Here is a 72,089-nt window from a genome sequence, read left to right on the forward strand (position 1 = left end):
CCATCTGCTTACTGTATTCCATTAGAACACCACCTCTCTTCCAGTTGCTCCCAGGGTTTTTGTATTTTCATTATCCTGAAGGTCTTATGCCTTCTAACGTAGGACTAGGTCACAGGATTCAGTCATAGTATTTACTGGGGCTAAGAGGAGTACTTTTTTTTTTTTTTAGGATCAGAGAACACAGTCAGTGTCATATTTTATAAACCTGCTGTCATGCTAAACCATCTACCCCAAATGAAATGAGCTGTAATTAAGCACCATCAAGAATTTTACCTAAGAAGACATCTTAGTCAATCCCATTTAAAATCAGAACATTGTGCTTTTTGCATTTTGGGGTGAAATACTTGAATTTATTGGGTGGTAGATACTATGCTAAGTGCTTTTCTGTGGCTTATCACATTTAAATCTAACCACAACTTGTGAGGTGGGTATTCTTATTCTCTTCATTTTATAAATATGGGAATTGTCATTTTCTAATATATAAGTACTGAGCCCACCAAGCTGACAATGGATTTAAAAATCAGACAGTGCAAATAATGAGGAAAAATAGTAACTCTAGCGCATTTTTATTGAGTGTAAATGTACGCCATGTAGAGAACTATTCACCAATAGTTAGGGAAGTTGCAGATGTATCTATCCTACTATCTGACAAGAATACATCTAGCTACACATCCCAAGGTAACTCTCCCACATCAAGAATATCCATTGAAGTTTCATTTGTAATCATGAAAATAACCTCACTGTTCAACCCAAGGCAAATACAGTAAGTTATGCTTACCTACAGAATATTAGAGAGCAACTAAAAAGGATGATTTAAACTTATAGAGATTGAAATGGATAAATATCAAATATAAAGTTGACTGAAACCAAGGAAAATGTAAAGTGAATGTATTTTATTACACGATTTATTTAGAGTTGGATACCAGTAAAATCTTGACAAATATTTTTTATTTCTAACTGTATATGTAGCAAAGTATTAAAAATGTTGAATATGAAGTGAAACATACTTCTGACGGGAAAGGAAGAAGACTAGATACCTAAGATATACACTTAAGAATTTCACCTTGTTATTATACCTGGATAGTGGGAACTCATGTGTTTAGCTAAGTTAGTTTATATACTCTTCTCTAATTTTAATAAAGAAGGGAGAAAAGCAGGAAAAAAACAAAAGCAAAAAACGAAACCAAAACAATATGATGCTAATAAAAAATACTATGACACATATGAATGAATACAAATGAAACTGAGGAAATCTGAATAAAACCAGTGGATTATACCAATAGCAATATTCTGGTTGTCATGTATTAATAAGATTTTGTAAGATGTTACCGTTGGGGGAAATTGAATAAAGTGTACTCAGAAACTTGCTGTGTAATTTTGTACAACTATCTGTGAATTAATTATCTCAATAACAGTTTTAACTAAAAAAATTATGATAAAAAATAAATTTAAAAATATAATGTTCCCACAAATGTACCTAAGATATAATTGGCTTTTATTAAAAATTTAAAGGCTAAATAAATAAATGTATAGGGATAAAGAAAATCTGTAACATTTGTCAGTCACAAAACATTGCTTTTGCTTTTCAAGTTAATTATTTCTTGGAAGGCACCTTTGTCCCATAGAGGTAGTGAAATTGGCAAAGTTCCCTAATTCCTCTTCCAGGGAGGGGGATGAGGCAGTGATGTGCCGTTTTGGTGCCTTGCTGCTCAAGCCTCTGGGGGAGCATGCAGAGGGGCAGGCTGTGGGGCTTGACCCCATGGCAGTTATCTAATGTTTACAGCTGAAGCCCCAGTGGGCATGTGTTACAGTGTACTCTTTCAGTTTAGTCATCCATTGGTGGCTTGTGTCAACCAGCTCAATTAGAGCCTCTGCCTTATTCCAAGGACAGAGGGCTTTCCTGTATTCTGGATTCTTTCCTTACTGTACCAGAAAAATTGGATCACAAGTGGGCTTGGAGGATGAGTCCAAGGTTTTATTGAGTGGAAGCAACTCTCAGCAGATTGGGGAGCCAAGCCAGAAGATGAATGGAGTGGGAAGGTGGTTTTCCCTGGAGTCAGGCTGCTCAGCAGCTGAGCTCTCCTGGGTCCACCCTTGGCAGAACTTCACTTTGTACCCCTGGTGGATGGCCTCCTGGCACCTGCTGGTGTCTGCCGGTGTGTTCTTCCACCAGCCTGTTCCTCTAGACATTCATCCTCTTGTGTGTCCTTCTTCTGGTGTATTCCTCTCGACGTCTAGCCACTGGTTTGCGCTGCCTGTGTGTTCCGCTTGACATCCAGTGACCTGTGTCTCTGCCAGCTGGGTTTTCTAGGTTTTCATACGCACAGGATGGGGGCATGGCGGGCCAGGGTGGTTTTGGAAAATGCAACATTTGAGTCCTTGTCTAAGTCCCCAGGAACAGGCACGGGGGTGGAGCCTTAGCTAGGGACCCTCCCTTCTCCCAGCACTTCCTTTTCCCCACCCATATCAATAGCATGTGTGCTAGGCTTGTTTATTAGGCAACAACATGGCCAAAAGTCGTCTGCCTTCTGGAAATTACAGATATAAATGTGATCCTTAATAAATTACTAAATAGATAAAAAAGAAAATATTCTAGCTCACAATCTGTATATTTGTGTTTATTTATATAAACACAATCTGTTTATATAAATAAACCATTTTAGTTGATAATTATTCATATAATTTACAGTGAGTCTACATCAAAGTCTACATCTTAACACAGAAGCTGACAATCAAACCAGGGTATTTCAAGGTTGATCTCATACTAACTCATAATAATCTTTGGTGACTGAAAAGTGCTGAATTCCAGCCTGAATTCAAAACTTTTGAATTGGGATCACTTATGACATGGCCCAAAGGTTTATACATTGACATAAATGTTCTATTAATATGTATTGTTGCTGTACAAAGAAACTTGAGAATTGTTTATTGGAATACTCAAATTATCTTTGTTGGCTATCACAGTTTATTATAAAGTCAACCAACTGTAATCAACACTTTCTGTATAGCTTGCATTGTAAAATTGTAAAATCCATAACCTTTTAATCTAGCAGATTATTTTGTGTCTAACAGGGCACGAGTAAGTGCCAGTGTGTAGCCAAGTGAGATCGTGAAAGCTGCTGTGATGTTTAGACCCTAGGTGTGATCTTAAGGGCAATTCAAGGGACAACAGGATTTGTGAACATTTGTATTAGTACAAAATAACTTATACATATTAAAAAAAATGTTTTTGTCATGTGTGAGAGCATGAACACTCCTCAGTTTGTCCCTAGCAATGTCTAGCTCATTGTAATGTTCAAAAAATATTTTTTTAATTAAATGAATGAGATCTTGGAAGCACAATATTCCATAGACAGAGTTTTGGAAGATATTTTTTAAAATACCTTTTAACCAGCCCTTGGAATAATTAGGCTTTCCTACTGGCAACCACACTAATAATCTGAGGTAGATGTTGAATTTCATTGTCTTTCCACATCCCCAAACTATTTTGAGATCACCTGGTTTTAACCTGCATCCAGAGTTGTCTTGCTGGGCTAATGGAGAGTCATGTGGCACTCGTCAGGGGGCAGTTAAATAGAGCTGCTCATGCTGCTTCCTTCATTGCCCAATTACCTGACTGACTCTTGCAAGTTATAGCTCATGGAATCCTGGAACCCGGCACACCAGGACACCTGATCAAACATGATTTTTCAGGCCCACATGTCACAGTTCAGCTGTATCTCAGACCAAAGACCTGGTAAGCTCTTAAAAGGATTTAGCCTCGATTATTTTAAATAGCTTCAGAAAATGCAAAACTTTCTGTCGGTTTGAATGGTTCCTGTCACTTTTTAGAACACCTGGCACTCAAATATTTAAATTACAATTCCAGCTTTAATGTGAAGGAACTAACAATAAATCCTTTCTCTTCCCATAATACTTTGGGTCTGACTTTTCTTTAATTTTCTAAAAATGCAGATTTGGGAAATGAAATTAGCAATGCAAGGTGAACCTAGTGTGAATTTTACTGAAGATTATGCAAATGCAGGAAATTATAATTCTATCAGGATGTCATTACATGTGTCTACTTAGACACACATTTTCTGCTATGTTTAAGTTAAACAAAACACTAAATGACTATGTAGTATGACATCTCATTAATATGTTTCCATTCACATCTGTGCCTTTAGTATAAAAAAAAAGGACTACTTCAGTGATAAGAGATTAGGCCCTTTAATTAGAAACAAATGACAAATCACCGTTAACCCCATGTGATGCTTTCTAAAACTTCTATCAAATATTCCTCTTAAAACATTATTAAACATAAGTTCCCCAGATCTACTTCCTAGAAAGTGCCATTTAACAAAACCCAGGCAGGATGTTAATACTGGGGCGGAATTACAGGTTGCCAAACCGTTTCCTGTGAGGGGATTGACAGGGGATCATTTTGTTATGGGGCCACCTCCAGTGTGTTGTGACAACCGCTCATTACACCTCTAAGCAGAGCACTCAGCTGTAGGTTTCTACAAGATGCAAATAGCTCCAAATGGGTTCAATTTAGAGCGAGTGGATAATGTATCACTCACTTCTCTAAGGTAGAAGCTTTTAATTTCCCAAGTACAGGGAAGAGAGGAACATTTCAGTTTCTGGAAAAAAAAAAATTTAGTTAACCAACTATGCCTGAGAAATGGAGTCACAATAGCAATATCTATTACATTGTAAATAAAAACACTTCACCTGCCTTATTTCCCCTTGGCCCAAAACAAAACACCAAGTGGTCAAGTGAGCATCACCTCTCAATAAATATAATTATCCACTTAAGAACTCAATGTCAAAAACTAGTAACCTTTAAGTGATGGTAGGTTTTCCTCTTACAAAAGGAAATGCTTACAAAGCTACTATAATTAATTATAATAATACTCAAAAAGTGTTTAAAACACATGGAAAAAATGGAAAAAAATAACATGGAAAGCTTTTCACAGTTGGACTTTAATATTTTAGTGTGCTAGCTTTTATACCCCTCTGTGATTTTACTCCCACTGTTCTATTACTGATTTTAGCAAGTGTTGCTAACAATGGAATACAACAGCCTCTACTACGAGCTATTTAGAAGAGAGGTATGCTGATGTGGATTGGAAAAAGTCAATAAGCCCATTTAAGATGCCTGTGTTTAACAAAGCCACAGGAGAAGCCAGCGAGCTACCAAGCATGCCCATGTAAAAGACAGTTGTTTTTTGCTCTGAGTACATTAATAAGCAGAATTTTCTTTGCTATAAATCATCAGCATCACTCTGGCCATGATTACTGAAATCCTCTCTGGGTGTCAACGTCCTTTTGTTTTGAGTACTTTACTAAGAAATTGATTATCCTCTAGGAATCCACTGAGATGGGTCTATACCTGACTTACGTAAAAATAATAATGACTCTGAAAAGATACGAACTGAAAGTACAGAAAGAAGGTTTATTTAAATCTTCTATATGATGTAAAATACTAATGATCCTGAAAGTTTGCTCTTCATTTTTATTAAATTAAGTTTTAAAGATTATTTTTCCATAAAAATACTGTTATATGATTTTTATAATATATATTTAATTTATATGTATCTGTTATATAATTATATGTATAAATATAAATATATATCTATCATTCTCTGAATATATATATTCTGAATAGCTGGTGTATATATTTGTACCTATACACATACACACACACACACACACACACACATATATATATACATTTAGGGAGAGATGGTACACTTTATTTGGGAGATGGTAGGAGAGAACAAAAGTGATACAGGGAAGAGAAGGCAGTCACTCAAGTATGTGTTATCAAGCACGTTGTTTAATTTTGCCGAGGAGCTCTGGGGGTTGGTGCATATTGCACTGGCAGCCCAGTTACCTAGATATGGAGCAATGGAAGCTGGAATTTACAGATCCGTTTCCAGCAGTTACTGGCTCGTTGCTGTTTCTAGAGTGTAATAGTTCTCCAACATTTAGGTAATTTAAATAAATAATCAAGTGGCAGAAACTGTTGGCTTTCTACTATTTTCCCTTTTTTCTTTAGTAATAGAATGCATAATTTTTAGTTAGTCATGTGGCGTTCTGTATTAAGATTATATTTCCCAGCCACCCTTAACCAAGTTCTCTTATAATAAGACATACTCAAAAGTGTCTGTGCCATTTTTGAGCAGTGATGTGAAAGAGAAGTCTCTCTTTCTTGAACATGGCCCCCCTTGTGCTGGCTGGAATGTGAACCTAAAGGCTGGTGCTCTAGCAGTCATCTTGGACCATGAGAATAACATCTTGTGATAATTAGAACTAAATTCTAGAACATGTATCTCCAGATTTATTATACATGTGAAAGAAATGCATTTATATCTTGTTTAAAACATCACTTTGGTTTTTCTGTCGCATGCAGTTAAACCTAATGTCAATTGTTTAATATAGCTTAAAAATATTTATGATACCTTAGCAGACATTTCACAAAAGACATCATATACTTTTATGCAGAAAATAATAAAAATATCAAAACATATTAAGTGATGGAATGAATTAGATAGGAAAGCTCATTACTAAAAAAAGTTGCTTTTCTCCTAATTTCAGCTGCAAAATTTGTGCAAATGCAGATAAATTCAAGATGTTTTTTCACGTTTATAGATTTTTTTCTAAAAATCATAAGAGAAAAACCCACAAATAAATGAGGAAATCTTGAAAAGGGAAACTTGACTTATCAAGCTGAAAGTGTTCTTATAAAATTATATTGAGAGCTCAATATTAACACAGGTTTAAAAAATTGAACAAAACAGTCTATATAAAAGCCTGTGTAATATATATCTATATGCATATATATGTGTATTTATGCACATATTTATATGTTTGCATGCATATACCTGTATAATAAAGTTGCAATAGCAGACTGCTAGAAATGATGGAAGAGGAAAAAAGTGAATTTCAACTTCATAGTAATGTAATTAATATTCAGTCCATTGGCTGATTCACTCCAGTTGAACCAAAAACCTAAATATAGGTAGTAACATATATATATATAGAAGTAACATTTCAAAATGTTTAGAAGAAAATATAGTATATTTACGACTTTGAGCTAAGGAATAATTTCTCAAACAAAACACAAACCCTTGAAATTATAAAGCTTTCTGTATAAATTGTACTCTAATAAAATTAATCATTTCTATTTATCAAATTATAAATAAATAAATGACAGCTCTGTGTTTGCCAAGGTTGAGGGCTTCTTACATGTATTGATGGATCTACTTCTTACATATATTGACTGATATCTCATGTCTGCCTAAAATGTGTAAAACTAAGCTGTGCCCAACCACCTTGGGCACATGTCATCAGAACTTCCTGAGGCTGTGTCATGGGCACGTCCTCAATCTTGGTAAAATAAACTTTCTAAATTATTTGAGTTCTGTCTTAAATTTTTGTGGTTCACAGAACTATCATTTTGGAAAACAATTTAGCAATACCCAGGAAAGTGGTAGAACTACATAACTGCATCTTTGGTATTCTTCAATTTGTTGGCAAGTGCATGTGTGTACACATGTGGGTGTGCATGCGTGCACGTGCACACACACACACACACACACAATGTTGAAGATGGGTCCTGGTAGGAGGTGACTCGATCATGGGGACAGGTTTTCGTGAATGGTTTTGCACCATCCCTCTTGGTACTGCCCCCTTAAGAGTGAATGAGCTCTCTGAAATCCAGTCATTTAAAAGTGTGTAGGAGCTCCCACCTTGCTCTCTTGCTCCTGCTCTGTCTATATGACGTGTGTGCTCCCCTTTTGCCTTGTGCCATGATTGTAAGTTTCCTGAGGCCTCCTCTAAGCAGATGCTAGCATCATGCTTCTTATCCAGCTTGCAGAACCATGAGCTAATTAAATGTCATTTTCTTTATAAATCACATAGTCTCAGGTATGTCTTCGTAGTAATGTGAGAATGAATTAATACAATGCATAAAGAAACTCTTGTTTAGAGGGCTAGGAGAAACATCTCAGAATATCCATAGTGGCATTTTTGAAAGAGCAAAATATGGGGGTAAAATCCCACCAATAGAATAATGGATAACTGTTGATATATTCATACAGTTGAATACTGTAGAGTGGGGAACTAAATGAAGAATAGTTATATACAGGAACATGTGTGAATCTCTAAATATAATATTGAGCAAAAAAAAAAAACACAGAATAACACATATGATTCTATTTATTTAAAGTTCGAAATAAAAGACAAAATATAAATAGATTTCTACTTCTGTCCATGAATTATTATCTGCAATAGAAATCTCCATTCCATCACAAAAACAGTAAAAACAGTATAAAATAGATGGAACTGTTTACAGATATTTGACAACATGCTGCACAGAACTGTGATTCCAATGAGAAAGAAAGCAAACAAGATGAGCCATACATTTGCCCAGTTTGCTACCAGGATTCAGTTTCCAGGCCACATCACGGAGAAGAAAATGAAACAGAGCCTGGAGTTCATATTGAGGTGAGAAAACTTGTAGGACTTCAGGAAAGCTGAGACAGTTGTAGACAAGAATATTGAAAATAATGGTACCAAAGAGAAGCAAAACTTCCAAGATCTTCAGAAGGGTCCCACTGAGTACCGTTGGCCATGTACTGATGGAGTCATGCATAGAAAAACCCCACAAGAAGAGAGTAGAAATAATGATTCCTGGTACCAATGAAAAGCTAGGAATAGTTGAAGTTGTCACTACCAGAGCAACCTCATAACATAAATAAATAATCAGTCCAGGAAATGTGACTCATGACTCTAGTTCCAGCATGTTTGGAGGCCAAGGTGGAAGAATCACTTGAAACAAGGGGTTCAGGAACAGCTTGGTCAATGCAACAAGACCCCATCTCTATAAATAAATAAATAAATAAATAAATAATCCAGGAGTGTCAGCATGTGCTTATAGTCCCAACTACTCAAGAGGCTGAGGCAGGAGGATCACTTGAGCCCAGGATTTGAGGTTACTGATGTTATAGTGTGCTATGATTGCACAACTGCACTACAGCCTGGGTGACAGAGCAAGACCCTGTCTCTGAAATAATAATAACAAAAACTTTGCTTAGAATTCTCAGAAGGGATTTTTATTAGTGGCTAAATTAGCCTCAGAATAAATGCTGCATAGATCTTTCCCTAACAAAGATTAAAAAATAAGCTTCAAAAGGGTCAAATTGATCTACATATTTACTTACTTGCATGACAGAATAGTCTAACAGTCTTTAAGAGAGCATTACAAAATTCAGTACTCAGCAGCCTAAATTTCAGAATGCTTGGAATGCAAAAAAATATTCCAGACATACAAAGAAGTAGAAAAAAATGATTAAAGAAATAGATTTGGAGATTAGGGAGAGGATAGAATTAGAAGACAAAAATCTTAAAACAACTTTCATAAAATTTAGAATAGGATAAAGAGGACCTCATGGATGTAATGAAGACAGAGAATGAAGATTTAAAAAAAAACACTAAACTGGAACTTGTAGAGATAAAAATAAATATACGACATGGAAAATATATTCAACAGGATTAACAGGTGATTAGATATGCAGAAGGACAAAAAAGCAAATTTGAATTTAACATATGAATAGAAAGTATTCAAAATGAAGCAAAGATAAAAGTAAACACTATAAAATAGTAGAGTATCAGTAATCTGTGGAACTGTATTCGTTTTCTATTGCCACTGTACAAATTATCAGAGATGTGAATTAACCAACACAAATTTATTATTTTACAGTTCTGTAATTAGAAGGTCTACATAGGAAGAATTGCATGAAGTGCAAATGATCTAGGTATTCCAAATAAAAGACAGAAAGCTTTACATTGGATGAAAAAGTAAGACTAAACTATATACAAAGTTTATACAAAGATATGCTTTAAATATAAGTGCAATATTTATTAAAGTAAAAGATTGGAAAAAATATGATTCAAAACAACAAATCAACAAAAAGTCAAGAATTCTATAATAATACCAGAAAAGTGAGCTTCAAGCAAAAATAAAAATTAACAAAATAAAGCAAGACTTAATAAAATAAAAATGAGGTCAATTCATCAAAAAACCATAACTACCTCACAGGTGTATGCACCTAATAGCAAAATTTTAAAAAATGAAACAAATTGAAAGAACTAATAAAAGAAATACACTAACAATTATACTCCGAGATTTCAATTCCTTTTTCCCAGTGATTGTAGAACATATAGTCCCAAATCAAGTAATGACAGAAAAAACTTGAATAAAATAGTAGTCAATCTGACCTGACAGTTTAGAACACTTGCCCCATCAACAGCAGAATATATAGCATTATCAAGTAAACATGAAATATTGACAAAGACAAATCATGTTTTGAACTAAAAAGCAAGCATAAATTTTTTTTTTTTTTTTTTTTTTTTTTTGTGAGACTCAATTTTGCTCTTGTCTCCAAAGCTGAAGGACAGTGGTGTGATCTCAACTCACTGCAACCTCTGCCTCCCAGGTTTAAGGGATTCTTTTGCCTCAGCCTCTCAAGTAGTTGAGATTACAGGTGTGCATCACCATGTGCAGCTCATTTTTGTATTTGTAGTAGAGACAGCATTTCACAGTATTGACCAAACTGGTCTCGAACTCCTGACCTCAGGCGATCTGTCCGCCTCAGCCTCCCAAAATGCTGGGATTATTGGCGTGAGCCCAGGCACTCAGCCAAAATGTCTTTCTTATTCACATGAAAAGTAAACAAACAAAAAAACTAAAATTGAAACAAAGTTAAAAAACAAAAACTTTAAATGGAAGAAAGATATGATAATCCATAAAAATTAAGCAATTATCTAACATACTCCTAAACAATTCAGGAAAACATGTATAAAATAATTAATTACAAGATAAATAAAATACCTTAAATAAAAATATAAAATAAAATGTTGCAGGCTCAAGCCTGTAATCCCAGCACTTTGGGAGGCCGAGGCGGGTGGATCACGAGGTCAAGAGATCGAGACCATCCTGGTCAACATGGTGAAACCCCGTCTCTACTAAAAAAAAAAAAAAATACAAAAAATTGGCTGGGCATGGTGGTGCGTGCCTGTAATCCCAGCTACTCAGGAGGCTGAGGCAGGAGAATTGCCTGAACCCAGGAGGCGGAGGTTGCGGTGAGCCGAGATCGCGCCATTGCACTCCAGCCTGGGTAACATGAGTGAAACTCTGTCTCAAAAATAAAAAATAAAAAAATAAAATGTTGCAGAGAAAGCAAAAATTGACAAATGGGATCTAATTAAAATAAAGAACTTCAGCACAGCAAAAGAAACTATCAACAGAGTAAACAGGCAACCTACAGAATAGGAGAAAAGGTTTGTAATCTATCTATCTGACAAAGGTCTAATATCCAGCATCTCTAAGAAACTTAAATTTACAAAAAGAAAACAACTCCATTAAAAAGTGGGCAGAGGGGTGGGCTGTGGTGGTTCACACGTGTATTCCTAGCACTTTGGGAAGCCAAGGTCAGGAGTCTGAGACCAGCTTGGACATATGGTAAAACCACATGTCTACTAAAATAGTTCCAGCTACTCAGAAGGTTGAGATAGGAGAATTGCTGCTTGAACAGGGAAGGCAGAGTTTGCAGTGAGCTGAGATTGCGCCACTGACTCCAGCCTGGGTAACAGAGACAGACTCCATTAAAAAAAAAAAAAAAAAAAAAAAAAGTGTGCAAAGAACGTGAAGAGACACTTCTCAAAAGAAGACATCATGCAGCCAACAAACCTATGAAGAAAAGCTCAACCTCACTGATTATTAGAGAAATGCACATCGAAACCACAATAAGATACCATCTCACACCAGTCAGAATGGCTGTTATTAAAAAGTCGAAAAATAACAGATGCTGGTGAGATTGTGGAGGAAAATGAGCTCTTTACACTGTTGGTGGGAATGCAAATTAATTCAACCATTGTAGAAGACAGTGTAGCAATTCCTCAAAGACCTGGAAACAGAAATATTATACCAGTTGAACAACAAATACCATTACTGGGTATATACCCAAAGGAATACAAATTGTTCTATTATAAAGACACATGTGCACATATGTTTATTGTGGCACTATTCACAATAGCAAGGACATGGAATCAACCTAAATGTCCATAAATGATAGATGGATAAAAAAAAAATGTGGTACATACACACCGGAGAATACTATGCAGCCATTAAAGGGAGCCGGATCATGTCTTTTGCCGGGACATGGATGGAGCTAGAGGCCATTATCCCTAGCAAACTAATGTAGAAACAGAAAACCAAATACCACATGTTCTCTAAGTATTTATAAGTGACAGCTAAATGATGAGAGCACATGGGCACATTTGGGGAAACAACACACACTGAGGCCTTTTGGAGGGTTGTGGGTGGGAGAAGGGAGAGGATCAGGAAGAATGGCTAGTAGATGCTGGGCTTAATACCTGGGTGATAGGCTGATCTGTGCAGCAAACCACCATGGCACACATTTACCTATGTAACAAACCTGCATATCCTGCACATGTGCTCCTGAACTTAAAATAAAAGTTGAATAAAATATGTGTTGGAGGCAGTTAAAAGAATGTGTGTTAGTTTGCTAGAGCTGCCATAACAACTACAACATATTGGGTGGCTTAATTCACAGATATTTTCTTACTGTTCTGGAGGCTAAAAATCTGAGAATAAGGTTTTAGTGGAGCTTGCTTGTTCTAAGGTCTCTTGCCTTTGCTTGTAGATGGCCACCTTCATTTCACTTGATTTTCCTCTGTGGATGTCTGTGTCCTAATTTCCTCTTCTTATTAGTACATCAGTCACATGGGATTAGGGCTCATCTGTATTACCTCATTTTGCCTTAATTTCCAATTTAAAAACTCTATCTCCAAATACAGTCACATTCTGAAGTACTGGGGGTTAGGACTTTAGGAATTTGGGGAGGAGGGAGACATAATTCAGCCCAAAACACAATGCTTATATTTAAAAAGGAGAGCTGTCTAAAAACAATGATGAAGGCTTCCACTTTAAGAAACTAGGAAAACATCAAACTAGGAGCATATTAAAACCAAGGTAGGCAGAGTGAAGGGAATAATGAAGTACAGAAATCAACACAAATGAAAACAGAAAACAGGACAAAAAAAATCAATGAAATGAAAGGTTGCATATGTTGGAGGTTCAATGAAATTGATAAACCTCTAGCCAGACTGACAGAGAAAAAAAAGAGACAACGAACTATCAGGAATGAAAAAGGAGACATCACAACTTCAGAAAAAATTTAAAAATTATTAAAATAGTTTCAAAAAATTAAACATTAAATTTAATAACACATGAATTCCATTAATGAGATGAATTTCTTGTTATAAACCTTTCTACAACACACACGCCTTCAAACACACACAAACAACAAAAATCTCACCAGGCTAAGAAGACTATACCAGTGAATTCTAAAAATATGAAAATAATGTCTTTGAACTTTGGACTTTTTACTTTGAAGAAGGTAAATATTGCTAAATGATACTAAACATAAAAGTTTTAAAAGTTAATAAGACTTTCTCAAAAGTAAAAACTTCTGCTTTCTGTAAGGTATTATTTTAAATCCAAAAAGGCAAAGAATAGACTGAGGGGAAATATTTACAGATCGCATAGCAGAGAACAACTTGTTTCTAGAGTATGTAAAGACTCTTAAAATCAGTAATAAAAAGCAAACAACATGACTAACAATAAAATGTGCAAAAAATTTGAAATTTAAAAAATAAATATATGAATTGTACCTAAATATTATTATTAAAAATGCTCAACAGCATTACCAGTTGGTAATATGTAAATTAAAACCTCAATTAGATACCACCACAAACCACCACAAACTCACTAGAATGGTATAAAACGAACAAACAAAACCACCTCCTCAGTCTGTACTAAGTGTTGGCAAGAATTTGGAGAAATTTGAAACACTCATACTCTGAGAACACCAATAATAGTCACTTTGGAAAACAATTTGGCTAATTGATCAATGAAGTTAATCATATATTTAGCAAATTAGTCAGCAAATCCATAGATATTTACCTAAGAGGGATAAAAATATATGTCCACACAATAAAGTAGTATGCAAATGTTTATAGAATCTTTATTCATGCTAGCTAAACACTTGAAACACCCAAAGTATCTATCAGTGGAAAAATGGAAAAATCAATTTTAGTATATTCATACAATGGAATTCTAGTGAGCAATTTAGAAAATGAGCTACTGACAAACACAACATGGATGAATCTCAGAAGTGTCTTATTGAGCAAAAGAAGCCAGACACAGAAGATACCAAATTAGTCCATGCATATGGTAGTCTAGATGTGGCAACTATTAGAATGGCAGTAAATTCATGAAAGGCTGCTAAGGGCCACAGTGGGATTAAAGGTGTTTGTCAAAGAGACGCCAGAGAACTGGTCATTGATAAATTCTACATCTGCATTTTGCTGATAGTTACATAGGAATATATTGAATGCATTAATAAAAACTCAACAAAGAATAAAATAGAAATGATATCCTTTTCTTATTTGTAAATTGTACCTTGATAAAGTTGATTAAGCATCATGTGGTTTTAGGAAACCAAATGTGGTAAAATTATAAAGGATGCAGGGCATCAATGCATATAAATATGGAATAGTGGTAACTGGAACTCAGGAGGGAAATTATAGAGGTCTTCAAAAGTTTAGTAATTGTCTATTTATGAATCTGAGTACTGAATATGTGAGAACTAATTATTTATTATTTGTATATTTATTATTACTATTATATACTGCAGGGTAATGTTATATACAATCTTTTGTACATAGACTGTATTTAACAGTGAGAAATAAAATATAGAAATAGAAAACCTTAAAACATGATTAAATAATCTATTAGGAATGGATCACACTACCAAAGAGCATTATTTAAAGAACCAAAAAAGTGTCAGGAAAAGAGTGCAGTACTCCAAAAGAAAATGTTTTAATGGGAAACATGGTATGGCAAATGCAGTACTACTCTTAGAAAGCTGGAGTCTAGAAAGTTTTTCCTGAAATTCTACTAGAAATCTGGAAGAGGGAGGAGGAAGCACAAATCTTACTGTAATTGGTTGTTAAAAAAGGGAAATAAAGGCACCAAAGAAAAATACTATCTCCTCAATATTTTTGCTTATCCAGAAAATTATTGGTCTAAGAGTGAAGTACAAGATTTGTAATTCAGTATGATTGTGTATGTCTGTATGTGTTTCATAAGTAGATTCAGTTTATCATAATTTTTAACATTCTAAAATTAGTTTAAAAATGCCTGCATTAGTTTTCTTTCCTTCCACTCTCAAACAGAAAGTACACATGAATAGAATAAATAAATAGCTAGGAATTTGCATGTTTCTGAAACTCATGGTTATTCATTTAATAAATACCTGAGGCCGCACATGGTAGCTCAAGCGTGTAATCCCAGCACTTTGAGAGGCCGAGGAGGGCAGATCACCTGAGGTCAGGGGTTTGAGACCAGCCTGGCCAACGTGGTGAAACTCTGTCTCCACTAAAAATACAAAAATTAGCCGGGTGTGGTAGCATACACCTGTAATCTCAGCTACTTGGGGGACTGAGGCAGGAGAATCGCTTGAACCCAGGAAGTAGAGGTTGCAGTGAGCAGAGACCGGGCCATTGAGCTCCAGCCTAGGCAACAACAGTGAAACTTCATCTCAAAAATAAAATAAAATAATAAAAATATATCTGCAAATACTTCATTTTTGTACTATTATCAAAAACATTTAGATGAAAAGATCACCAGACCTTCATGTCTACATTACAAACTGAGCATCATATTAAAATTTTTAAAAGCATAAACAAAAATATGAAGTAATAACCAATAGGACCAATATGGCAAGGAGGCTTGTCAGACCCATTGGAAGTGACTGCCTAGTGTTCTGCTTTGAGATGGGCTCTAGTCGAAATCTAAGTTTAATAACAAAACTGTTCATGAATAGCTTAAGAATGCTTGCCCTTTGTGGATACAGAGAAAAGAGGCAATCCATTTGCCAAGTTTTACCATCTTTAATTTAGCCAATTACATGACTGACGTAAGAAAGTTTGAAAATAATTATTTAACAAACTCTTCCTTAGGCATCTCCTATTTCTACTGGAGTGTATTCGCTTAACTCTTACCCAGTAATTTGACAGCAAAGTTGATATTTGTTTATTTACACATTCATTTGTTCAGTCCTTCATTTTAGCAATTATTTTTAAAATTTATTTTTAAATAACATTTTACATCTTCATTATGTATTATATGTTTTGAACAATGTGTAGCAGAATGTCTAAACTGAGCTAATTAACATATGCATTACCTCACATACTTAGAATTTCTGGAGTGAGAATACTTAAAGTCTACTCTCAACAACTTTCAAGAATACAATCCATGTTATTCACTATAGTCACCATATTGTGCAGTAACAACTATTTATTTTACTGTGCAAGATTTTGGATATAAGGATATGAACTAGCCAGGCATTAGCTTCACTAACAGAAAACTTAGAGTGGGCATGATGAGACAATTAAAAGCTAAGCAAGCAAATGCAAAAGAAAAAAACCTGAAAATGACGAGGAGCATTATGAAGGAAAAATACCAATCACAGGATATAGAGTAATGGATCAGGGTCCTGCGGATAAGATATGAGTGTGAAAGGAACTTTGGAAGGAGAGCTCCAGTCAGAAGAAACAACCTGTGAAGGTCTCATGAAGGGAACACATTTGAAGCCTTAAAAAATGTAAAGGAGGCCGGGCGCGGTGGCTCACGCCTGTAATCCCAGCACTTTGGGAGGCCGAGGCGGGTGGATCACGAGGTCAACAGATCGAGACCATCCGGGCCAACATGGTGAAACCCCCTCTCTACTAAAAATACAAAAAATCAGCTGGGCATGGTGACACGTGCCTGTAATCCCAGCTACTCAGGAGGCTGAGGCAGGAGAATTGCCTGAACCCAGGAGGCGGAGGTTGCGATGGGCCGAGATCGCGCCATTGCACTCCAGCCTGGGTAACAAGAGCGAAATCCCGTCTCAAAAAAAAAAAAAAAAAAAAAAAGTAAAGGAAGCCAATGGTAAAAAGTGATTTGAATGAATGGGATAAGGATGAAAGATATCAACCAATTAACATTTGTGGACCCTACATATATTGAGAACAAGGAACTAGAGAATCTCAAAGATTTCTTGAGATTAAAACAGCAAACTGTCTCCTATATATAAAACAGTCTGATGTTTATAACCTGGTAAATGTAGTTAGTAAAAATATCATCATAGTTTTGACCAGAGTGATTCAGCAAAATAATTGGAATTTGGCATAGGTGTTCTTTAATTGAAAGAAGCTCTGCACACCTTAAATACATTCAGAATATATAAAAAGAAACTATAGTTTGTTTTTGTCTCACAATGAGACAAAGAATATAATTGAAAAGCATTCTGACTTGATATGGGGCCAAATCAAGATTAGAAATGTAAGAATTGGGGAATATATTCTCGTTTAATCAAATGAAAAAGTACTGTTTCATAAATATTTGGAGCAGAGTATAAAAATAAAGCTTTAGAATCCTATCTCTGTCTCTGCCACAGTTTACCAGTCAAGCAAATGGGCATATGCAAATATATATTTCTTTTTGACAAAAATCATTTTTGTGACTATTTCTTTTTTATTATGATTTACAAAGAGATTGAAATCTCCACTGGAGTTCTGGATAGAAGGGGTGGGTCATTAGGTTTCTGCCTCAAGGAAATAGGTCTCAGCATGCCACCAGCAGAGCTCAAATAGTGGTAATAAGGTCATCAATTATCTTGGCCTGGATATAGTTTGAAACCCTGGGAGGTGAAACTTATACCCAGAAAAAGAAAAATTACCTTTCTGTGGGATTAAGCACCATCATCATGGAAGACAGGTGGCTTGAGTGTCTGTCCAATACACCCTAGAAAAATGTCTGCAAAGAATTAAAGGTGAAAATCAACATTCCATTCTCTGAGAAATGGGAGTGTTTAAATGCCCCGAACCTGGAATTATTTCTTGGACTCCCAAAAAATATATATTCTTGTTGATATGTATTTTTCCAAAATTTAAAAAAAACAATAATTTGCTTATTTGGATTGTATTTATTGATACATAAACAGGTGTATTCTTTTTGACAAATATACATGCAAACACAAGTTCAAGGCAAAACAAAAAAACAAGCAAAACAACTTTGGAAGCTACAAAGAACATGAAAAATTAAATTCATTAAAGCAGCAAATTAAAACACCATCTTAAAAAGCCACTACCCTGAAATACACCCCTTGGGGGACAGAGCAATTTAAATAAATGGGCTATGTACCCTGCCCTCATCTCCTCCAGAGCAGGGTGGTCAGAATAGTCCATAAGGGTCTTAGCAAGAAGGCCAGTTCTCTGGGGATGCACTCTGACCATTGGGATCTGTCCTCCACTAATTAGTTGAGAAGTCGTGATTTCCCTCAGGTCTCATTGTATTTACACACAAACTCCTCACTACTTAGCAGCATGCCACTTACATTTACTTGACTGTTTGCACAAGTTGTTAATGACTTACTTATCCTTTGTGTCAGTGCACTCTGTCCTTAGAGGGCTGCTTGGCTTTAATTCTATTTCACATTGCTAACTTCAAAAGACCAGGGACTTGCTGATAAATATGCAGAGGTATGAAGGAGCCTGCAGGCGCTGGCTTGCAAGAGCAGAAAGTTAAATTTTTAGGAATTTGGTAAGCCATTTTTTAAACACCATCATTATTAACAATCAAATTATATAAATATTCAGTTAAATAAGTTATATTAAAAATGAGCACAATAACACTTGTGCTCAACTTCCTAATCATTTTGCTATATTTCACTATTATTTATGCCCTGGAAGTTATTTACATATTTTTATCTGTATACTGGAAATACTGTATCATGATGCATTTCCTGCCAGCTGGACCTTCAGTGTTGTCACATTAGTAGTTTGAAATAGACCATGGTGGGTGTATTTACACCACAGAAATCAGCAAACATTGCAAAGCAAAAACCCCACCAACTCTCTTCCCCACAGCCATTTGTTAATTCATTATTTACCAACACATCATGACATATATGTTTTGTACAATAACTTACCTGAGACAAAATGCCAAAAAACCTTAAGTATTGCCTTTGATAATAACACTAGTATCCTCAATAGGAGGTTGCCTGAGCTCTCTCCTCAGCAAATGTGTATGAAAGGTGGATTAATAGAGGGTCTAGCATGTACAGAGAGCTTGCTTTGTGAACGGTACTCCACTCATGTCATCTCTGTCAAACCCCACTGAAAAGGGGGAGTAATCCCATTCTGCAAACACATTAACTGACATATACAAAGGTTTATAATATACTAATATACTGAAAGTTATCTGGCTAAAAGGTCGCAATGACTGAATCCTCAACTGGAGCAGACTTCTTGATCAGGAACTCTTTTCCGTCATGCCACATAGAATTTCAGGGTTTTTGACTCTAATCAAAGTCCCAAACTTAGAAAATCAGCAGCCTAAAATTCTCATTATATCTTGGATAATCTGGACAAACTCATATAGATGCATATAAAAAAATCAAGAAGGGGCAGACATCATGTGGCCTTCTGAGGAAAAAAACAAAAACAGATGATGTAACAAACACATAGAAGAAACTCCCAGAGAATGCAACAAAAACGCTGAATGATATAGTTTGAATATTTGTCCCCGCCCAAATCTCACATCAAATTGTAATCCATAATGTTGGAAGTGGGGCCTGGTGAGAGGCAATTGGATCATGGCAGCAGATCCCTCATTGCTTGGTGCTGTTTTCACAACAGTGAGTCTATTCTCATGAGATCTGGTTGTTTAAAAGTATGTGGCACTACCTCCCCACTCTCTCTTGCTCCTGCTTTCATCATGTGAAGTGTCTGCTCTCGCTTTGAGGAAAAGCAGAGTAGTAGTCATAAGTGAAAGCTTCCTGAGGCCTCCCCAGAAGCAGATACTGACAGTGTGTTTTCTGTACAACCTGCAGGACCATGAGCTAGTTAAACCTATTTTCTTATAAGTTACCCAGTCTCAGGTATTTCTTTACAGAAATTCAAGAACAGCCTAATACACTGAAGAACTCATCTTCAAATACATTCTATTCCTTAGAGAATGAATTAACAGCAGAAAAAGACATAGAGCTATTTTCATGCTAAAAGAGCTTGATGAAAACTTTGCATACATTTGTAATTTTTCATTTTTCTCCTATGGTTATATTATACCTGCTATAACAAAAGAAGATTGTTCATATTGAAATAAGGCTGAAAATATCATTCCCCAGGAAGCTGGTATTAGGGCCTATCCTTTAGTCTTTACAGAATAAGTATGTAGCAAGCATTCATGCTAAATGCCAATGTACTTTGAAAACTGACATGTTGATTATCATGTTTGTATATTATTCATTTTATTTATCTTTGAAAATACAAACATGCAGGCCCATTCTATAAATATTATCTCCATTGGAGAGCTACTACTAATAAAAAAATCTACATTATTTTTGGCTACTAAATCCTCTGAAACTCGTTGTAAATGCAGTATGTATTATAAAATCATTCTTTTTCCCCAGCACACACAAAAGATGATTGGGAAGAAGGGAGAGGCGGGGAGAGAAGGGGGTGGAAAGATGCAATTAGAGCTGTGTTGGTTTGGCAAAGCCCCATTGAACAGCAAGCTTGAGAATTTTTTTTTTTTTTTCCAAACCACTCCAGGCTTTTTGGGGGTTTTCTGTCTGTTAAAAGGGCTTCATTTCAATAAATATCTTCTGTAGTAGGAGGAAAATAAAGATGTAAAAGAATCACCAAACTAAAACCAACATGTGAGTGCACACATGACATACATACACATAACCTGGGTGATAAACATACTCAGTGGGAAATATTTAGCCTTGCAGGAGATTAAATTGAGTATGAGAACCCCACTTACAGTAGGTAAAAATTAACAGATCATCAACAAATAGCAGCCTGCAATATTGTATGATGATTTTGAAACTGGAAACATTAAATCAGTATTTTAATATTACCTGTATATTGTCCCAGCTAGGATTATGATTTAAAGCAAAGCATTTTTTAACAGGTTATACATGGTTTATGCATGCTGACGATGATGCACCAAATTGGATTTTGAAAAAGACATGAGTGGCCCAAAAAGCAAAAAGGTTAATATTTGCCATTAGGATGGCAATATCATCTTTATAATTGTCATTATGACTGCTATCGCCATCATATCATCATCATCATTATCATGAACATCATCACTAGCAATTCCTGACAGTTACTAAATCAAACAAAACAATTTTGGTATGAAAACGTGCTTGAGTTTGCTTGCATATTCCTTTCAGTTGAGAGATGGAGCCACATTGAAACACATTAGTGGATTTTAAACTTATCTACATATTACAATCACCTGGGGGACGTTTAAAGCAATGTCTAATAAATTACTAATCTAGCCTGTTTTTTTTTTTTTTTTCCTCGTGGCCATACTGAGGAAATAATCAGAAAGTTGAAGAAGAAGTATTGGATTTTTAATTTATTAGAGTGTGATAACTATTGCTAAATGAAAACATACTGAGTTATTTCCCTAACTTTTCCTGAGTGGTGTCCAGAACTTTCTTAGGACTTTTGTTCAGGTGGGTGGTAGGCCTGCCTCTTTCTCATTTCTGTCTTGCCACTTAATTTGAGTCAAATAAAGCAAAAAGCGATCACTCTTCTGTGAACACCAGCAGGTAAGAGGATCAGAAGTATAAATCTAATAATAAAATAATAGATTTTAAAAGCATTTCATTTTATGAGATGTCACACCTATTGTGATTAATATGGTATAGCTTTATATTTGAAAGCTTTGTAAATAGTTATTAAATTCTATTAATAATTACAATGATATTTATTAGCCTTCAAAATAAAAAAAAATTAACAAGATCAATTTAAACAATTAGCGTAAAGTATAAATCCATAGGGATGGCAGTTGGATGGAGAAAGGGTTGTTCAACACTGTTGCTTTCTCCAATTTTTAATAAAAAGCACACTGGTTTGATATACTGTTTTAGTGAACAAAACTTGGAAACAGCAATGGCCTTAACTGGTTTCTGAATACTCTAAATGGGCATCTTGACACTCTGCTAAAATGATATTTTTAAAATGTAAAGCAGAAGAAGCTAATCCACTCTTTAGAATTTCCCTTCTCCTGCAAGATAATTATGAATTCCCTGCTTTTATTCCTCTCTGGTCAGAGGGGACCATTCCTTGAACTCACGGTGCACACATAAAAACTCCATGCGTTAAAATGCACGCATTTGAATACCATGCATTGAAATGCACATATGTAAACTCCACACACTGAAATACACATATGTGAATTCCATGCATCGAAATGCTGAACACTGAACTTGCTCACTGTAAAAGCGTCCAAACAGCTGTTTCCCTCTACCTGGAGTTATTTAGTTCTTGCTTCTTACACCTATACAAGTAAACTCCAAGAAAGTGCCATCTCCTCTGTTTAGAATGTGGTTAAAAGAAGTTTCATCATCCATTTCGTCTTCAGTGTTCTCGCAATTGTTTAATGTATATCTAATGTTAATATTTGTTTATAATTCAGACTTACCTACTACAATATAAATACCATGAAGATAAAAATGTTATATTATTCCTGTAGTTTTCTCCCAATCTTAGCACTTAGGCTTCAATGCATATTTATTGGAAAACTTACTAAAAATATACACAACAACCTATTAGGCAGTAACTCATCATTCAGGAATAGAACAAACACATTGCATTTCACTTTGGGAGTTATGATTACCTCATGGAATGTTTTTCCATTATTACTAAATTATAAATTTCTTATAAATGTCTTCTGGATATGACACACTTGAGGGAGATGTTCTAGGTCAAAGCCAGAAGTCCCAGACATTAAGAAATTTAGCAGTGGAGACAACATATACTACTTGTTATTTATACTAAGAAGCCAGTTAGATATTACTTAAGTTGGCATTAAAATACATGCATCACTTTTCTATGAGCTTTTTCCTTTCTCCATTTTCTACTACATGTATTTGTTCAGTTAATTATGTTCAGTGTCAGCTGTACCAATGTCAACTGCAGAAACATCAGCATAGCAAGGATACCAATGATGAAATTAGCTTTTAACTGGTTCTCCAAATAGCACCATTGCTATGATTTATTTTCACATGTGGCAAAATGATGATGATAGATGACAACACTCATTTTGGAAATAGCTATCTAACAAGTCATAGGTCAACAAACAAATTATTTGGTTCATTTCTTTTGCTCATAAAATTGCCTGAACTAATTATTTCTCTCTTTTGTAGAAATGATATAAATCATAGAATCATATATAGAATGATAAGATCATCTAGGGTAATCTTTGATTTTTGCATCTGAAGAACCTGAGGGCCAGCAAGGCAATGGGACACATCCAAGGACACACAGTGTGGTGAAAAAAAGGGTTAGGATTGGTAGCTTTTGCTTTCCAAGTGATTATCTTTTAACTTGTCTAGAACATTCTTAGATATCAATACCGTCCAATGTACATTACAGCTATCAAATCATTTCAGGTTCTTTTATTTACTATTATTTTCTGTCATTAAACAAAACATTAATTTGACCAGTCCTCATTTCTATTTTAGTATCTTAAGTCTATATAGATAAACTGGTGCCCAAGAGAGACTTGATGGAAACCTCTCTATCCCTCACAACTTCTTTCTTAGAGAATATGTCCCTGCTCCTTGAGCCTTCTGTATGGGACCCAGGTTTAAAAAAAAAAATCCAGTTACTGTGTCCTCAACAGATTTGATCACAGGTGGATACTTAAAGAAAAAAATTATTGGTTAGGCAGGGTGAATAATATTTTTTCAGTTGATAAATTGAGATAAAATTTGTGGTGCTCTGTACTTCTAACATCCTATGGAGTTGAACAGAAAGATAGCATCATTTTTTCATTAATTCAGCAAACATTTTGAGAGCCTGCTATGTGCTAGGCACTCTTCTGAGCAATTGGAACACATTGGCAAATAAAAGAGATAAAGAGCCATATCCTTGGGGACTTAAAATCTAGTGGGAGAGAAATAGATAATAAACAATAAATGTAATAAATAAGACATGATACAATATATTAGAAAGTGATAAAACGTATGAATCAAAGGAAAAACAAACTGGACAAGGGGAGCCAACATTGTTGGGATGGAGAGGGGAGGAGTCACAGGATATGAGGATATAAGAAAAGATTTAAGAGATATAAGAAAGACTAAGAGAATATATAATTTTAAAAAGCCACAGGCAGAGGGAACTCCCAACAATGAGCAACAGCCTGGCATGTTCTGGGACTTCAGCAAGGAAGGCTAGGGCAAAAGGAGTGGAGGAGGTAGGCAAGAAAACAGCAATGACGGGGCAGAGAGAAAATAGACTAAATAGTATATGATACTGTGTGCAAAAATCATTGCAAAACGTTCCTCATATATATCAAAAGTAACCGTCTGAAGAGAAAAATTATTTGGAAGAGAAGAGAATGAAATTAATATGCAGAGAGAGGCTGAGACCTTGCAATGCCAGAGGGAGGAAGCCACTGTGAGTCTTGGTCACATTTTTCACAGTTTGGATATTTCTACTAATAACTTTTTATTCCCTGGAGTTGACTAGAGAAGGTTTAGCAACAAGAAGACCTGGAATAAATGCTATTAGTCTTAAACAAATATAATAAAAATGGCTAGTATAAAGTGAGTTTTTCATACTCAGAAAGCATATACCAAAACAGTATCTATAACAAGGTAAAACTCTAGGATAACATTAATGGGACTATTCCTTGAATATTCAAAAAAGAGGTATCTAATATAATGAATACATTTAAAGATAACGTTTAAAAATACTTTTCAAAGTTAATTTCTGATGGGCTATTAACGTGAGAAACATGAGTGTTTAATGCAAACAAATCAATATATATTAAAATAACACAATTTCTGCATTAATATTACAAGCAAATAAATGATCCAGGCTATCATCTTGGCAGAGGATATATGTAGGCAGCTTTGATCCAGTACAAACTAAGCTTTTGGAGCTAATGATGATGAAGGAGGCACAATAGGACAACATGGCTGAATACGTCTATATAGGCTGAAACAATTAAAATAAACACTGGGAAAACTCAACCTGCCCCTAAAAAAGATATATGATTCTTAGAGGTAGTGCTCTTCTGAGATAAAAACATGCCAAGCAGAAGAAGAGAAAAATAATTAAATTAACTAGTTAACTGAGCTTTTGTTAACCTTTCTGCAAAATAAATATCTTCAGTTCATAAGCTCCTGCCCAGCACATATACCTATGCAACACCCAAGAACGTTTACAAACTGACTCACCAAAACCTTTTATGAAAGTTCTTTTCAAGGGTAGTTATTATGAACCAAACCATTAAAACCCCAAAGAACAGAACATAGATAGACTCTGATAATCAGGAAATGATTCTTGACTAAATAAGAAAAAAGACTAAGGATTCCTAAGACCAAGGAATCTCAGCCCCCTGTGTCTAAAGAAATAAACAAAAAACATGACCTTAATCTTTATAGATTTTTTTTAAATTACAAGAAAACCACAGGCATAAAACAAAAAAAGACAATCACAAAGTTCTCTCTAACAAGAAAACTATAACTCAGAGAGATTAGAGAGCGTTGTTCAAGTTCACACAACAGGTTACAGCTGGGTTATAACCTATGGTTGCTTGATACTCATTGAAGAGTTTCTTACCCTAGACACGCAATTCTTTAGATCTTAACAGTACAGACCTCATGAAACTCCTGATCACTAAGTAAACTGCCCCATAGCAATGTTCTAGCTCCACATAGCTTATACGGAGTTCAACATAGAGGATAAAGAAAATAAAACATCATAAAATTGGCAAAAAAAAAAAATCTAAATTCTGCCAGTGTGTACCTACGCAACAATCTTGCATGTTTTTCATATATACCCCAAAACCTAAAATGCAATAAAATATATATTTTAAAAAATTAAAATTCTGAAATATAATAAATACAAAAACCACTGAAGTAGCCAAAGATAAACATTCGTTGGAACCCCATCCTAAGTCTTGGCTTCAAATGAAGGGAGTTTCCAGAGAAATGTAGAGAGAGATCACAGTGGGACCAAGTTTTGAAACCTCCCATCTTTTTTGGTCTGAGAAATTTGCATGTGCAATTACTACATTTGCATGCCTAATTACCCCACAGGAAGACACACATGCCAATTGGCATTTGAAAATGTGTTAACTGCACACACAGAAGGGTGGCCCTTTAAAATGTTGGCCGTAAGAATCTAATCATTAGGAATGGGTCATGTGAGTCAGAGTGGGGAGAGAAAGAAAGATGGTCCATTTTGAAGCGATCTAAGCACATTCAGTTTGGATGCAAACAAGAATTGATTGATGCACAAGGAGAGGAAATACTGGGTTTTGAGAAAGTACTTTGGAAACCAGCAGAATCCACCGGGAAAGCATTTCAGGCATTAGCTAATTGGATTAGCTGTGGTGTTTTCTGTCAATCCTAAGGAATTTATAAGCTATAGATTAAAATCATCAAACAACTCTGGTCACAGAGGTGAGGAGGTTCTTTTCTTGTGCTAGTAAACATTTAGTACTGTGGACTATAAGTATACTCAGTTTTCTTCCTCCTCTAAAGCAGATGAAATATATTCCATGAAGTCTGGAACATATGTGTTTTCCTTTTTTCATTTTGTAAACAAAAATCCTGGGAGAAAACAAATCATAACTTTGAATTCTTCATAGTGGTAGATTACAGACTGCCTGTTTGTTCTCCCAGAATTGTGTAATTTCCCCTCAACAGGAAACAATGGGATGTTTTCTCAGCCCTGGATAGTTTCCTTGAGAAGCTTTCACTCTCTCTGCCGTGCAAAAATAATAATTTGAAGATTCTTGCAGAGTCATAAATAACTCTTGGAAATATACCAGTAATTATGAATTAGTAAATGCCTTAAGATATAAAACACAGGTCGAGGGCATGAACTCCAAATATGATGTGAGCTGGTGTCAAAAAAAATACCAGGTTTTAAACACCCCAAAATTCCACTGTAGGGAGTTAATTTTGGACTCTTTAAATATCACTCTGGAGCCTAGATAGATGGATTTAGAGTTTTATAAGCAAGCCATGGACATCTTCTATTGATTAAATCATTGGAAATGGAAAGAGAAACTGAGTGGTGTTTTAATACTTCTTTCCTTTGAAATTCTCTGTGTAGCATATAAATGGCTTTCTGTAGTAATTTTATGTAAACATCTATTGTAGCCTATCCTCCAAGAGGCCAACGGTATGTCTTTTCAGACGAAACCCAGCAGAACTTTATTTTCCACATCATCAAATTTTATTCACCTAGTTATATTAATAAAAATAATAAACTTCAAAATCATCACAATGCTGTCTTCCAAATTTTAATTACTGCCTAAATTATCCCACCAAAAATTAAAACAAGTGTTGCAATTTATACACACTACTTTAGTACTCTTTTATAAGGGCATACTGAAACAATTGAAGGAACACTGTCTGGGAATGTACAGGTGTAAAGTCTATGAATGGCTACCATGACTTCTTCTTCCAGTCCATGCTCAATTCAAATGTGATCAATACTTTTTAACATTCATGAGCCACTTTTGTGTCTCTACTTGAGGAATAATCTTCCCTGAAAACCATAAGGAAAGTAGCCACCTTGTGCCTACGCCCTTACTGATTAAGACTATATTTAGTTCCATGGCCTTCCTAATAATTTTCTGGCTCTAAAATGATCTAATTTTTTGGTGTACATCTTGCTCACTCAAACCACAAGAAGGTGATTTCCAGGACATAGAAATGAAATCATTATTTTTTTCTCTATAATACCCACATCACCTAGAGCAAAGCCTGATACACATTACTCCTATGGATGTTTGTTCAACGACTCCATTGGGCATCTATTAAATACTCGGCAAGATTTCAAGCATTATTCCATCTAATCCTCAAAACAATTTCATGCAAAAGAAGTTTGAGATTTCTAGAATTTGGATATTTCATGCAAATGAACACAACTAATAAGTGGGGGAGTTGGGTTTTGTTCTCAGTCCTGTCCTACTACAGACACTTTCCACAGACTTAATTGTTGATTGTGTTCCTATCTGTGGTGTGATTATAAGAATATCTCTAGATAAGTAATTTAAAATGGCCAAATTCTAGTTATTTACCCCAAAAAAGGAAGGCTTTGGGCTAAATATTCTTTTAAATTCTCCACTGTTGTGGAAGTGGAAATCCATTATTTTATTACTCAACTTTTCTCCATGACAACTATCATAAATATTTTACATTTCTAAGGGGCAGATACATCTATTCAAAAGGCAAATATAGACCTTAAGTTTTTCAAAATGAGCTAAGAGCTTTAATGTAAAACCAGCCTTATTAATAAAGCAGTTTATTAATTCAGAACTCTTCCCCTACAGGTGATGAAAATAAAGACAGACTTTTGCCAAAACAAGCAGATTTACAAAAGAAGGGTGATTCTAAGGCTCACCATCAAACACGAAGAATCTTAATGAAGTTATATGAATGTCAGAGCCTCCTTTGTTCTTAGATAAAATATAGTTAAAATCAAATGTAATTTTATAAGGGCTGCAATATTTTCCTCATTCTTCAAATATGTTATTTCCAATGCTGTTTGATTTTTATATGATTCCAGCTTTTAAAGAATAGATTTATTATCAAAATCTTGATTACTTTGAAAATTCTGTTTGCTAAAAAGAAATATCAAAATGCAAATGTTTGCCCTTTCCACTTTCGTTAAACTCTTGTATAAGGAAATATACAAGTTTTAGTATAATTTATGATACTGTATGAAGTCTGTAACAAAGTTTTTGAAAGTAAATTAGAAGCAATTATTGATTTTTAAAAAGCTCACTTTGTCCAACAGTTTTCTCTCTCTTGCTCATTTCCTTATGTAAAAGAATTTAACCAAAGAAAGCCAGCATTCTAATTCAATTTCTCCTCCAAAGTATATAATTTTATTTTGTCATAATGGCTGCTTTTATTTCCAGGGTCAGATTTTATTTAAATTTCAGTCCATTAGGAACAAAAACTTGCCATTTTCTGATAAACAAAATCAGCAGGGGAGCCTCTTCAAAAGAGAAATGTATTTCCATCGACCTTTGTTTTATTTGATCTAAATGACAGGTATACACCACTTTTCCTGTGTTTACTTTTAAAGATTCTTAAAAAAAGGGGGGTGACATTTTTAACAACAAAACTAGCAATCACCCTAGTAGTCCTGTGACAGGCAGATGGAAGAAATGATAAAAAAAATGTAATCCATTGCTTTAGACCACCAAAGAGGCCTAATATGAGTCATTAGCAGAAAACCGTTAATTTTCTTTTTTCCCTATTCTGACTGCTGTTTGTAGAAGTGCTCAACCTCTTAGGAATTGGAACATTTAACTGTTTCTTGCTATTTTGCAAGATGGAGGCCAAAGCATTAAGAGAAGGAAATTAAGCAATATGCCATTTCATAGTTTAAGAAATCTGAGTGATATAGATAACATTTTAGAGCCTCTTAGGTTGAGCATGGTAATAGCTAATAAGAAGAATTAACACTAGTAGAGCACTTTAAAGATTATAAAGGGCTTTCACAAACAGTATCTCATTTCCTGAACATCCTCCCAAAAATCCTAGTCTCAGAAAATCAATCTTCTTGAATATAGAGAACTAAAACCCAGGTCCTCTGATTTCAAATTAAAGACTATGTTAATCCATACAAACTAATAAAAAATATGATGATGTTCCAATATCTTATGGATGGAAGCAATTACTTTCCCCAAGTTTGTTTGGTAAAATACCAGTTCTCCATGATGCTAAAAGATATCAACTATGGGGAGAAAGATTTGTGGGTATATATATCTATGTAATTTATTAAACAAAGTAAAACACTCTTTTCTGCAGAGTAGCTCAGAATATCTAATATGCATTGATTATGGCCAAGAGATCGATTTAACATGTGGTCCTTCTCAAAGTAATCAAGAAAACCTTTACTCTGAGGATCTCTAAGAACTAACACTAAGGAAAATCCTTGGTGGATTCTTTTCAAGAATGCTTTAATATTTTGAAAATGTTTTTCCCTATCCCTTGATATAGATCATATAGATATATAGAGTGATAGATACATTATTATATGTATATATATACACACACACACACATACACACACACACAGTATATATATAGCTATCTAGGATACAAAACTGTATACTATTATATATGTAAATGCATATATAAATATACATTATATGTTTATACATATGTGTATGTCTGTATGTTTGTATATTTTTTTCTCATTGTGAAAATTCATGTTTTCCTTGTTGACTGGCTTTTTTTCCAATGATCTTGGATATGTAAATGTTTCCTAATCACTCTGATATGACAGGTAATTAGCAATACTCTTCAAAGCACTATAAATCTTAGTGTTTTTCAGTCAATAAAATTGTGTCAATTACTGCCAATGTTTGATTTAGAAGTGTTTAACAACTTGTAGGTTAAGTAACCAGTTTTTTTGCATAATTATCTGAATCTGATTTAAAACCCTGATATTAAATGTGAATATATGAAAGTTACTTCTAAAAGATAGTACATGATTGCTTTACTTATGGAGTTGAGATATTGAACACGTGGAAATTCCATTAACTTTACTCTACATGATGTATTCCTGAAGTTCTCAAAAGACCAGATCCAGCCTCACAATATTTAAAGAAAAAAAAAAGGTAGAGTAAATAAGTTGTTCCCTTACCTGAGACTACTTGTTATGTATCACTTATTTTCTTATTTTATTTATATGTATTGATAATGTAGAGATTAAAGATGTCTTGTCTCTTGAGATCAGAACAGGAACAAAATGAAACGTTTGAAAAAGATTTACCTAGTTTGTAATTCTCCTTAGAACTATCTTGTTATTCAAGAAATTATAAAAATATTATATCAAGCAACTAACATTTTATTTCCATAACATTTTCTACCATACATAGAGGTAGCAATTTAAATATGAGGAAATGAAGGATTAAATATTTATGGGAAAGTCTGAATGAAGCTATGATCTTTTCTTTCAATTTCATAACACTCATAATATTTTTAACAGTCAGTTCAGTATTCAGTAAGTCAGGTCATTAAAACTTTTGAGCAGTAAAATTCTTGGTTTTAAAACATTGTGAAAAGCAACTGGCTGGAAAAATAAGCTTGCTCTAAAAGTTTGTAAGATGTTGCTAATGGGAAAAATACAATCCTTAAAATACAAGCTGAAAACAAACTCATGGATGATCACTTCACAGCAGTCTAAGGGAATGTAGAGATCTTTGGGAAACCCACACAATTTTGCCTTTAATGACATGAAGTATTTCTTGCTAGAAACACAATTCCAGTCAGGGTAAACAATAAATAACAAGTCTCCTGCATTTCATCACATCTGAACACCATATTTTACCAGTTTGGTCATAAAAACTAGATACTAGATCAATAATGAAACTTGTATGAATACCGTTTCTAATATTTCTAAATAAATTGGAAAGACCATGTGGTTATATTTGAGCTTTCTTTATAACAATTTCTCACTGACAGCTCTACTATAATTTTCAAATATAGAGAAAAGTAAATCAAACTGATTATCTCATATATTTTCAGTAATATTAAGACTTTGCAAGTAATCGAATCCAGAGGTTTTTAAACAAGTACCATTTTCCTTTCCTTCCACCCAAAGATTTATGGCAATGTCTACATTTTCAGTTGTCACAATTTGGGAGTGCTACCAGGCTATAGCAAGTAGAAGGTAGAAGTGCTGCTAAACATTTGACAATGCAAAAGACAGCTCCCACAAATAAAAATTACCTGGCCCAAAATATCACTAGTCCCAGGGCAGAGAAACTCACAAAGAATACTGGGAATTTATTTCTGTACTTTTACAAAAACTTTTCCCCGAAGAGATTAAGATGCCTTGGGAAAAGTGCATTAAAGAAACAGAACGTATTGCATATATCACTGTGCAAACGAAATATAAATTAAAAATGCTGCATGTCAAAAGAAGGGAGAAAGTGATAATGAAGTTCCATAGTGAATGGTCTAAGACTGGGAAACAGTGGCAAGTTTTTACTTACTAAGTAACCATCAAAGTGACTTATTCTTTAAACCCATGTTAAGGCTCTAACTTTAACCAACAAAAAATTGTCCCTGTTTAATCTTAGGTAGTCCACGTATTGCATGCTTACTTTTTATCTGTTTAAACTAGAAAATGCCTTCAATTTGTGCTTTACTCTTTACTTAGTTTTCTGCCATTCACATTTTAGGGTATTTAATAAAATATGATGGATTTATTTTTAAATGCTGTTAGTTTGCTTTTCAATTTAATGATTTGTTACATTATTTACAGGCTAATTTAGTGAACCTACATAAGATTAATTGCATGGTCTTTAGGACATATGACAAATCATTAAAAAGTGATAAAACCAGGCAACTGAAAAACAAGCAGTTTATAACACGTGAATGGGATCTCCGGTACCATTTATTAGTGCACATTTTGTTGATATTTGTTACAAGATCTAAAGTTATACTAGGTCAGAATTTAACATGGGATTGCACAATGTTTGAAAATAAAATACCTGGATAATTGAATAGATTAGAACAGAGTAATGAATTTATTTTTGTAAGTAGAAAACTCTGACATATAATTCAAAATAAACAGTCTTTGACAAAATTTTCTGTGGAAAATTTATTTCTCAATTTAAGAATATTAAGTTTCTAACACGTGCATTTTTTTTAATCCATCTTGTGTTTCGGAATCTGGATAAGGTTCATGTTAATATAAATGAAGGATACACGCAACAAAGTTGGATTCTACAATAAATTATGAGGATGGCACTCGCCTCATATGGTTAAATAATCTTGTCTCCTATATACATATAGGGAATATTCTACAGGCAGGCTTCCAGCAAGTTTTGGGCAGTGTCAAGATTACTATAATGGGGTAGGCAGTTGAATATATATTAATCTGGACCTTTAAAGGCATTTCTGAGTTTTTATTCAAATATATTGGAAGCTATGCATTTAACACATATTTTCTAAATCTCTTTTAAGCCTCTAATGGGTGTGAAGTAATGCTGGCCATTTTAATATGCCTAATGCTGAGGTACTGCCCAAAATGCCAGACTTTCAGTACTAACACTGGGATGGTATTGGGCAGACAAGGATGGCAGGTCATACTAGTTTGAGGTTTCTTAGTACTAAGCATTGTGAAGAATTCCTGGATTTGAGATAACTGAAAGTAATATTGACATAAAACCTGAAACCATCTACACATAACACAACTGTAGAATGGGATTAGAGAGATGCTCCAGGAAAGGGAGCAAAAAGAATCTATGAAAGCTTGGATGACACAGAAATCACCAGCTCTCTAGGTAAAGGGAAAGTCATTTAGTTATTTAGACTAAAATTTAAAGGATGAGTAATAAGCTGATTATTGCAAATGCAGAAAAGGTCATGCACAATAGGAGAAAAATTGCTAATTGTTTACCTAACATTAAGATTTAACTGAATGCCCTGTATTTTATATGGGAAGCTTAGAAGAAAATGGACAAATGAAGAGAAATAGAAAGTAATTGTTTTTGCTTTAGAGAAAGTGAGTAGCTAGATTTGGTTGGCGCAATTGTTCCCAAACCTGACTACATGTTGGAATCGCATAAAGAGCATTATATACATTCAAGGTCACATCAGTGGATTCTATATCTATTAGTATGTGGCAGGGCCCAATTGGTGATGTTTATAAAACTCCCATCCTCAAAATTATTCTCAACTCTTTTTTAAGACTTTATTATTTATTTGTTATTATGGTTGTTTGAGATAGGGTCTTGCTGTGTCACCTAGGCTGCCATGCAGTGGTGCAATCATGGCTCACTGAAGACTTGGCCTCTTAGGCTCAAATGATCTTTGCACTTCAGCCTCCCATGTAGCTGGGACTATAGGCACTAGCCACCATGCCTGGCTAATTTTTTAAAAAAATTTTTCAGAGATGGGGTCTCACTATGCTGTCCAGGCTGATCTTGACCTCCTGGGCCCAAGTAACCCTTCCTCTTGACTTTCAAAGTGCTAGGATTATGGTATGAGCAACTGTATCTAGACTATTTTTTAATAATTATTTATATTTTTAATTCATAATTGACACATAATAATTGTACATACTTACGGTGTGCAGTCTGATGTTCCAATGCATGCATACACAGTGTAATGATCAAACCACAGTAATTACCATATCCATCATTTTAAGCATTTATCATTATTTATAGTAAAACTTTGTTTTTCAGAGCAGTTTAGGTTCACAGCAAAATTGAGAGGAAGGTGCAGAGATTTCCTATATACTCCCAAATACTCCCTTTCCCAACTCACGCATAGCCTCCTTCATTATCAGTACCCCCACCAGATTGGTATATTTCTCAGTTGGTGAACCTATGTTGACACATTATAATCACCCAAAGTCCATAGTTTATACAAAGGTTCACTCTTACTATTATATATTCTATGGGTTTGGACAAATATACTGACATTATTATGGTATAAGAGCATTTTTATGGTATCAGAACATTATCATTATTATGGTATCAGAGCATTTTCACTGCCCTAAAATTTCTCTGTGCTCTGCCTGTCAGCCCCTTCCCTACCTCAACCCCTGGCAACCTCTGATACTGCCTCCATGGTTTTGCCTTTTCTAGAGTGTCATGCAGTATTATATTGGTCCATTCTCACACTGCTAATGAAGACATACCCAAGACCGAATAATTTATAAGAAAAAAGAGTTTTAATGGACTCACAGTACCACATGGCCTGGGAAGCCTCATTATCATGGCAGAAAGTGAAAGAAAAGCAAATGCACTTCTTACATGGTGGCAGGAAAGAGAGTGTGTGCAGGTGAACTTCCCTTTTTAAAACCATCAGATTTTGTGATACTTACTCACTATCATGAGAGCAGCACAGGAAAAACTTGCCCCCATAATTCAATTACCTTCCACCAGGCCCCACCCATGACATGTGGAGATTATTACAATCCAAGACAAGATTTGGGTGGGGACACAGCCAAACCATATCAACTTTGTAGCCTTTTCCAATTGGCTTCTTCACTTAGTAATATGCCTTTAAGATTCCTTTATGTCACTTCATGGCTTAATAGCTATTTTTATTTTTAAATGCAGAATAGCATTCCATTGTTTAGCATTCCATTGTTTAGATGTGCCACAGTTTGTTTATTTATTTATTCACCTGCTGAAGGGCATCCTGGTTGTTGTCATATTTTGGCAATTATGTCTAAAGCTGCTATAAACATTCATATGCAGTTTTAGCATTTTCAATTTCCCTGGTATATACCAAGAAGCAAGATTGCTAAATCAGATAGTAAGAGTATATTTAGGATTGAAAGAGATTGCCAAACTCTCTTCCAAAGTGGTTATGCCATTTTGCTTTTCCACCAGCATGGAATGAGAGATCCTATTAGTCTACATCTTTGCCAGCATCTGATGTTTTCAGTGTTTTAGATTTTGGCCATTCTAATAAATGTGATAGTGGTGTCTCATTGTTATTTTAGTATGCATTTCCCTGATTACATGTTATGTAAAGCAACTTTTTCTATGCTTGCAGGACAACTGTATATATTCTTTGCTAAGGTGCCTGTTAGAGTCTTTGGCCCATTTTTAATCAGATTTTTTTATTTTCTTATGTCGAACTTTGAGTTCTTTGTATAATTCAAGTAACAGTCTTTTGTCAGATATGTCTTTTGAAAATATTTTCTCCCAGTATGTGACTTCTCTTCACATTCTCTTGGCATTTTAAAAGAGCAGAAGTATTCAATTTTAGTGACGTCAAGTTTATCTATTGTTTCTTTCATGGATCTTAACTTTCGTGTTGCATCTATAAAGTCATCACCATATCCAAGATCATCTAGGTTTTCTCCTAGGTTATCTTCAAGTTTTACAATTTTGCATTTTACATTTAGGTCTATGATTCATTGTGACTTAATTTTCATGACCAGTGTAAGGTCTGTGTCTAGATTCATGTTTTTACTTGTAAATGGCTAGTAGTTTCAGCAGTATTTGCTTTAAAAATTGTGTGTTCCATTCTATTGCCTGTACTCCTTTGTCAAAATCAGTTTTGTGTATGTGTGCATGGGACTGTACTTGGGGCTCTATATTTTATTCCATTAATTTGACCACTTTTTCACCAATGCAACACTATTGGTTACTGCAGCTTTATAGCAAGTTTTGACAGTGATTAGTGTTGCTGTTCAGCTTGCTCTTCTCTGTTAATATTGTGTGGGATATTGTGGGTTCTTTACTTCTCCATAAAAACTTTAAAATCAGTCTATTGATACCCACAAAATTACTGGCAGGAATTTTGAAAGAAATTGCATAAAATATTAAATTGGGAAGAACAGACACTTTACCAATATTGAGTCTTCCAATCCAAGAACATGGAATATCTCTCCACTTATTTAATTATTTATTACATCCATCAGAGTTTCATAATGTTCCTCATGTATATTTAGCATATATTTTGTGAGATTTTAAACTATTTCTTCTTTTTCTTGGTGCTAATGTAAATGACATTATATTTTAAATTCCATATTCCACATTGTTGTTGCTGGTATATACATATAAAATTTATTTTTGTATATTAACCTTTTGTACTGAAATCTTGCTATAGTCACTTATTAGTTCCAGGAGTCTTACTGTTGATTCTTTTGGACTTTCTACATAGATAATAATGTCATCTGTCAATAAAAATATTTTTGTTTCATCCTTCCCAACCTAAATACATTTTATTTTCATTGCTTTACACCCACACAAACACACATATTGCTGAATTCAATTTGATATTTTCTGAGGACTTTTGTATTTTCATTCACATGTGTATGTGTGCATGGGACTGTTTTGGGCTCTATATTTTATTCCATTAATTTGGCCACTTTGGTCATATATTAATTAAAACTATAAACCATATATTGGTTTATAGTTTTCTTTAATGTCTTTGGTTTTAATATTAGAGTAATTGTAGCCTTATATAATGAGTTAGGGTTCCCTGTGCTTCTATTGTTTAAAAGAGATTATAGAGAATTTATATAATTTCTGTTTAAATATTTAGTGGAATTCACCAGTAAACCTATATGGACATAAAACTTTCTATTTTGATTCTTGAATTTTAGATTCCTGAAATTTAGATTATTGATTTTAAATCTTTCTTCTCTAATTAATTTATTGATTCAATTTCATTAATAGATAAAAGTTTATTCATATTGTCTATTTCTTTTTGTGTGAGTTTTGGCAGCTTATGTCTTCCAAAAAAATTGATCTATTTCATCTAGGTTATCAAATTTGTGGTTATACACTTGTTTGCAGTATGCCTTGTTTGTACTTTTAAAGTCTATGGGATCTGTAGTGATGTCCCCTCTTCCACTGCTGATATTAGTAATTTGTGTTCTCTCCCTATTTTTAGGCTGACTTGAGGCTTATCAATTTTGCTGATTTTTTTTTTCAAAGAATGAGTCTTTGGCTTGATTTCCTATTTTCAATTTCGTTGATTTCTGCTTTAATTTTTATTATTTTTCTTTTTGTACTTACTTTAGATTTTACTTGCTCTTTTTATTCTCATTTCCTAAAGTAGAAATTTAGATTATTGATTTTAGAACTTTTTCTTGTCTACTATATGCATTTATGCCTAACTGATTTTAACAAAGATATAAAAATCTTGGTGGAGGAACAGCAAACTTTTCTACACATATGGCTGAAGCAATTGGACATTTTAGGCAAAAAAAAAAGATCCTCAACCTAAACCTCACATCTTATTTAATATAAACCCAAAAAGATGGAGACTTAAGTATAAATAAAACTACAGAATTTTTAGGAAAAATATAAGATAAAATCTCCAGAACCTAGAGTCAGGTAAAGAGATTTTAGACTTGACACCAAAAATACAATCCATAAGAGAAGAAATTGATCAACTGGATCTCATCAAAATTTCAAATTGTTTCTCTTTGAAAGACCCTATAAAGATGATGAAAAGACAAACTATGAATGGGAAGGAAGCTGTTAGATATCTTGCTTAAATTTACTAATCTCACGTTTTCACCTGCTGTAACTAAGTTTGGTTGGTTGTCTTCTGACTTGGTCAGCATGCATGCCTCCCTTCTATGGGCAATACCTTGTACCTGCGGAACTAGGCTTTCTATCCTTCTTTCACATGGTGTAACAGTCAGGCCATCAGGAGGAGAAATAAATTCAAGTTGCCTAATTTGAGAAGTGTTCAATACATTCGCTATGGACAAATGTATAGCAAAAGTGTAGGGAAACCACAAGGGAAAATACAGCAACAGCACCAGGAGGCAAGCTCCCCTCTCCCCTTATCCCAGGAGGGACAAAGAGAAGGAACTATCACTAGAATACTGAATAAAAGAAGAATCTTCCACAGAAGGATGCAGCCAATCTAAAGAAAGTGTGTAAGAAGGGAGATTGGAAATACCTTGACCTTATTTTACTTTCTTTCCCAGATTTCCTGCTTTTGCTTCCCACTGGTTAAACCTAACTGAAAGGCACAGAGCAAGGGAGCCCATTGATGTAGCCCATGGAGATCAGTAACCAGTGATCAATGAGGAGGTGGAAATGAGAATGGCTCAAGTTATTATTATACCTACTGTTTTTTGATTTCCAAAGCCATAAGACTGAGCTCTGTTGATCAAGATATTAGTACATAAGATAAAAATGTTTCAGTTGGGCTTAAATGTTATGATAACCTACTTCTGCCATGTGCCATTACAGTCTACAGAGCATTCTCTAAACCAGTCCTAATTTTTATTTCTCAGTGTACTCATTCCATAAAGCCAGGAATGTGGATGGAGGCAAAGGAAGCAGGGGAATAAGAATAGGTACATTAGGAAATTATTTGCTTATTCATGCAACTTACATCTAGGTTTAGGATAGATGAGTATATAACCTATCATCTAAACTACAACCCTTTTGAATGCTAAAATGGCCAACTGGATGAAATGCTTAGACAATAATCACAAACTAAGGCTCTCCTAGACAAATCAGCATGCGTAGTCTTTCCAGTCACGAACTATTCTCACTAGATGATCAACATACCTAACTTTGTTGAATTATAATAACCCTTCATGATGGATGGCCCGTCACAAGGTTATTTGGTGTTTTATGGCCCAGGGAAATCTTACTGAGCAGCAGGCAAGAAATGTTTCTGAAAGTGAGGATAGTTATTTTACAAAGAAGTCATGATTTTCTCCAAACTTTAGGAACTTGAAACTAATTCTTTTCTGTTTCATGTCCAGGCTTGCTACAGGCTCGGTGTAGCATTCCAATATACTAAAAATGCTTCATGGAATACTGGTTTTGATAGATCATTATGGCTATATGGCAGAGCTACTTCAACTGCAGCCTAAGTTAGCCAGATAACCTTCTCCTAGTCAGTGATCTATTCCAAGATGACAGCTTTAAAGGTGGCAATATCTCTCCCAGAAATCCACCAAACACTGGACTTCTTTTTAGTGGTAGGCTGTGTGAGTTTTAGCTATGTATTTTTTTTCACTGTAGCAGATATTCCAATGTCACCAATACCACTGGATGCCAGAAACCTCACAAATATATCATGGTTCTTAATTTTCAAAGGATATCTTTCCCATTCTGTAACACAAAAGTGTCTCACTAAGACATCAAAGTCATACACAATTTCCTGCTTCACAGGTCTTATCAACACAATGCCATATAGAGGATTAGCATGATGCCCTTGATATTAAGATTGTCAAAGTCTCCTTGAATTAAATCATGGTTTAGACATACAGTAGGTAATTCTTTGAAACAAGATAATGAAAGTGTACTACTATCTCTAGCAGGAGGAAGCAAACTCTTTCTTGAATATTTCAATGCATATTGGATTAGAAAAAAGAAAATATATTTGTCGGATCAATAGCTAGATAATTAGTGCCAGAAGCTGTGGCGATTTGCTCTAACAATAAAATTAAATCTAAATCCTTGGTATACTTCTGATTACACCTTATTAAATGTATAATCCACTCTAATCTCTAAGATCCATTTGTCTCCTATGGGGGACAAGCAGTCCAATTAACGAAAGTTACCATGGCGATTACACCACTTTACCTTTAAAGAAATCGGTTGGTGGCACTGACTTGAGGATTCCCCTGAAAACATGATACTTTAACTCTCTTGGAAAGATGATATTTTAAAGACTCTAGATCTTCAGATTGACTGTTCCAATCATGATAGTCTTTACTTCATGAGCTGAAACCAATGTCAGGATTCTGCCAGTTGCTGAGAATATTTTCATCATATAACACAAGAACTGGAGTAAGAATGAGTGGGTTTGATGACGCAAAGGATCCTCTGAGACAAACTTAAGCCCAGGGCTATTTATTACATTATGCTTATTTATTCCTAGAGATCTCCATTGTGACTGCTGGACAGTAGTAATGTTATGGATCTCAAGGGTTAGCATCAGTTCAGAGGCAGTGCCTAATAACCCTTGAATGGTAAGAGTGCAGGGTGCTTTATTGTTCTTAGTGCACAGTCATACTAGTAAGTGGCCCCAAAGTTATTAAAGTCTTTCTCAGAGAAAACTGATCTCTATTTAGTATGAAGATTCTTACTTTATAAAACCAGTTAGAACTAAACATTCTATTGTGAATTAAATCATGTGTATGGTTACCAGTTGCATTATTTATAGTTCTTCTGTTATGACTCTAGCGGTGACTTAAGTAGTTGGCCCCTTAATTCTTCATTAGGCACTTCATGATCACAGTCATTAAAATGATGCATATGAGGCGGGCAATTCTGTTACAACTTTGCCCTTGCTACCTGTTGAGAAACTTGGCCACTAGGCCTCTGACACTTCAGTCTTATTTAGCTTCTATCAACTTCAGATCCAATCACTGTCATTGAAATCAGAGACCTTCTATCAATATCGACAGTTCCCACTTTGATCTTTAGTCTACAAAGGTCAAGCACTTTTCAAGAATGTTAATGTTTTACTCACTTAGGGTTTTAATAAAAGGAATGTCCTCTAGGTAGGTCCCAAAAGGGCACATAGTCAGGGTGTTGTAAAATGAATACACACACTAAATTTACTCACGTTATTCTATAATTCTGCCTACAATATACTATGAAATTTTTGGCATCTCAGCTTTAAATATAGCCACCTTTGATTATCAATTTCCAAATGAGCTAGCGTACTGAATCACAGCAGTAAACCAAGCCCAATCAGAAAGTACATGTGTCCTTTGCTGGCAATTTCTCTTACATAGTCACCTGTTTTGTTCTGATATAAATAAACACAGTTTTGTAATCTTTTGATGAATAAGCCTTCTCTGATGACGTGACTTAGTATTGGGCCCTATGATATGCAGATAGGTGGTTGGAATTGTAGACCTATAGGTAATAGGGGTGGTCTGGGTATAGCAAAAAAAAATTAGTATCTTATTATAAGGCATCATTCAACTGAAATCAGAACCAGGTATTTGTGTACAGTGGGCCAGCTTCATTAGAGAGAGAATTATAGAATAATTTTGCTGGCAGAGAAGCACCAGGCAAGTTTTAGCTTCAGCATATGTTTAGTTGCCTGAATTCTCCCAGTTGCTGTCACTCTAATTCTTGGGGTGCTTCTCTTTCAAGTACTGTATTAACTCTTCATGTAATGAATGAATTTGATCTACATTAATTCAGTAACTGGCAGAATCAAATTTTGTGTCTGACTTTTGCCTACATAAATGCTGGGAATACAAGATACAAGCAGTCCTTTCAGAAAAAGTCTCAGAAAACCCATATTCTTTGACACCAATAATTTAAACTTAAAGATATAAATACAGCACTTTCGTTATATACATAAAATTGCATTTTAGGTTCTGGGGTAATGTAAAAAACATGTAGTATTGTTGCATAGGTACATACATGGCAATGTGGTTTACTGCCTCCATCCCCATCACCTATATCTGGCATTTCTCCCCATGTTATCCCTCCTCAAATCCCTATCCCCCCCACTGTCCCTCCCTTAGTCCCCCCCACCACAGACCTCAGTGTGTGATGCTCCCCTCCCTGTGTCCATGTGTTCTCAATGTTCAACACCTACCTATGAGTGAGAATATGCGGTGCTTGATTCTCTGATCCTGTGTCAGTTTGCTGAGAATAATGGTTTCCAGGTTCATCCATGTCCCTACAAAGGACACGAACTCATCGTTTTTTATGGTTGCATAGTAGTTTTTTACTCTTGATGGTGCAGTTAGACATGGGCGGCCAACCACAGAATTCTTGCAGTGCCTCTGCCCATCATATTGTTTTTGCCTCTGTCAATTGGTCCTCTAAAGCTACAATTTTAATAGGTAATTACACATGTCAATTTAATTATTGTTTGCCTCCGGGTATAAATAAACTATTAGTATCCTATCCTCTAATGCCTTCAAATCCAACCAGATCAGGTAACCAATTCGAGATTTCAATAAAACTGGAAGGATGGCTTGAGCCCTGTAGGTGGAGGTTGGTTCCTGCCTCAGTTATGTCAGGTCTCAGATCAAACGTGTTTCATCAGAATTTATTCCTACTACCATCCACAGATTCAATGAATTCCCACGAATCACATTCAAAGAGTGTGAAACCAGTTGTTGATGTAGAAAATTTACAAAAAAAAATAAGAGAATACAATATCAATGTCAACAGTACACACAAATAGTAAAGTAATTAAATAGCATTGTCGTGAAAAGCCAAAAGCCAAAATTTTGTTGCATAACTAGAGAAATATTTTCAAATCCTGGAAATATCTGGCTTAAGTCCTGCTTGAAGAATAAGCAGAAATATGGATTGGTATAGAGAGGTCAATGAACTGTGTGGTGACGCAGATAGTCTAGACCTACCCTGGCTCTAAACACAGGTAATCTTCTTTCAAACTCCATCTACATTGTTACTGTACTACTGCATTTGTAGGACTACTATACATATTTTGAAACACATATAATATTAATAATAGATTTGTGAGCACTTAAGAAAAAGACTTGGCAGTTTTCTAAAACATTTTTCAAGTGAATTACCCTAAGTTGCCTTTCTTTATCACCTAAATTACTATTTCCTATTTTCTGTCTTACTGTCTTCCCATTTTTCACAATGTATCAAAGGTGATCTTAATTCCCCTTGCTTAAAACTACTTAAGTACTACTTCTGGGACTTAAAATAAATTCAAATGCCTTATTTTATAAGACTCTATATCAAAAGTCATGAAACTATGACCCTGGGAACAAATATAGGTTGCTGCTTCATTTGTAAATAAAGTTTTATTGGAACAAAAATGTCCTCATTTTTTAATGTATTTTCTGTTTTTGTACTATACAGGAAAAGTTGGAGAGGTATAAGACAGACTGTATGTCTCACAAAGCCTAAAATATTTGCTATGTGGCCCTTTACAGAAAAAGTTCATTTATTCTTGTTCTATATTATCAAGCATCTGCCTATCTTTTAATGCTTTCCCTCATTCACTAAGTTCCCATCATGTTAGCATTTTTTAACCTTTATTTTAGGTTCAGGAGTACAGGTGCAGGTTTGTTATACAGATAAACTGCATGTGTGATGGGAGTTTGCTGTACAGATAATTTCATCACCCAAGTAATAAGCAGAGTACTCAATATGTATTTTTTTTCTGAACTTCTCCCTCCTTCCATTCTTTATCCTCAAGTAGGCCTTAGTATCTATTGTTCCTCTCTTTATGCCTATTGATTCTCATTATTTAGGTCCCACTTACAGATGAGAACATGCAAAATTTGGTTTTTAATTTCTGTGTTAGCGTGCTTAGAATAATAGCCTCAAGCTCTATCCATGTTTCCGCAAAAGGAAATTATCTCTGTTTTTTTAATGGATGCATAGTATATACACTACATTTTCCTTATCCAGTCTATCATTGATGAGCATTTAGGTTGATTTCATGTCTTCATTATTGTAAATAATGCTGCAATAAACATACATTCGTATGTACCTTTATGGTAGAATGATTTATATTCTTTTGGGTATATACTCAATAATGGGATTGCTGGGTCAAATGATAAGTCTGTTTTAACTTCTTTAAGGAATCACCACAGTGCTTTCCACAATAGCTGAACAAATTTACACTCCCACCAGCAATGTACAAGAGTTTCTTTTTTTCCCACCACCTCGCCAACAGCTGCTATTATTTGGCTTTTTAATATTAGCCAATCTGGCTAGTGTGAGATTGTATTCCATGGTGGTTTTGCTTTGCATTTATCTAATGCTTAGTGATTGTATTAGTCTGTTTTTGCACTGCTATAAAGAAATATCTGGAACTGGGTAATTTATAAAGGAAACAGATTTGACTGACTCACAGTTCCACATGGCTGCGGAGGCCTCAGGAAACTTATAATTATGGTGGAGGGTGAAGCAGTCACCTTCTTCACAAGGCAGCAGGAGGGACTGAATTATTACAGGAAAAAAGTACCACTTTTAAAGCCATCAGATCTTGTGAGACTCACTGTCACAAGAACAGCATGGGGGAAACTGCCCCCATGATCCAATCACCTCCTACTGGGTCTCTCCCTCCACACATGGGGATTACAATTAGACATAAGATTTTGGGTAGGGGCACAGAGCCAAACTATATCATTCTGCCCTTTGTCTCTACCAAATCTTATATCCTTTTTCCATATCAAAACCAATCATGCCTTCCCAAAGTCCCCTAACGTCTTAACTCAATCTTGCATTAACTCAAAATTCCATGTCCAGGTCAGGCTGATGCAACTGTTGGGCACACAGAGCCTTGGGCAGCTCCACGTCTGTGGCTCCTCAGGGTACAGCTCCCCCTCCTGGCTGCTTTCATGGGCTGATGTCAACTGTCTGCAGTTTTTCCAGGTGCAAGTTGTCAGTGGATCCACCATTCTGAGGTCTGGAGGATGATGGCCCTCTTCACACAGCTCCATTAGGCAGTGCTCCATGGGTGACCCCTTGTGAGGCCGTAGCCCCACATTTCCCTCCACATTGCCCTAGCAGAGGTTCTCCACAAGGGCTTCAGCTTTGAAGCAAACTTCTGCCTGAGCCTCAGGGAGTTTCCATATGTCCTCTGAAATCTAGGCAGATGTTCCCAACCTCAGTTATTGACGTCTGTGCACCTGCAGGCCCAACACCACAAGGAAGCTGCCAAGCCTTGGAACTTGCACCTTCTGAAGCAATGACCTAAGCTGTACATTAGCTCCTTTTAGCCAGGACTGGAGTGGCTGAGACACAGGGCACCAAGTCCCAAGGTTGCACACAGTGGTGGGGGGGATGGTGGGGGGTCCTGGGTCCAGCCCAGGAAACTATTTTTTGCTCCTAGGCCTCTGGGCCTATGATGAGAGGGGCTGCCATGAACATCTCTGACATGCCCTTGAGACATTTTCCCCATTGTCCTGTTGATTATCATTCAGGTCCTCATTACTTATGCAAATTTCTGCAGCCCGCTTAAATTTTTACACAGAAAATGGATTTTTCATTTCTATAGCTTGGTCAGGCTGCAAATTTTCCAGACTTTTATGCTCTGTCACCTCTTGAATTCTTTTCTGGTTAGAAATTTATTCTGCCAGAGGCTGGGCATGGTGGATCATGCCTGTAATCCCCAGCAATTTGGGAGGTTGAGGCAGGTGGATCACAAGGGGTCAGGAGATCGAGACCATCTGGCTAACATGGTGAAACCCTGTCTGTACTAAAAATACAAAAACTTAGCCAGGTGTGTTGGCATGTACCTGTAGTCCCAACTGCTCAGGAGGGTGAGTCAGGAGAATTGTTTGAACCTAGGAGGCAGAGGTTGCAGTGAGCTGAGATCACACCACTGCAGTCTAGCCTGGGCAACAGCGTAAGACTCCATTAAAAAAGAAGGAGAAGAAGAGAAAAAGAACAAGAGGAAGAAGAAGAAGAAGAAGAAGAAGAAGAAGAAGAAGAAGAAGAAGAAGAAGAAGAAGAAGAAGAAGAAGGAGGAGGATATGGAGGAGGAGGAGGAGGAGGAGGAGGCGGTGAAGGCGAAGGCGAAGGCGGAGGAGGAGGAGGAAGAAGAGGAAGAAGAAGAGGAGGAAGAGGAAGAAGAAGAAGAAGAAGAGGAGGAAGAAGAAGGAGGAGGAGGAGGAGGAGAAGGAAAAGAAGAAGGAGAAGGAAAAGGAGAAGGAGAAGGAGAAGAAAAAGAAGAAGAAGAAGAAGAAGAAGAAGAAAGAAGAAGAAGAAGAAGAAGAGAAGGAAGAGGAGGAGGAGGAAGAAGAGGAGGAGGAGGAGGAGGAAGGGGAAGGGAAAGGGGAAGGGGAAGGGGAAGGGGGAAGGGGGAAGGGGGAAGGAAGAGGAAGAAGGGGAGGAGGAAGAAATTTCTTCAGCCAGAAACTATAAATAATCTCTCTCAAGTTCAAAGTTTCACTATTAGCTAAAGTCTCTTAGCTAAAGCATAGCAAGAGTGACCTTTGCTTCACATTCCAGTGAGTGCCTCATCTCCATCTGAGACCACCTCAGCCTGGTCTTCATTGTCCATATTACTATCAGCATTTAAGCCAAACCATTCAACAAGTCTCTAGGAAGTTCCAAACTTTCCCACATCCCATCTTCTGAGCCCTCCAAACTGTTCCAACCTATGTCTTTTACCCAGTCCCAAAGTTATTTACACCTTTTGGGTATCTTTATAGCAGTGCCCAACTCCCTTGTTACCAATTAACTGTACTAGTCCATTTTTGCACTTCTATAAAGAAATACCTGAGACTGGATAATTAATAAAAGGAAGAGGTTTAATTGATTCACAGTTCCTCATGGCTCAGGAGTCCTCAGGAATCTTACAAACATGGTGGAAGGCAATGCAGGCACCTTCTTCACAAGGCAGCAGAAGGGACTGACTGAGCAAAGGAAAATATGACCACTTTTAAAATCAAGAGATCCCATGAGACTCACTATTATGAAAATAGCATGGGGGAAACTTCCCCATAATCCAATCACCTCCCACTGGTTCCCTCCCTGGACACATAGGAATTACAATTTGAGATGAGATTTGGGTGGGGACACAGAGCCAAACCACTTCAGTGATGTTGAGCATGTCTTCATACACTCATTGGCTACATGCAGATTTTCTTTTAAAAAGTGTCTGATCATGCCATTTGTCCACTTTTTAATGGGGTTGTTTGTTTTTTACTTGTAAATTTGTTTAAATTTCCTATAGATTCTGAATATCAGACTTTTTGTTGAATGCATGGTTTGCAAAAATTTTCTCTCATTCTCTAAGTTGCTTATGTACTCTGTTGGTAGTTTCTTTTGCTGTGCAGAAGCTCTTTAGTTTAATTAGATCCCATTTGTCAATTTTTGATTTTGTCGAAATTGCTTTTGACATCTTCATTATAAAATCTTTATCAAGTCCTATGGCCAGAATGGTAGTTCCTAGGTTATCTTCAAGGGCTTTTATTGATTTAGGTTTTATTATTTATGTCTTTAATTCATCTCAAATTGATTTTTTTTACATGCATTGTAAGGTAGGGATCCAATTTCAATCTTGGGCACATGGTTGGCCAATTATCCCAGCACCATTTTTGAATGGAAAGTCCTTTCCCCCATTGATTTTTGTCAGCTTTGTCAAAGATCAGAAGGTTGTAGATGTGCAGCTTTATTTCTGAGGTCTCTGTTCTGTTCCACTGGTTTATGTGTCTATTTTTGTATCAGTACCATGCTGTTTGTTTAGTGTAGCCCTGTAGTATAGTTTGAAGTCAGATAATGTGATGCCTGCAAGCTTGGTTACTTTTGCTTAGGACTGCCTCAGCTGTTTGGATTTTTTTTTCTTTCCTGTGAGTTTTCAAATAGTTTTTTCTAGTTCTGTGAAGAATGTCATTGGTAGTGTGTTAGGAATAGCATTGAATCTATAGGTTGCTTTAAGTAGTACGGCTATTTTAATGATATTGATTCTTCTTCCTATCTATGAGCATGGGATCATATCCCATTTGTTTGTGTTATTTCTTATTGCTTTGAAGAGTGTTTTGTAGTTCTCATTGTAGAGATCTTTTACCTCCCTCATTAGCTGTATTCCTAGATATTTTACTATTTTTGTGGCAATTGTGAATGGGATTGTGTTTCTGATTTGGCTCTCACCTTGGAAGTTGCTGGTGTACAGGAATGTTACTAATTTTTGTACATTGAATTTGTATCCTGAAACTTAGCTAAAGTTGTTTTTGGGCCAAGACTATTGGGTTTTCAAGATATAGAATCATGTTGTCTGCAAACAGAGACAGTTTAACTTCCTCTATTCCTTTTGGGTTGTCTTTTATTTTTCTCTTGTCTGGTTGCTCTTGCCAGCAATCTCAATACTATGTTGAACAAGAGTGGTGAGAGAGGGCATTCTTGTCTTAAGCTGGTTTTCAAAAAAACGTTTCCAGATTTTCCCCATTCAGGATGATGTTGGCTGTGGGTTTGTCATAGATGGCTCTTATTATTTTGAAGTACATTCCTTCAAAGACTAGTTTATTAGGGGTTGTTAATATAAAGAGATGTTCAATTTTATCAAAAACCTTTTCTGCATCTATTATGATAATCATGTGGTTTTTGTTTTTAGTTCTGTTTATGTGGTGAATCCCATTTATTAATTTGTGTATTTTGAAACAATCTTGCAAAATATGGATAAAGTCTACTTGGTCATGGTGTATTAACTTTTCATTGCGCTGCTGGATTCAGTTTTGTTAAGAATTTTTGAATGTATGTTCATCAAGGATATTAGCCTGAAGTTTTCTTTCTTTGTTGTGTGTCTGCAGCTTTTGGTATCAGGATGGTGCTGCCCTCATCAAATCAGTTGGAAACAAATACCTTCTCAGCGTTTTGTAATTGTTTCAGTAGGAATGGTACTAGCTCTTCTTTACATGTTTGGCAATATTCGGCTGTGGATCTCCCTGGTCCTGCCCTTTTTTTTTTTTTTTTTTTTTTTTGGTAGGTAGGTTTTTTTTTCTTTTTTATCACTGATTCAATTTTTGAACTCATTACTGGTCTATTAAGGTCAATTTCTAGTTTACTCTTAGAAAGTTGTACATGTCCAAAAATGTATCCTTTATTTTTCCTAGATTGTCCATTAGTTTGTGTGTTTAGAAGTGTTCATAGTGGTCTCTGGTGTTTTTATTTTGTTTATATTTCTGTGGAGTCAGTGGTAACATCCCCTTTGTCAGGCCTTATGTGTTTATTTGGATCTTCTCTCCTTTTTGATTCATTAGTTTAGCTGGAAGTCAACATTATCAAATAATTAACTCCTGAAATGATTGATCTTTTATATTTTTTGTGTTTGTGCCTGAATTTCCTTCAGTTCAGCTCTAATTCTGGTTATTTCTTGTCTTCTGCTAGCTTTACAGTTATTTACTCTTGCTTCTTTAATTCTTTTAGTTGTGATGTTAGCTATCAAATTGTTAATTTGATAGCTTTCTAACTTTCGGATTTGGGTATTTAGTGTTATAAATGTTCCTCTGAACACTGCATTAGCTGTGTCCCAGAGATTCTGATATGTTGTATCTTTGTTCTTATTAGTTTCAAATAACTTCTTGATTTCTGTCTTAATTTCATTATTTACCAAAAAGACATTCAGGAGCAAGTTGTTTAATTTTCTTGTAATGGAAATTTTCATTGTATGGTTTTGAGTGATTTTCTTAGCATTCATTTCTATTTTTATTGTACTGTGGTCCCAGAGTGTGGCTGGTATGATTTTACTTTTTTTTGAATTTGCTAATATTGGTTTATGCCTGATTTGTGGTTGATTTTGGAATATATACCACGTGGCAATGAGAAGAATGTTTATTCTGTTTTGTGGTGAATAGTTTTGTATATATATATATTAAGACCATTTGGTCAAGTGTGAAGTTCAGGTCCTGAACATCTTTGTTAATTTTCCACCTCATTTATCTATCTAATACCGTCAGTGGGGTGTTGAAGTTTCTCATCGTTACTGTGTGGGAATCTGAATCTCTTGTGCTCCTGTATTGGATGCCTATATATTTAGAATAAATAAGTCTTCTTGTTTAATTGAACTCTTTTCCATTATGTAACACCCTTCTTTATTATTATTATGTTTTATTGCTTTAAAGTCTGTTTTATCTCAAATTAGAATTAAAAATCTTGCTTTTTTCTGTTTTCCATTTACTTGGTAGATATTTCTTCATCCTTTTATTTTGAGCCAGTGGGTGTCACTGGATGTGAGATGGGTCTCCTGAAAAATCATACCATTAGATCTTGATTTTTTATTCAGCTTGCCAGTCTGTGCCTTTTAAATGGGGCATTTAGCCCATTTCCATTCAATACTAGAATTGATTTGTATGGATTTCATATTGTCATTGTATTGTTAGGGTGTTACTATGCAGACTTGTTTATATGGTTATTTATAGTGTCACTGGCCTGTGTATTTAAGCTTGTTTTTGTAGTGGCTCATAATGGTCTTTCCTTTCCATATTTAGTGCTCCTTTCAGGACCTCTTCTAAGGCTGGTTTGGGGGTAACAAATTCTCTCAGCATTTGCTTATTTGAAAAGGCTCTTATTTCTTGTTCATTTATGAAGTTTGGCTGGATACAAGATTCTTGGGTGAAAATTTTTTCTGTAATAATACTAAATGTAGGTCCCCAATATCTGTAGCTTGTAGGGTTTCTGCTGATAGATTCACTGTTAGCCTGATGGAGCTACCTTTGTAGTTGATCTGCTGCTTCTCTCTAGCTGACTTTAACATTTTTTTCTTTCCTTTTCACCTTACAGAATCTGATGATTCTGTGTCTTGGATGGTCTTCTTGTATAATATCTCATAGGGGTTCTCTGCATTTCCTGGATTTGAGTGTTGGCCTCTCCAGCAAGGTTGGGGACATTTTCATGTACTATATACAAAGATGTTTTCAAAGTGCTTGTTTACTCTTCATCTCTTTCAACGACATACATAATTCCACATTTCTCAGAACTATTGTTCATTCTCTTTTATTCTTTTTTCTTTATTTTTGTTTGACTGAGTTATTTCAGAGAGCCAATCTTCAAGCTCTGAGATTATTTCCTCAGCTTGGTGTATTATTCTGTTAATACTTGGGATTGCATTATGCAGCTCTTGAAATATGTTTTTCAGCTTTATTGATCAGTTTGGTTATTTTTTATAATGGCTATTTTGCCTATCACCTCCTGTCTTGTTATATTGCAATTCTAAGCTTCGTTGGATTGAGTTTTGATATTTTCCCGAATCTCAAGGGTCTTTGTTCCTAACCATATCCTGAATTCAATTTCTGTAATTTCAGCCATTTCAATCCAGTCAATAACTCTTGCTTGGAAATCAGTACAGTAATTTAGAGAAAAAAAAGGTGCTCTGGTTTTTTGAGTCATGAGAATTCTTGAAATGCTTCCTTCTCATTTGTTGATCTAATGTTTCTGCAATCTTTGAAGCTGCTGTCCTTTGGATGAATTTTTTGCCTTTTGTGTGTGTGTGTGGATACCCTTGGTGGTTTCATTATGGTATATGGTGGATTCAGTTGACTGGCTTCAATTCTCATCCACTCCTGGGTCTTGGAGAGTCCCCTCCAATTCCTGATGCCCATCTTTCTTTTGTTAAGTGTTGTAGTCTACTTGGATCCTTCAGGCAGAGGCTGCAATTGGCAGACAAGCCGTATCCTTCCCAGGTCAGCCCTATTCTGCTGTCCATGTGTTTCCTGGGGAAAACAGGGTTGCACCTGCTTGCAAAGTTCAGTCAGAAATGAGACTCCTGGGTTGGAAGCCTTAGTGGGTGTGGCCTGTCTGGCTAAGGGAGGCAGGGATGGATGCATTTCCCACCCGGCCACCTGGGTGTCTCCAAGGCAACAATAGGCCGTGCCCCTCAGCAAATCCAAGCAGAAGTAGGACTGCTGGGCCAGAAGCTCCAGCATATGTTGCCCACCTGGCTTTTGGTGGCAGTGGTGGGTGGGCTCATGCATCCTGCTGTCCTGGTGTTTTCCAGGACAACAGGAGGCTATGCCCTCCAGGTAAGTTCACACAAAATTGGAGCCGCTGGGTGGGAAGCTCTAGCAGGCATTGCCTGACTGGCTAGGAGTGAAGTGGGTGGGTGGAGTGGCTGGTTGAGTTTGGGCAGAAGCAGGGCTGCTGGAATGGAAGCTGGGGCCAAGCTCCATCCAGGCAAGGGGCATGGAGCAATTTTACTGCTCCCAGGCATCACAACTGCAACCTGTGTTGAGGCTGTGACACCAAGTGCTAGTCGCATCTGGAGCCTCACGGTGGGCATGGAGCAATCTTACTGTTCCCAGGCACTGCAACTGTGGCCTGTGTTGGGGCTATGGTGCCAAGTGCTGGTCTGTTCTGGAGCCCTGTGCTTATAGTGGTCCCCTTGGACTTGAGAATTAGCTCCATAAAACATCCAAGTGGCTGTCTGCCTCAGTGTAGAAGCATGGTGGGAGAATGCGGAAGCAGGGGTGGGCAGTGGGATTCTTCCATTTGGAATCTTGCGCAGGTTCCTGTGGAGAATGTGAAAACCCCTGGGGGCTTTCACTCACTCATCCTTTCCTATATTGAAAGGGTTCCACTGCCTCTGTACTGAGCCCAGACAGGCTGTGATCAGCTTGCCTTCTCTCTACTACCTCTGTTCTCTGGCTGCCTTGATGGATCCCAGTGTGGTTTCTCAGATGACTGACCTGCAGGGTCAGTGTTCACTAGCCCTTTCCTTTCCCCCCCATGAGAGATAAGCACATAAATTGCTTCCAGTCTGGCATCTTGGCCCCTTCCATCCACCATGTTAGCCTTTTCACCATTGCTAGAAACCAATAATATTTTCCTCCCTGGAGTACTTTGGACATGCTTGTCCCAAGATCTAGAACGGACTAGACTGTGCATGACTAGCTCCATCTTTACCTTGGTGTCATTTCGTCAAATAAGTTTTCATTGAATATTCTACTTTAATAGGGTTCCTCTATTATTCTCTCAGTCCTTATTCCCTTTACAGCATTTATTATAACTTAAAGGCACCTTGCATAGTTAACATTTTGATATATTTTCTTCATCAAATTTCTATCCATCAATTCACCTTATTTTTAGCTTTTATTGTGAAATAATCATAGATTTACAAGAAGTTGCAAAAATAGCCCTCGTCCGATGTGTTCTTTACCATTTTCTCCTAATGTTTACATCTTAGATTACTATAGTATAATATTAAAACCATGACATTGATATATAATGTTTGTGTAGTTCTATGCCATTTAATTACATGTAGAGAGTCATGCAACCACCACTGCTATCAAGATAGAGAACTAGTCCACCACCACAAGCATCTCCTTCACGATACCTCCCTTCCTTGGCACTTACCACGCCATCCTTCACTCTTGGCAACAGCTTATCTGTTTCCCACATCTATAATTTTAATCCACCTTATTTTTGGTTACTTAATTTTGGCATGTCTCCTCTACCAAAAATTAAGCTCCACAAAGATAGAGACATACCTGTCTTATTCACCATTTACCCTAACTTCTGAATTTTCTGGAATCCAAGTAGTCTATTATAAGATTATCTGGTAGATGTCCCTAATCCAATTTCAATGCACTATTTAAAAGCAGGGTTTAAAAAAAAATAAAGAAGAACTCTCAATCAAGGCAGTGTCCTGCCAAAATTTTAATAACAGCTCTTTTTATTAATAAATACTCTATTATTCACTAGCAATAGGCAGCAAACTTTATGTGACAATGCCAATCAAAGTACCAAAAAAAATGCATCATAAGTGAAACATAAAAGTTAAGGGGCAACTATATTAGTATGCAGAGAACCATAGGGCTTTATTTAAAAACCTACCATGTTACAGTGTTTTGGAAGTATTATTTGTTATAAAACTTGCACAGTTTGGGAATGGCTATGTAAAATTAACAGCTGGATGGAGTTATGGAATCATTTACCAACCAGTTGTGTCTCAAGAACAATTGCTCCAAATGCATTGACTTGATTTTAAAAGAGATGCTGACAACTTTGTGAAGACCTTGAAAAGCAATTTATTCAAAAAGAATTCTCTTAGGGCTGTATGTGATTTCTGTTTTTATTTTATCTGCCTTTTATTGACAGCATATTTTTGTTTCAATTGTTAACTTCAGAAATATTTAACATCCCTTAAAAAATGATTTGCATCACAGCAGCCTCTTTAACTGTTAAGACTTCATCTGTCCTGCTACATACTTATCTCTCGACATCATGTTTTGTGACAGAAATCAGGGCCATTTGAAATTGGAATGACTGTAACGTTATACACCATGAAGAATTGGAGAAAGATGCCAATTGTGCTTTACCAACCATTAATTCTATTCCTAGTCTACTCTGCATTTATAAAGCACCTGTTGACTTACCCTAAGGATCACTTGTAAATTCAAGTTGTCCAGGCATCTTTATTTTCCTCAGTAATCCTTGTAAAGATGCAGAAACTGAAGTCAAAATAAGCACTTGGGTTGTAAGCAACTTCCATTTATTTATAGCAAAACAGGATAAGAAAGTCCCAAACTAACTGGATAAAAAAAAAATATTCTCTTATTTAACTAGCAAGAAAGAAGTCAACCTATGAAAATATTTTGGGTATAAACAGGAATTTCCAAGAAAAAAGATGATAACATTTTCTTTTGCACATAGTTTTATTTATGCAATTTCAACAAATCTTGACATGCAAAGAAAAATTTTAACTTCTAATACTATGATAAGATCTATGATAAGAGTGTTAGCAAGTCGAACTCATCAGAACTTTATGAAAAGAGCTGAACTATAAAGAAGGGCTGTGTGTAAGCCATACCTTTAGAAGATATAAGGTGAACTTCATTGCCACCTATGAATCATTTATAATAAAAGCAAAAACATAAATTATGTATTAAACACCGTTAGGTAATATTGCTATTACCATTTTGTTTGAATACATGATTCAGTCTTAGGAAGATTTACAGGCCCTGTTACTCTGTTTCTTTCCAATATGTTTCCAATAAAATCTTATATTTGTTCTGATAATATATCTAGACAAATATCTAGAAGGATCTAAAGCAAAAGACAGATAAGTTAAAAAAATTACTAAAAAAGGAATGCTATATTTTTAGTTGTTTCAGGACTGACACATGACTCAAACGGAGAAATCAGTTTAGGCTTTCAAAAGGTTTTTCACCATTGCTTCTGTTGTGCATAATAATACACAAGTAAAAAGTTTCCAACAGCAGGAATGAATAATATAAAATGATTTTATTTGGTACTTTCAGACTGTAACTCATTGACTGACAGTCAAACTGAGTTTAATTTGAAATACTACAAAATGGGTTTCAGAGTTACCAAGATAGAAGTTGCAATTTCAAATCTAATATTTCTTAGTTAAATAATATTGGCCAAATTGTTGTTCCACTCCAAGTTAAGGTTTTCTTGTGAGAAAAATAGGAATATTAAATTCTGTTTTGTAGAAATGATTGTTTGGATTAATTGAGTATATGCATATTCACATATAATTGATGCTTAATAAAGTTTATTTGATTCTTCTCATTTTTTAAAAATTTTTGTTTTCTTCTCCGAATCCTTTACTAGAATCTCCATTTCTTTAATGTTAATACTTCATAGAATCTTGACTTAAGACTATTCTTTTGACAATCTCTATTTTCTTTCAGAAAATCTCATTTATTTCCATAATTTCCATAATTAGTAAAGTTCAAAGTCTCATCTCATTTCTCCCGACATTATGTCTCTTCTGACTTTATGTCTCCTTACTTTTAGCTACTATTTTTGAATGTCAGAAGCCACCTCAAAATGATCATATTCTAAAACACAATAATAATCAAATTATCACTGCCCAAACTCAATCTTCTCTCATTAGTCTATATCTCAGTTGTCAGTAGCGCCATTTTCTCTGTCAGCAAAAACAATTCAGAAACTCCTCTTTGTGTCCCCTTTAATGCATAATCTGTTTCTCTCAACCCTATCTCTGAGAAGGTTTTTTGTTCCTGTCTCTCATCCACATCACAATTTCCAATGCCACAGCCTAGGCCGTCCCATATCCATTCTACACACCCACTGAACCATTTATTATAAATGCCATATTTTTATTATTTTAACAATATCTCTCCATAATCTACAGAATGAAATTGAAATATAAATGACCCTAATGTGGCTAATCACCCATCTTTACTTTGTGAATGCCCTTCACACAGATACCATGTTTCCTCTTCTATTTTACTAAACAAATCATTTCCTTTTCTTTGAAAGTGATAAGCCCTTCGCATCCTTCCAAGATTAGCTTTAAATAAAGATGATTTTCTGTTGTGGAAAGCCTTGATGGCATCTTACATGCAAAGTTAGTTTCGTTCTCCTTTGTTCTCCAATAGCAGTTTTTGAAAATTTAGATTATTGCGCTTTGCCTATTGTACATATTTGTTTATGGGTTTATATAAATAATATATGCCTATATTTTCTCACCACAAAGTACTTGGACAGATCCTTAAAGATAGAGCCTTGGATTTTATTCACTTTAACTCACCTCTGTAAACTACACTTTGGAAAAATAAGAAGCACTCAATAAATGATGCTTATAAGTAAATTTTGTGGCATCCTCTCAGCCTGATATATGCAGAGATACAATAAATTTTTTCTTGACTTTAAATAAAATAATATAATATTAAGAAGGTTAGTTGCTTCTTATGGTGCATAGAATTTTATGTTCCATGTACCAATTTCCACTTATTTTTTAATATGTATTTAGAAACTAAAAATAAGTTATCAGTTTGTATTACCAATAGATAATTTATAAGTCTCAAACAATCTGGCATATTTCTCAGAACTGCATTTTAGAAATTTTCCAAAATAACCAATATATTTTAAGCAATTTTTCTTTGAAGAAATCCCTCAAAATGTGACAGAAAAACATTTTCCTTGTGGATTTTTATATACCTTTGTTTTTCAAATCAAACACTGTATTCAAGCAAAGCCTAACTTTGGAATCTTATATTAAGTAAAACAGAAAAATCCCAAGCTGCTACAGAGCTCCAAATGCTTAATCCCCCTTTCTGCAGCCCAGCTTCTCCCCATCTGCTGGTTTTCCAAAAGGAGCCTCAAAAAGCACCACTCTCGAAACAGGATGAATAGTGTTGCAACGCTCTGTTCTAAGAGACCACTATCCATAGCAGATGCTCAATGATTTCAGAACCAAGAAATTGGGTGAGCAAGGTAGGTGTTTTGAGTAGAACTGATTTGGTCATCAGTTAAATTTGCATCTCTACTATTTTTTATGCAAAGTCTTTCTCTGTGATATTACATCTTCAAATTTTCATCCCCACTTGTGCCAAGTGGCTGTCCAAAACCTTCAATTAGAATCTATATTAATCTAGTTTGTTTATGGGAAGATGAGTGGCCTGCAGACGCCCATAAATGCATTAGAACATGTCCTGGAATTTTTTATTTTTGTTATTTAAAAAATGCTAACATGGCTTTTATTTATGACCTTGATTTTATCTCAAATTTGGGCAGATGCTATCAGGACATGACAAACAGGGAGGATAATTTGTGTATTATCAAGGACAGAGGAACATTGGGAGTACTCAGAAAAAAATTGAAAAGTATCTATTACAAGTTATCTGCAGCTCTGAGAGGAAGAGAACATTTAAAACATTCTTTTTGGATATGGATTTTTATTTTATGGGTTAATACTGCAATATTTTATAATGATTTTTTCTTTTTAAATATAGATTTCAGAATTCTCTTTATTCTTTTTTATTTTTAACAAATAATATTTGTTCTGATTGAGGCACTGTTCTGACACCTAGCAGCACAGGGTGAACAAACAAAATCTCTAGCTACACCGAGCTTAGATTTCACTGGTGGTAACAGACAACAATTGAGATAAATAGGTAAAATATAGAGATTTTCTTATTAGTAATAACTGCTACTTATAAATTGATACCAATATAATCACTAAAGATTTTTTTGTATTTCCCATCTTTAACCTAAAACATTTAATAAGCTTTCAGTGAATTTTTCTTGCTCTTTTATTTTCCAAATACTTTAGGCTTTTACTTCATGTTCCTTACTTTTAACTGATTTTTCAACCCCTGCACCCTATTCTTTCCTAACAATTTCTCTCTCTAAATGATTTGTGTTCCACTGGCAGCTCTGTGCTAAAGAAAGTGATATATCCTGATGAAGCCATTAAGCACTGTACTGTGGACGTTAAGAGGATGATATAGGCATGATTTCAATCATGCAAAAGGAGACTACCCTTGTTCTAAGAAGGAAATGCACCAGAGAGCTTAACCCACTGTAGTTTACTATTCTTTTCATTAGATTCAAATCCGGAGATGTCAGAAGAAATTAACACTTTTCCTCCACAAGGCAATCACTGTGAGTATCATCATCATCAGATGTGTGTTGCACACACGCAGAGAGCAGGGCTAGGACTTGGAATGTACAGCATGCTGAGAAGAACCAAAGTACAAATTGAGGAGAAATGGGTTGACAATATGGAAAATGTATTAAAAGAAAGTTGGAGTCTTCAGCTTGTACCGTCAAGATTTTCTGTAAAAATCACTGTTATACAAAAGTCGTAATACTGTTTCCAAGCTCTGTTATAACCCCAAATTATGTTTAAGTATGTGTTTAATTACCCTTAAAGTATTATAGAACTTAATTTTCTTTGAAATATGGATGTAACCTGCTTTATGAAATAGACCCTTAAATGGCGTACAGGAATTATGTATTTTGGGTAAATCAGGTTTTAAATTAAGAACAGGTCATAGAACTAAAGTAAGGTCTATGAGAAAATGTATTTACCAAATGCAAAATTAGAGCAATTGTGCTTTAATTTGATATTTTTCTGCAGATGAATATGAAATAATAAGATGTTTAAGCCACTTCACATACATTGTCTATTTTGTTAAGGCTTAATTTCATGTTTATTGAAACATTTCTTGATTATATGATACATGGTATATATATCATTTTGGTATACACATGGTACCAAATTAAGTTCTATAAAGTCTATGATATTTTGATTAAATTGTTAACAAATCCTTTCTAACAGATCAAAGATGTTTGCTCTTAAGCAGGGCAAGCCCAAAGTAAAAAGATAATAGAAATCGTTTTAATTCCTTTAGAAAATACTATTTACCAAAGTCTATGCTGTCTTTCATAATGAAACATTCTGGATAATGAAATGTGTATCTTTTAAGCATTAAAAACAAAAATTAACCATTCAAAATTAAAATTATACTATAATATAAAATACACTGATATTCTTGCTTGCAATTTAAACTAAACACTAAGATTTTTTCAACACAAATCTATTTTCTGTGACAAATATTAAATTATTTTAATCTTTTTTGAAATCTAGGTTCATAATTAATAATACCAATTATTTAACTGAACTATATTAAAAACAAAACCTTAGGGCCTGTGGAAGCATGAAGGGCCATTTACCTTCTATAGAAAATAATACTGAACAGTTTAAAGCTCTAAATCATGGGCCTGCTTTTCTTACCTTATTTTTTCATCTCTTTCTTTCTATTATATCAAAAGATTTTAGTTTCCAGTGCTATTTCTGTAGCTAATAAAAGCATTTCCTCTACTTGGGATTATCATTATAAATTAATGTGACCTTCGAAAGCAGAAAGCAATCTCATTAGAATTAAGTATAAACTAAGTTTATAGACCTGAGTAAGAATTTCAGGGTTTCTCTTTAAAAAGTATAAAGATGGTGAAATTGCTTTAAGCCAATCACTTTGGATGTGTGGGTGTGTTTGTGCATGTGTGTGTTGCATTACTAATTTGTCTTATCTTGATAAAAAATAGAAAGATTATTATTTGGAAACACATGAAATAGAACTATACTTTAAAAATTGATTTAAATTTAGAGAAACACTTGGGTCTGGTAATTGGCTGATCTGCACAACTTGTTCTAATAGTTACTCTTTGGAAATTATTATTATTAAATTTGAAAATATTATTTTGCTTTTTAGGTAAGTGATATACAGGTGAGGTGTTTTCACATGTGCTCAACACTAAGTTATTGTTCGTTTTTTGTTGTTGTTTTGTTTTGTTTTATTTTTTGGTGAAGAGAAGACAAATAGAAGCAATGGAATCTTTCATAAAAGAATTTAGATGCTGCTCAAGGCCATGGGAGCCCACCCCTTGCATCAGCATGCCCTTGATGTGAGACATGGAGTCAAAGGAGATTATTCTGGAATTTTAAGATTTAAACCCTGCAGGGTTTCAGACTTGCATGGGGCCTGTGCTCCTTGGTTTTTGGCCAATTTCCATTTACTCAATGTTTGTACACCCATTGTATCCTGGAAGTAACTAGCTGCTTTTGACTTTACTAGCTCATAGGCAGAAGGGACTTGCCTTGCCTCAGATGAGACTTTGGACTTGGACTTTTGAGTTAATGCCGGAATGAGTTAAGACTTTGCGGTACTGTTGGGAAGGCATGATTGGTTTTGAAATGTGAGGACATGAGATCTGGGAGGGGGCAGCAGCAGAATTGTATGGTTTGGCTCTGTGTCTCTAACCAAATTTCATCTTGAAATGTAATCCCCATATGTGGGAAGAGGGGCCTGGTGGAAGGTGATCAAACCATGGGGCAGACTTCCCCTTGCTGTTCTTGTGATGGAATTCTAACAAGATCTGGTCATATGATAAGTGTGTAGCTCTTTCCCGTTGGCTCTCTCGCTCCTGTTTTCCCATGGAAAAGACATGCTTTCTTCCCCTTCACCTTCCACCGTGATTGTAAATTTCCTGAGGCCTCTCAGTCATGTTTCCTTTAAGCCTGTGAAACTGTGAACCAATTAAACCTCTTTTCTTTATAAATTTACCCAGTTTTAGATAGCTCTTTACAGCAGTGTGAGAATGAACTAATACAGATGCTAATTGGGGAACAGGGAACTGTGTAAGTGAAGAATGAAATAAAAATACAGGATGACATTATGAGGAGTTGGTGCTTTGAACTATGTGTGGTTCCTAGCCTAGCAGCATCTAGTTCGTCTGATAGTTTGTTACGAATGCAGACCTGTAGGCCCAACCTCATACCTGCTGTATAAGAATCTGCATTTTTGTAAGCTCCTCAGAAGGCCCATATGTACCTTAATATTTAAGAAATAGTTTCATAGTAGACCATTGTAAATTTATCCTCATTATAAACATTTTTGAACTACATGGAGGATGGCATGCAATGCATAGCAGAAACATAGAAAGGAGTACACACCGTAAGAGGCTCTGGATCTCAAAGCCCAAATAGGCCTAACTCTGTAACCAAGGAAATACATACCTAGGGAGACTACTGGAAGATAGGAAAGGGAGAGCAATCTCTCAAATTAACTTTTAGTGGTACATTCTTGACAGTCTACTAAGTTCGAACCTTTTTCTTTGAGGACATAATCCTTTTCAAAATAAAAATATTCCCTAGCTAAATTCTACTTTACCTCTATAAATCTTACCAGCCCTAGAAACCCAAAGCGAATTTCTGTCTAGACAATGTTCTTGATACAGATTTTCTTGATCATAGTGCTAAGTACGGCTATGTGCACGTGTATGACTGAATATGCTTCTGTGTATTTAAGATTAAAACCTAATGCAAATTATAAAATCCTTCATGGGAGTAGGCACAGCATATGATTCTTTGCTTTTCTATCAGCATATAGTATAATGTGTGTCTCATAGAGATAAGAAGGAGAGAGCTGAGCTGTCATAAAGGAGAGCTAGAAACACAACATGCCTGGGACTGGGAGGCTACAGAAAAGAAGATGGGTTTTCATGGCTCTCTATTTTTCCCGGGTATGTTCCAGGGTACTAACAATCTCACTCTTCATATACAGTTGTTTTGGGAAGCTATAAGAATGTTGTGAAGGGTTAACCTAGCTATTGATTTAGTTGGCAATTGTGGAAGCATTCAGGGTTCAGTGTAATCCTTGCACCCCTGTTAGTAACCTGCTTGTCCTCTAAACTGTCTCCCAGTGAATACTTGCAACCCTGGGCATTCCCCATATGCTTTGGCATCAGTCTTTGGCATTCACTGTCGTTTCATAAAATAACATCCTTCTTGAAAACAGATTGGGAAAAGAAATCAAGGGAAATCCTTGGCAATTTGCCTTGAATCTCAGTGGATGTTATGCTTTTCTACAGGGAGTACAGGCAGGTAGACTTAGAATGAGCTAGCCTTGCTCAAGGGCCATATGCAGGTGAAGAGAAAGCAAGAGATCTGGGATAAAGCCAGCAGGCTGTCACTCAATTTACCTCTTCCATTTGGGTAGGAATAAGAAAATGAACAGGTTTACCAATTCCATTATCCAGGAATAAAAATTTAATAATGTCTAACATTTTTGTATTAAACCGTTTTATTTTTGATGTTCACATCTAGGTACAGTTTAGTAAAAGCAGTAAAAAATTTTAACTTGATTGACTACATGTTGAAAAGAATAAGATTCTGATTTTGGAGACATTTTAGATGGGACAGATTTCTCTCCTCTACTGAAGCCAAGACTTAAATGTACATGGTGGCCAGGTTTGGTGGCTCACGCCTGTAGTCTCAACACTCTGGGGAGGCCAAGGTGGAAGCACCTCTTGATGCCAGGGGCTCAAGACCAGCCTTGTGGATATAGCAAGATTCTGTTTCTACAAAAAATTAAAAAAACTAAGCAGGCATGGTGGTGCATGACTGTAGTCCTAGCTACTCAGTCAGGAAGCTGAGGCAGCAGGATGCTTTGAGCCAGGGAGTTAGGTGCTGTAGTGAATGAACCATGATCACTATACTGTACTGCAGCCTGGATGACAGGAGACATCATCCCAAAATAAATAAATAAATAAAAATGTGCATGAAAATCACTTGGGAGTATATAACACAGAATTTTGGCCCCCAAATCTCAGTCATTCTGATATGCTAGGTCTAAAGCAAGGCATAAATATGAATTTTTAATGGGACCCCTTTGCCATTCTAATTAAGAGAAAGACTATCTGTTCCAGATCTTTGTTACGAAGATCTGTGAGTCAAAAAGCATAATTTTAGCTGCCAACCTATCCTTTAGAAATCAGCCTACTTCCTTTTTTAATGCTTTTTGTCTTTCTGCAAGTTTTTCTGTTTGTTCCTTACTCCTGGAGTGAGCAGCAGAGAAGGTAAAATACAAATGTATCCACAGTCTGTTGATATGTATTCAAAAATAATCTTCTGGAGAGGGTGCCCATATGTTCCAGTTGCCCAATTTATGCCATTTGTCCCAGCAATGCATCCTATATCACTCCCAAAAGTGTTCAAGTTTGAACAACGAGTTTCATGGTCACCTTAATCCTAAATTAACAACTGTAAGTGAGAAGCATGGAGAAGTGCATTCGTATCAAAATAATTCTATTTTCTGCTTTTCAAAGCCGTTCCTTAAGTAGAGAGCATGAATGTCATTCAAACTGTGTTCTTAGAAAGGAATAATTGTATAAATTTTAAAGCATTTATTATGGTCTCCAAAATATATGCTTAATGACAAATTCTCTACTCTTATCTTTTTTGGGGGGGATTAGGAAAACTTTCTAATGTCAACAACTGGGATGAAAATGTAATGTCAATAAAATGTCAAAACATAAATCTAAAAATACTTTAATTTAAAACAAATGAAGCCATCATTTATATAATTCCATTAGGTTTTCTGCCAGACCCTAATTCAAAATGTGTAAATTATTAACCACATTACATTGTATTCAGTTCTTCATTTTTCACTAATAGGTGGCTGCCTAAATTTCTACAGTTGCTATAATTTTTCTTGAGAATTTATAGAATTTTAATATTAGATTACATGAAAAAATACTAGCATTTTTTTAACCTTACGTTTTACTCACCCTTTTCAACCACTGAAACTCAATTTATTAAAAGTGTAAAAGCAGCCAGAGGAAGGAAGGAAATCTGCTGCAGCTGCTACAAACCCACATTTCTGAAAATTGGAAATCTCTTGCAGGTTATGCAGCCTCCACACCTGAAAATTAATAAGAATACAAACTTGTACTACAAATGTGTACCCTTTCTTCTTGGAACTTCAGGGAAGTGTTATTATGAGATTGTTGTGATTCTAATTTAAATTCGGAATTTCTAACAAGCTTTGTGGCAGCCTTTAGAACTTTGTCCATCTACCTGCCTGCCTGCCAACCTGTATGTTTTGCCATCCAGCAACCCAGATTCTCTCACCAGGATCCTAAATATGTCTACTCCCTATAAAGCAAGACCTCATGCCTCAGTTTACCCATTTGAGTTGACTTTGCTTCTCTAACTCTCAGCCTGCTGTCTCATCTTAATCAAAAACCTGTATCTGACCATTACTCCTCCATTCTTGAGAAATAGCCCAGGAAAGCACCACATTCAGTCACATGCAAATAAGCATGCTGGAAACACTGTTTGCCAAGGCTAGAACCTATCAGTAGATACCATCATGCAGTGAAAGGTGGCACTGAAAATCAAGTTCCAAAGTTCAATTGTGTAAGTGTGGTTTCAAGTTACTCCGACCACCACAGCATCAACAGAACGGAGATCAAAACAAGGTGATATCTGCTGAGATAATTACTCTGGAACATAAAGTTAGCTCAGACAGTGAAAGGAAGGACTAGTTCACCCTTCTTTCCAGACTTCAGTCCCAGACCTTTTCAGCATCAGGGAATCAGAGTTCATCTTCAGCCCATTTTCCATTGTCCTGTTTTCAGGCTCCTAATCCACCTCCTCTACCTGCATACAGAGATTTTATCTTGTGGCCTACAGTAGGTCTTAAATTATACTCAGCAATCTATAAACTACACCTTCTAATTGGATGGCTGTGAATCTTATGCAACTCTAATATATCACCAGCTTCCTGGACTGCGGGCCACACTCAGTTATATGAGAACCAGTGCAGGCACCAGACTGTGGGTTGTTTTAAAACACATTTTGCTGGACATTTCAGGTTTCACCAGGTCTTGATTAAGAGAATAAAATAAGATGATGCTGACGCTCACCGGATCAAAGCTCCAGTCAGGCAGAGAAGGAAAATTAGGTACTCTAAAAGGGTTTCCCACACAGCCATCAGAAATAGATAAGCAAATCTATTTTAAATCTCTATCATAGTTTTAGACAATTGGTGCCTGTGATTTCTAAAGGGTTTAATATAAAGATCAGTGTGCAACTAAGTACCACAAGAAATCAAAATCAAAAGAAAAAGAAAGGAAAGGTCATGACCTTCTTTCTTTTGTTATTTTTATTTTTATGCTCACTCTGTCACCCTGGCTGGAGTGCAGAGGCATGATCTCAAGTCGCTGCAACCTCTGTCTCCTGGGTTCAAGCAATTCTCCTGCCTCAGCCTCCTCCGAGTAGCTGGGATTACAGGTGCATGCCACCGTGCCCAGCTAGGTCATGACATTCTTAAGCAGAAGTCTTTCAACCTTTTGGCTGAAACTGGTGTACCTTAAGAATGAACAATGTCAAATTTATTCATGGTTCATGACAAACCTCTAGTTGGTACTGAAAGAAAATTTTAGGACAATGTAAATTGTGCAACTGATTATCCTACATGGCCCACTTTACTTTGAAAATTATGTTCAAGAGGAACTCTATTTTAGAGAATAACAATGTGTATCAGATAAATGGTAAACCTATGTTGTCATTTAATTTGTTTTAGACCTCAAAACTGTGATCTTGTATGTTTTACAAAACCTTGAAATTCACCCCTGCAGGGATTCTTCTGTGATTTTAAGTTGGATGTAATTACAAGCAAATTTTAGAGCAACTGAGTACTTAACAAGAAAGCTAACCTTTAAAGAGAGAGAAGCTACATTAAAACTACAAAAAAACTTATGAAAGCAGGGAGTAATAGAAGAGTGAAACAAAGAAGAGAGAAGAGAGGAACCAAAAGAACAATTTTGTGGTAATTTGTTTTGATAAAAGTAGCAGAAAAAATGACATTATCAGCTGCTCTAATTCTCATGAATTTACAAACAGATCATTGTTTATACTTGTAGATGTTAAATAGAATGAATGTGCATACGTAAATCAAACTTTTCTGCCTGGATTTGGCTAATGTTAATAACTATCTATAAATGGTTCTAGCATAAAAAGAAGTTTGTAACTGTTAATTAAAATCTCAAGTTGATGCCCATAAATTAAAGACATCTTATATAAATCATAAAAATTATAGACCTCTCAAAGTTGAGGTCTATAAATTAAATCTTACATTTTTGAGTTGACTATGTTGTTGATAGGCCTATGTTGTATGAAATATTTTATAACTGTTATCTTATCTTTAGGATTTAACCTAATACTAAAACATTTGGATATTGCCATTATAAATTATCATAAAAAATCATTTGCTGCTAATAATTTATTTGCACAGTGCTTATTTGGTATTAAAGAAATACTTACATTAATTATTTCAGTTGATCTCTATGAATCAGATATCCTTTACAGATGAGGAAACAGCTTTGAAAAACTCCTGTGATTTACTCAAAGCCACAGACAAAAATAAGTCATACCAGGGACTCATAACCTAGAATTATGCTTAAAATCTGGACACCTTAATCAAGTGTCTCATTGCATGAATTTGCACTCATGAGTTCTTTATTTATTTTGGGCCCTGTTGATGTTCGAGAGTCTAAGAAGAGTAATACTGATTGATATATGTACCAACACTTAAAAGAAACACCAATAGCAATAATAGCAATAGAATGAGTAGATGTGTAAAACAATGAAAAAGTAAAAAATGTAAATGAGAATAGGTATATCAGCGTTTGACCTAACATGAACTATAAGCACAAATAAATTGTATTTAATACAGTTGTTGAATTTAATGCAACAAGCAGTCATTTTCAATATATCTGTTTTAATTCGGGCAAATTTTGGTGTGCGTAGCTACTAAAAATGTTCTCAATATAAAGATGTAGGTCTCACAACTGTGAGCTCTTGTGTTGTACTCAACTGTGAATGCTACCTTTGTAGGAGTTCTTCTATGATTTTACATAGGATATAATTACAAGCAAACTCGAAATAATTTTTGCAAGTTTTTGTGAATGGACAAAATAATGAGGTAATTCATCCCGAGCAACATTGTCCAATAGGATGCCTGCATGGAAAATATTCTATATTTGGCAACTGAGCACTTGAAATGTGCCAAGTAAAACTGAGAAATTGGTTTTTTACTCTTATTAATTCAAACCATTTAAGATGAAACAGCCACATGTTGTAAGTGTTGGTCAGCGCAAGTCTAGAGCCCAGCCACTCAAAGTGTGATCAGAGGACCAGCGGCACCACCATCATCAGGGGCCTTGTTAGAAATGCAGAATCAGGATGCCCTGAATCAGAATACTTCTTGACAAGCTCTCCAGTTGATTTAAAATGCACTTTCAAAGTTTGAGAAGTAGTAATCTAATGGTATTGTCTATGCTGCTTAGTTTCAAATTTTCAGAAAAATAAAAATCATGGCATTGCTTTCAAGAGTACTGTTTGTGACTATATCTACTAAAGACACAATATTTCTATGAATATCAAAAAGCCAGGCATGAGTGGGAGATTTGCAAATATCCAGATGTTTGGCATCATATTTCCAAAATATCCAGCTCACACATGCCATTCAAATGAAAGTTTGCCTCTGATGATCATGTAGGTGCACAGTATGTCCCTCAAAGCTGTACATGGCTAACTTGATCACTGTATACTTGCAAATTCCCATGATGATCTACCAAAAAAAAAAAAAAAAAAAGTAAAATTTCTCCAGAATGGTTTCTATCATTCTGTCCTTAGACAATTAAGGGGAGAGTGGGTACCAGTGCAGAAGGTTGTGCTGCTCTGCATTTCCCATTTCCTACAAACAGACCAGAAACTCCAACTCACCAGATAATAAGCATTAACATTGCTTGAAACTAAAAAAGAACTAAAATGTTATCACCATCTAAACCACTGTATCTTTTCCCCTAATGTCATAGTTTGGGGGTGTTTTAAATTTAGGCAGCTGTAAAGTAGACAACTAATTGCTGACTACGGGCCTCTTCTGACATGTCAAGGAATAGGAAAAGGATGTGTTATCCAAGAAAATAAAAAGGACACCATGTGCATTAAGAACCACAGTTAATGTTTTTTTTTTTTTTTTTTTTTTTTTAAAAAAAAAAAAAAAAAACCTTTTCTTTCTGTTTATTTTAATTTCCTGGTATGCTAAACCATTCTAAGTAGAAAACATTCTCATTTTATCAATTTAATTGAATTACTAAAGCAAGATAATCTTAACAGTAGGCTCCTTGGGATTCAGCTTTACAGACACTGGACAGAAATGGAGACAGTGGCCCTTTACTCTTGTCATTTGAGGCATGTCGCTAAATAACAAACAGGATGCCCACCTGCTTGTCACTTTTGCCTCTAAGTTATAAAACTCTGTGTTAAATTTGAGAAGTAGGTACAAAAAGAAAAGTGTAATCTATTATCCTCAGCCATCCTTCGGAAAACATAACCCTTCTATTGCTCTTTCATTGACCTCCTAACTGAGATTGTTTATTCAGTTTATGTTTACTTTTGGAGGCTTAGAATACCAAACCTGCTTCTAATGGGTGATATTGAACAAGGAAGTTCCAAATAGAGAAAGCTGAAAGGATAGTGGCATGAATATGATTGGGAAGCATCCTGTGAACATTGGAGAAGTGTGAATCATGGGAGGACTCTCGGCAAGAGAAATTGGTACACTGCGAATGTGTAGTCTCAGATTGAGTGGACCCCCAGAGTTACCTGTAAATATTTTGGTTAGTTTCTTCACCCATTCTCCATTGGTGTAAGTTCAGAGCTGTAGCTCTTCTCCAGGACCACTACTATCCCAGGCTCTTGTCTCTTAAGAGATAATTTAGAGGCCATTAGGTGAGAAACCTTTTAACTTGCTACCCTCCAACCATACATGTTTCTAAATAAAATCCCATCTTTCTCTCCATTTCTCCCACTTCAGTGGGCAGGCATTTCATTTTCTGTCCCAGGGTAATTGTTCCACCTATTTTCTGGATAATATACTCCCCATTTTCTCAAAGGAAATCGATGTATTAACTAGTCCCTTTCACTTCAAATACTTAAGTCTATTCTTTAGTGATACTTTCCATTCAATATATTAAAAAATACATATATCTAACTTGTTTAAAATATCTAATAAAATAAATCTCCTTTTAATATTATGTTTCATTCTGGTCATGCTTTATCTTCTGTATTTCAGGCAAGCAAATGAAAGAGACACCTATCTTTATAATACTTTCAAACACACCAAAATTTTACTTTCCTTTAAACAATTTTTTGGAAAACTTTCTCAATATCTTTTCTAGTAATCTATAGCTACATACTGCATACTGCATACTTGCATGAGTGTGTGTTTTGCTTTTTATCTTAGCTAACTTTTCTACATTATTTAATCCTGATAACCACATGTTCCATCAAGATACTATGCCTCATGTAGTCCCCATGAGTACATTGCCTTTTGCTTTTCTTCCTCTTTCCCTGTCTTCTACTCAATTGTTTATAGCTTCCTTATTTTGAACTCTATACATTTGGTATGTTTTTCTAAGCCCTCTTTTCTTCTCTTACATACTTCCCCCAGGTAGCCTATCTTATCTTTGCTTATAACTTCGCTTACATCATTTACATTGGTGACGTAATAATCTCTCTCCAGCCTTTTCTTTTCTGAAATCAGCCCTGTGTATTCAACAAATTATAGGACATTTATACTTTCTTTACAAACATTGTCTTTTAAAATCAACATATTCAAAAAACAGGGCATTTTCTTTTTCCCAACATTCTAGAAGTCCATTCAGTCAATTCTCAAGCTTAATCCATAAAAATAATTAACCCATTCAGAAAATGAGGAGACTTCCTCAATACCCCCATCTCCTTTGCCTTTCATATCTAAGAATTATTTTACGTCATAGATTCTATCTCCTATATCTTTGAGTCCCTAGTATATATCTTTTCTTAGAAAAAAAAACACAACAATTGTGTGTATGAGTATTCTAATTCACCAGTTGTGAAACTGATGGTAAAATATATATTATATACTATTGGTATAATTCTGCCTGAGTTATGAAGAATGAAAAGATGCCATGTGTTCTAACAGACACACTATAAATCTTAAGTTTCTTGAATTTTTACAAAATTAGGCATATTCATGTCTGTTATGTAGGTGTTTGAGGAAACAGGTTATGTACTATTCATTTTTGTACTCCTAAACTCTGACACAGGGCTCATGATCAACACACATGTTAAATTCACATTTGTATAAATAACCAGCTGACTGGAACTTCCTAAACTGATAGAATTTGAACAGTGCTCTTTAATATCCTGAAAATCACAGAGGTAATGAAAGTTTGACTTCCTCAGGGTTAGTGTTAAGGTCAATATACCTTATTCTGGTGGTTATTTTTCTCTTGCCAGAGGGTATTTTCTTATGATTAGTTGTAATTATGATTGTGTCTCTAACAACTCTCACCGGAACTCCTTTTCTCTGTGATGTCCACATCATATCCATTATTAGGTCCAATATTTTTCCACTCCTAAATATTTCTTAAGTGTATTCAATTCTACCTTTCTTCATTATAAGCACTCTAATTCAGGTTGCCATCATTTGTTTTCCGATCTACTAAAATAACACATGGGAGCACAGGTATCACTTTGATATACTGATTTCTAAATTCACTCACAGGTAAAGAAATACCTGGGCTCACATATTTTATTGCCCCACTATTCACAATCGTAAAGTTATGGAATCAATCTAAAGATCTATCAATAGATAAGTGGATAAAGAAAATGTGGCCCATATACACATTGGAATACTATCCACCCATTAAAAAAAAAAAAGAATAAAACCATGTTTTTCTACAACATGAATGTAATTGGAAGTCATTATTTTAAGTTAAATAAGCAAGGCACAAAAAGACAGATATGACATGTTCTCACTTATATGTGAGAGCTAAATAATTTGATCACATGGAGGTAGAGAGTGGAAGGATAGATAAAGAGACTGAGAAGAATGACTTGGGAGAAGGGAGGAGGATGAAGAGAAGTGGATTAAAGAGTACAAGCATATAGTTAGACAGAATGAATAAATTCAGTGTTCAATAGTGGAGCAGGGTGACTATAGCTAACAGAAATGTATTGTACTTGAGTAATGGACACATTTAAACATCCTGACTTGATCACCACATTTTATATACAGGTAACAAAATTTCACATGTACCCCATAAATTTGTCCAAATAATAATTTTTTTAAAGATTAACAAAATACTACAAAAATAAATTAAATAAAATAACCCTGGCTACCTTACTTGTCTCCCTCAAGACTCCGTGTCATAATTAAAGATGTTTTTCTTAATACAAATTGGTTTGTGTCATTTTTCTGTATTGATTTCCATTTGTTGGTAGAATAAAATGTCAACTCTATACAATAGCCTTTTAAATCCTCCAAGACCTGTCTTCTTTCTCTCTATATGCTCTGGTTGGACCCAACTCTGTTTCTCTTTCTATGACACAGCCACTCTAGTTTCCTTTCAGTTTCTCTCTGACAAGCTGTAGCAGACACTGTTGGGGCTCCACAGAGATTTTTTAAGTGTCTTTTCACCATACTGCACACCCTTTCTCTAGCTTCTGTAGGCTTGTGCTTCTATCCTCCCATGTGTGCAGCTCTTTGAGACATATTACTTTTGGTCAGCTGTGAGAGTTATTTTTCTGGATATCCAAAGACTTGGAGTTAGTATTCTCGCAGACAGGTTCCTAACCAATGACTGACTGGTGCAACGAGGTTGAAAGCCAGCTCCATAGCCTCATGTAGAAATTGCCCCGAGCTAAAATGTATACTACAGGGCTCCACAGCTAGATCAGGCTGAGGCTGAAGCTGCTGTTGAAATTGCACCCTTGCTTGACATTTTCTCATCCCTTTCCTCTCCTGGAATTCCTATACTGAGATCTCCTAGGAGAATTTCCTTCATACATTACTTGCATGTGAGTTCCCATCTCAAGGTTAGCTTCTGGGAACCACAAATTCACACACAAACCTAGTTATTTCTACCTTAG

General features: G+C 35.5%; 1 long non-coding RNA gene across 1 annotated transcript; it reads right to left on the reverse strand.

The window, feature by feature from the left end:
• Positions 1–50,448: 50,448 nt before the first annotated feature.
• On the reverse strand, positions 50,449–57,914 carry LOC116556926. The gene is made up of 3 exons (XR_004271257.1): positions 57,902–57,914; positions 51,321–51,326; positions 50,449–50,564 (listed from the first exon to the last, which is right to left on the reverse strand). It is a non-coding gene; the product is annotated as an uncharacterized LOC116556926 (long non-coding RNA).
• Positions 57,915–72,089: the final 14,175 nt, after the last annotated feature.

Source organism: Sapajus apella, unplaced genomic scaffold (assembly GCF_009761245.1).
Source record: "Sapajus apella isolate SASKATOON/1434 unplaced genomic scaffold, GSC_monkey_1.0 scaffold18, whole genome shotgun sequence".
NCBI lineage: Eukaryota > Metazoa > Chordata > Mammalia > Primates > Cebidae > Sapajus > Sapajus apella.